Source organism: Taudactylus pleione, unplaced genomic scaffold (genome assembly GCF_031769625.1).
Source record: "Taudactylus pleione unplaced genomic scaffold, aTauple2 ptg000129l, whole genome shotgun sequence".
Taxonomy (NCBI): Eukaryota; Metazoa; Chordata; class Amphibia; order Anura; family Myobatrachidae; genus Taudactylus; species Taudactylus pleione.
This window is the reverse complement of record NW_028284531.1, coordinates 3,510,261-3,582,349: the sequence shown is the minus strand read 5'-3', so window position 1 is coordinate 3,582,349 and position 72,089 is coordinate 3,510,261. Positions and strand designations below refer to the sequence as shown.

The window sequence follows — 72,089 nt, the reverse complement described above, 5'->3', positions numbered from 1 at the left end:
AATTTTTAGGAAATTAAACCAATACTAATTAAGGCTCCTATAAAATAAAGAAATAAAAATCAAGCAAAAATAAGCAAAACAAACAACAGAAAAGATATAAGAAAAAATAGAGAATTAATTAAGCATCACATTAAATCTACATGTAGCTCTACTATAGTGATTTAGGGCAAAAACACAGATAATGGATTTATTTCATTGAGCCCCTTAGGTGCCACAGTGTCCAAAAAGCGGATCCAACGACTCTCCTTCTGATGCAGGAGTCTAGTCTAGTTTGGTTAGCCATCCTCTCCCTAAATGTGCCGCACATTTAGGGAGAGGATGGCTAACCACAGGTCATCAATACGTTCAGCATTGCAGACCCGTGTGACTGATAAACCTGTGGCCCGACATTTTCTAAATATGGAACATCAAATATCTATGCTACGATGCCAGATTATTGATTGGGTTTCCCCACTGCCGAGAGGGGGTGACCGCACTAGACTCCTGCATCAGAAGGAGAGTCGTTGGATCCGCTTTTTGGACACTGTGGCACCTAAGGGTCTCAATGAAATAAACCCATTATCTGTGTTTTTGCCCTAAATCACTATAGTAGAGCTACATGTAGATTTAATGTGATGCTTAATTAATTCTCTATTTTTTCTTATATCTTTTCTGTTGTTTGTTTTGCTTATTTTTGCTTGATTTTTATTTCCTTATTTTATAGGAGCCTTAATTAGTATTGGTTTAATTTCCTAAAAATTTATATGTATCTATGAAGTGTTATTGTGTTTTGCTACTAAGTGTTTTGAAAAGATCGAGCAGCTATTTTGTAGATGAAATATAATAGTCTGCTTGTCCTATATGTGGTACCCAGGGTCCCTTCGTTGAATCGATAGCCCCTATCTATACATGAGTACAGGTGCTGTTGAGTTTTCCCTCAGCGTGTCTGTGTTTGGTTTGTTGCTATGGCGACTCTTCCCCAGGCCGCGCACGCGCCTTACCGTGGAATCCATGGGCGGGGCGTGTGTGGCCTGGGAGTGTTTATCGATCATATGCGCTGACCACGTGACTTGCCAGGAATGGTGCGTCACTGTGGTGCGCGATCCCTGGACGGATGCACGCTGCGCTGTTGACACGCCCAGAGTGGTGTAGCCGCCATGTGCGCGTGTTGGCTCCATTGATGAATATGCACCACCAGGTGCACTGGACGCTGAGGTAAGTGGCAGACGTACGCTGCCAAGCCTGTTAAGTAATCTTGTTGATTAGTGGGTGTATTTAACGGGGGCCCTGGGAGACTGCATTCTGTATTCAGTGGACGGCTGTATGGACGTTTTTTGCTAGCAGTTCCCCTGTGGACCTGGTTACCTTTGTTGTTTATGGATTGCATCGCCTTGACAATGGTCTCTGTGTAAGACCGAAACGTTGGTGACTTGATTTGCAACCTATTTTGCTGCTTAGCTGCATCAATAAAATATGCTGTTGGATTTAACTAAGTGGTGAGTGCCCTTATATACCTACCTGTTTGTATGGTATTGACTCAGTATATTCCTGGATAGAGATGTCCAAAAGGAGCACCCCGGCTATATACTATCTAAATATATATGATTGGATGTGAGTGCAGGAATCTTTTCCTACTTCTATATATATATATATATATATATATATATATATATATATATACAGTCAGGTGCATAAATATTGGGTTTTCATATTTTGGCCTCTATTCACCACCACAATGGCTTTGAAATGAAGCAAACAAGATTTACTTTAACTGCAGACTTTCAGATTTAATTTGAGGGTAATTACATCCAAATCAGGTGAACGGTGTAGGAATTACAACGGTTTCTATATGTGCCTCCCACTTTTTAAGGGGCAAAAAGTAATGGGACTATCAACTCAAAAGCTATTTCATGGACAGGTGTGGGCTATTCCCTCGTTATTTCATTATCAAGTAAGCAGGTAAAAGGTCTGGAGTTGATTCTAGGTGTGACATTTGCATTTGGAATCAGTTGCAGTCGACTCTCAATATGAGATCCAAAGAGCTGTCACTATCAGTGAAGCAAGCCATCATTAGGCTGAAAAATCAAAACAAACCCATCAGAGAGATAGCAAAAACATTAGGTGTGGCCAAATCAACTGTTTTGAACATTCTTAAAAAGAAAGAACGCATCGGAGAGCTCAGCAACACCAAAAGACCCGGAAGACCACGGAAAACAACTGTGGTGGATGACAGAAGAATTATTTCCCTGGTGAAGAAAAACCCCTTCACAACAGTCGGCCAAATCAAGAACACTCTCCAGGAGGTAGGTGTATATGTGTCAAAGTCAACAATCAAGAGAAGACTTCACAAGAGTGAATATAGACATTTCACCACAAGATGTAAACCATTGGTGAGCCTCAAAAACAGGAAGACTAGATTAGAGTTTGCCAAACAACATCTAAAAAAGCCATTACAGTTCTGGAACAACATCCTATGGACAGATGAGACAAAGATCAACTTGTACCAGAATGATGGGAAGAGAAGAGTATGGAGAAGGAAAGGAACTGCTCATGATCCAAAACATACCACCTCATCTGTGAAGCATGGTGGTGGTAGTGTCATGGCATGGGCATGTATGGCTGCCAATGGAACTGGTTCCCTTGTATTTATTGATGATGTGACTGCTGACAAAAGCAGCAGAATGAATTCTGAAGTGTTTCGGGCAATATTATATGCTCATATTCAGTCAAATGCTTCAGAATTCATTGGACGGCGCTTCACAGTGCAGATGGACAATGACCTGAAGCATACTGCAAAAGCAACCAAAGAGTTTTTTAAGGCTAAAAAGTGGAATGTTTTGAAATGGCCAAGTTAATCCCCTGACCTGAATCCGATTGAGCATGCATTTCACTTGATGAAGATAAACCTGAAGGGAAAATGCCCCAAGAACAAGCAGGAACTGAAGACATTTGCAGTAGAGGCCTGGCAGAGCACCACCAGGGATGAAACCCAGCGTCTGGTGATGTCTATGCGTTCCAGACTTCAGGCTGTAATTGCCTGCAAAGGATTTGCAACAAAGTCTTTAAAAGTGAAAGTTAGATTTAGGATTGTTTAGTTTGTCCCATTACTTTTGGCCCCTTAAAAAGTGGGAGGCACATATAGAAACCGTTGTAATTTCTACACCGTTCACCTGATTTGGATGTAATTACCCTCAAATTAAATCTGAAAGTCTGCAGTTAAATCACATCTTGTTTGTTTCATTTCAAAGCCATTGTGGTGGTGAATAGAGGCCAAAATATGAAAACTCTGTCAATGTCCCAATATTTATGCACCTGACTGTATATATGTTTTATATCACTGCTTCTGTTTTCTATTTATTTATGTGTGTATCCATTATCAGTTATTTAAATAGGGCGTAAATATTACAATGCTCTATACAGAGAATATTTAGTCTATCACATCAGTCCTTGCCCAAGTGAAGCTTTCAATCTATATTCCCTAAAACACATAAACACACAGGGGCGCCAAGAGGGGGGGCACAAATTGCCCGGGCTTCCTGAGGGGCCCGGCGGGGGCCCGGGTCCAGCACCGCCCCCCCCTCCCTCACAGCAGCCCAGCCGGATCACCAGCCAGCCTCAACCCATGACCAACCGGCAGAAGCGCTCCGCGTATGCGGAGGCACGGTCCCGCCTGCGGTCCTTCGGCTCACGCCGCAACATCGGGCAGCTGGAGCGCAGGTGGTCCGACCTGCAACGGCGAACGCCCCGCTTGCTGGCATGCTTTCGCATGCAGATCCTGGCAAGTAAGTGTTATGTATTGTGGTTTTAATGTTTGTGTTTGTGGGGCAAACTGCGTGTGCATGTTTTCCTGTCTGTTCGATTTATTATTTGTACTCATATCTGCGTGTGCATGTTTTCCTGTCTGTTCTATTTATTATTTGTACTCATATCTGCGTGTGCATGTTTTCCTGTCTGTTCTATTTATTATTTGTACTCATATCTGCGTGTGCATGTTTTCCTGTCTGTTCTATTTATTATTTGTACTCATATCTGCGTGTGCATGTTTTCCTGTCTGTTCTATTTATTATTTGTACTCATATCTGCGTGTGCATGTTTTCCTGTCTGTTCTATTTATTATTTGTACTCATATCTGCGTGTGCATGTTTCCCCTCTATTTCTGATTTATTAATTCTACTGCTATTTGGCTTTTTTTTTTTTTTTTTTTTAGTTTGGTTGCCCGGATTTGTCCATAAACTAAACGCAATTTCTTTGACATATTTTAGGGGGACAGCCAAGACTCCGCCGTCACCGTCCGTCCAGACGGCGTTCCCGGCCACTATCCCCAACCCCCAGCCAACACTCCACCCCAAATCTTTCCCCTATTCCCCACTCCTCCCCATCCTTCCCAGACCCTCTCCCGGAAATGTCGGGCCTCCTTCCCCTCCGTCCCACTTCCCCCTCTCCTCCACCCACCCCTCTTCCAATTACCCCCTCCCCGGAGTCCATCATAACTCCGCCCCATTCTTTGGGTAATGACGGATCCTCCGAGGAGGATCATGGAGGTTTGCCCGGAGCTCCCGTTTTGTCTCCCGGTATGTATTTTTTTAGTTTTTTTTAAAGCACAAACTGTTTGTATGTAATCATGTGTCGTGCCTTTCTTCGTGTTTTTGTGGCTTGACTTTTGGTGATTGTGAAGGTTTGCCTTTACCTCTTCCTGGTGATTTAAACATACACATATCATACCTGTGGGAATTTGTACCTAGGCCTTGTATTTTTGCCAGCCCCCCCTTTTTTTTTTTGTTTTTGGGTTTAGGAGTGATTTGGTTGTGTTTTTTTTTTTTTATGTGGATTCCCTATTGTTGTATTAACCCACACACTTTTCTCACCCACAGAGGAACAGAGGCGTCGGCAAGAGGTGGCGGATGTTGTGGGGCAGATGTGCCAACATGTCATCGGCATTCTGGTGGCCCTCGACCGGCTGTCTGGCCTCCTTCGGCATTAGTTTTTTTATTTTTGTTCTATTTTCCAATTAAATTTATTAAGACAAATATACGTTGTGGCTCATTTTTAAAAACCAAAACCAAGATAGTTTAGCCTGACATAAGTAGACTGTTCCTGCAAGGATTTCCCTTTTTTAAAAGTTAGATTGTGTTTTGTCTTTGTATGTCAAACAGACACAAGAAACACATAACAGTAACAATGTCATTTCCCTTTTTGGGTGTAGTGTCAATTACATATTTCTACATTTTCCAGGTTCCTACTTGGTGCGCAAGCTGCTTAGGCCAATCTTACAAATCCCAAGGTTGGGCCAGGCTTCCTTTTGGTGTGGATTGGGAAGCTGAAAACATATTTCAGTTTAGCTCAACAGGCGTCAGTACTGGTTTACCCCTTAGTCAAATGTAACTTGTGTTAACCTGGTTACACTTGCTGTTAACGTCCCAAAAAAGGAAGACCATTTCACTCTTCCAACATTTATTCACAACATAACAGAGAAAACAAAGTGGTCACTCCCAAAAAAAAAACACAGTGATAAATTCAAATACAACACATACCCAGAAATAATTAAATAAAAACACAAAATCAAGAACTGGTTGACGAAGGAGCATGCCAACATGATTCCACAAACATGGCGTTGTGATATGGGTTCCAGAATATATGCCCAAAAGGACCAGATCCAGGTTTGGTAAGGGTAGCAGGAAGTAGTGAGCGTTGGAGTGGCAAAGATTATGTGAACAAACAGAAGATGGTGAGAAAAATAAAAATAAATTAGATGTTCGCAAACAAACACAAACACATTAGGTATAAACACTGGAGTTTTGTTCAAACTTACCTAAAAAATCTGGCCACCACATCATCGCGTATGGCCCCCCCACATACTGACCTTCGACCAACCTCGGGGGGGCCATCCTCAGGTAAGGCATCCTCTGGCTGCATTGGGACACCACTCCTTATGGCAATGTTGTGAAATATCCCACACAGGACCACAATTTTAGACACCATATCCGGCACATACATGAGCTCGCCACCAGAGCGGTGGAGGCATCTGAATCGGCCTTTTAAAAGGCCGATACAGCGCTCCACCACTTGCCTGGTGGCTGTAAGTGCGGAATTATACGCACTTTGTGGCCCTGGTGTGGGAGCCAAATAAGGAGTGAGCAGCCAGGACATGCAAGGGTATCCACTGTCTCCTGTGAACAAAAATAGACCACATCAGGAACACTGTGTATCAAGCTTAACATTGTTATGTACTAAAGGTCTCCACTTACCCAGAAGCCACGCATCACCAGCTTGTAGGTTGGTTAATTTCTGCCATATCCCTGATTGCCGGATGACGAAGGAGTCATGAGCACTTCCGGGTAATTTAGCATTCAGGGACAGGATCTGGAGGGAGGCATCACATACCACCATTACATTCAGGGAGTGATAGTGTTTCCTGTTTCTAAATATTGCCTCCAGCCGTGCTGGAGGCTGAAGTGGTATGTGAGTACCATCCACAACCCCTATGATGTGTGGGAAGCCAGCTATTTGGTAAAAATTGGCCTTGGCCACACTAAGGGCACCCATATCCAAAGGCATTTTAATAAAATGATGGAGGTGCTTGAAAAGTGCCTCCATCACTGCCCTCAGGATCCTGGAAAAGGAGGATTGGGAGATGCCCGCCACTATTCCCACCATTGTTTGAAACGATCCTGAGGCACAGAAATGTAACACCGCCATAAATTGCGTCAGTGGTGGTATTGCTGTTGGACTGTCAATTTGCCGCTCAAGATCACTTTCTATTAATGAGAGAGTGTCTATGATGATTTTGGGAGGTAGACGGTAGCGTCTTAAAACCTCATCAGCGGGCATTCCAAAAAGGGTGACACGTGTTCGAAATATCTGGGGCCTTGCATGCCTACGATGCCTACGCCTGGGACGAGTTTGAGGTTGGTCGTCTTCCGGGAGCAGGGCCAGAACAATTCGCCCCAGATCTACCTGAAATTCAAAGTTTACAATGTAAGGCTTTTGAGCCACCCCAAAAGTAAGAAAAAACAACTTAGCTTTCTGATACCATCCATAGCTGCTTACATGCCGGGGTATTGTCATGATACGTATAAACTGTAAAAAAGGCAAAAATGAGACTTCAAAAATTTAGAGGGTGAATTTATAGCCGAAACACACATTTGGCCATCGATGAAAACGACATTGCACACCGTACGTCAAATAGGGTTCAAATGGACCCCAAAAATGGAAAAGGGAAAAGCAGAACTGGATTACATGATGAATAAGCCGCCAAAAATGCGTTAATTAGTTCGCAAATGCAAGTCACTACACCAACAGTCAAAAATGCGGTAATTAATTCGCAAATGCAAGTCACTACACCAACAGTCAAAAATGCGGTAATTAATTCGCAAATGCAAGTCACTACACCAACAGTCAAAAATGCGGTAATTAATTCGCAAATGCAAGTCACTACACCAACAGTCAAAAATGCGGTAATTAATTCGCAAATGCAAGTCACTACACCAACTGTCAAAAATGCGGTAATTAGTTCGCAAATGCAAGACAAAAAATGGACTTACCCAACTCGAATATATAAGATTTCCAAAAAAAACGTCTTTGGGTCCGAAAGCCAAAAAAAACTAAAAAAGATGAAATGAGTGTTAAACAAATTAACTAACCACAAAACAGAAGACACCAATTGGCCACAAATTTGACTGCACAAAACTTACCAAATCAGGAAAGGATGTGGAAAAAAGGAAAAAAATGCGAACGGAAAAACAAAAGAACTGTAGCAAAAACAAACAAAAAACCAACTCTGCCAAATCCTCCAACCGCAAACAACCAAATCCAAACAACTTAACCGCCAACAATCCAACAACCCCACCTCGACTCCACACACACCAAGCCATAAATAGTGTTTATTTTCCCGCACAAATTAAGGATGAATCATAGGGACGCACAATCAATGATGCGGCCGCAAACAAAGGACGCATGTATAAATACGTCACGAAATCACATTGAATTTCTGGTTGATTTCATTCTGGAAGCAGAAACATGGCTTCAGACCAGGGAAACAATGGCCAAAAATCCGGCGGTAAGGCCTTCATGCATTTTGTCTCCATGATTATTTTAAAACAAATATATTGGTCAAGTTGTGAAGTGGCTAAATCTGCATATTTACCCAAATAGGTGAGGAGGATGACATGGAAGAGACTGCTGGCCCAAGTCAACCCGCCAAAGCTGCCAAAAAAAAAAGGCAGCCACATTTCACAAGCAAGGAGATGGAGGTTTTGATCCAGAAGTGCGTTGACATCCTGCCCCAGGCAGCCAGGAATATGAGCCAAAGCCAGAAGTGGAGAATGTGGGAGGAGGTCGCCGTTGCTGTCAATAGGGTGGGTGATTATGTCCGTCTAGCCCGGGATGTCAAACGGCGGTAAGTAAACACTTTCCCATCCTATAAACAAAACCCATTGTAAAAAAAAGGATAATGGTTCCAATTTCATTCCACAGATGGGCAGACTTCAAATATCGTCTCAAACAAAAACTTGCCGACAGGGCTAGGCATGCAAGGGGGACAGGTGGGGGTCCCACCCCTGTGTCATTGGAGTTGACAGACTTAGAAGAGATGGCACAGGGGTGTGTGCAGGCTGTGGAGGTGTTTGGCGTGTCCAACATGGATACGGACATGCCAGACTTTGCGGCTCCTCATGTTGGCCAAGGTAAGTCTTGTGATGTCACCAACTCTGAAATGCTATTGTGCCAATATGTAGATTCTAATGTGAGTCTTTTCTCCAATTTCCTAACAGAGACAGAGGCGGATGAGTCTGCTCCAGAGGGGAGCCTTGGCCGCAGAATTTCTGCTGGCTCTGCAGGGGAGGAACCAGTACATCCGGCTGAGGACCCTGCAGAAGCCAGTCCAGGGCGTGCCCCCTCGCAGGCAGTGGGCCTCCTCACAGAACTCAATTTTAAATCGGATTGCCATACGGAGATTCTGCAGAGGATGGACGCCAGTCTGATACGGGTGGCTGAGGCCCTGGAGCAAAATGCTGCGGCCAACGTGACCATAGGTCAGGCCCTGGCGGAAAATACCAGGGCCAACATCCGCATCGCCGATGCCCTGGAGCAGCTCGTTCGCCAGCACATGGTGGAGCCGACCTCCCTTCCTGCCGGAACATCCGGATCCTCCACCTCTGGCACAACATCAGCCAATCCTCCAAATGTGCCTAGCCCTGTGCCTAGTCCAGAGGCCACAACATCTGCCTCTGGACAGGCCAGCCCGATGGCATCCCGGACCCGGTCTGGCGCCCACCCTCACCCAGCCAAACGGGCGAGAAAACGGTGACAGCAATGGCGACTTTTCCCACACTCCTTCTGTGCTTGGCTCATATTCCTTTCTGGTCAAAACTTCCCTCTCCTTTCTTGTGAAATGTTTTTAAATTTTGTATTTACGCTTATGTTAGCAGTTATGGTTATTTTTTTTTTTTATCAAATATCTTTGCCACAAAAAAAGGCAACAAAATATTAGGCCAATTTGTTTGTGTTTAAACAATAAATTAAAAACAAAAAACTGACATTGTATTGTGACATTATTGTACAAATGGGTTACATTTAATCCTGGCCCTAAAGGCAAAAACTGACCCTCTTAAAACAAAAAAAAGGCCTCTTTAAGGAACGTTTCAAAAATCACATAGCGATGCAAATTCCACAGTAAACCAAAAAAAAGGGGAGCTAATTAAAAGATGATGACATTATTGTTACAATAGGCCATAACCAACAAATTGTGGCCAAAATAAAACCCCAAAAATGTACGCTAATTGATTGTGTAATCATGACATTAGCAGCTCTGATTTCCACCTGCGTACGCTTTTGTGCTATCCCAATAAACTGCTTTCCAAACACATACCAAGCCGGATTTCAATCCAACACTAATTACTTTACTGACCAGCCGCGATTAATCGCAGCACCATCGTGGAGTCCCGGGACGGAGGAGAAGGCCATCGCCAATGTGGTCGAGTAATCCTGACCCTAAGCTGTGCGAGCATTTTGAAGGGAAAGCGGATGTTTCAGTGACGTATGAGACGGTCCGAACACATTTGACGTTCGCATCTGCTAATGTATGTACGCCCCAAAAACGCCTCGCCACGCCTGCGTTTTTTCATCTCCACCCCCGTCAACACCCAAAAACGCCCTGTTCTGTCAATCACATTTGACATGTCACTTCCTGTACGCTATTTTAGGAACGAGAGAAAAAAAAAACGCAATCTGCCGTACGCACATGCGCAGTGTAACACCGACGCATGCGCGGTTAGTCAACATCGGAACGCAACGAGCGTACTGTTGTTAACGTGCGGCTCTGAATGAGGGCCAAAGTCCTCTCCACAATGGTTTCAGGCAGGCACACTTAATATTACCCTATATTCACCAGTATAGAATTAATATATAGTAATTCTGCAATCTTGTTTTCTTAACAAAAAATAAACAAGCTTTCTCCCAGGAAGAAAACTACTGTATCTACAGTAGGTAGGTCAATTCTGCAAGGACTTTTCATCCCAATATTCATGATTTAACAACCAAAATGTATTAGCTCACCTTCACAATCTGATCAAACCTCATCCCAAACTCTCCACCATGCCCCTAACCTAGCTAAATCTCACTACCAATCCACTATATCGCATTGTTTTACCCAACAATGTCTGTGTGACATGAGATTGTAACAATATTGAAATTAATTTATGCCATTTCTCTGGTTGCTTAAATAAAACTGCAATACATGTTTAATTTCCTAATTAATTTAAACTTAGCACAAAGATAACAACATTTAATTAAATTGATACATTCATTTTTGGGGGAGATATACATTAATTATAAGTTTCAGTGAAATAACACAAACTGCTCATTTTGGCTCTTCTGCAAATTATACCATAGACATTAAAATAATTGATGAGACTATAAAATACTTGTTTTAAATTAGTACATAAAGGAACATAAGTATACCTGGAGGGGTGAATGACACAACAAACATTCACAGCTTCAGAACTTTACAGAGACCTTGTAGAGTCTCTTCCCTGACTAACAAAATTCCCATTATTTAGCACTTTGTTTTCAGATGGTGACTGCAGCTTTGTGGGTGATGGCATTGTACCGCAGCAAGAGCCATACTCAATTTATGTTCTTCGTATGTGTAGATGTCTCCATTCTGATTGACTACAGAAAATGTATTGACTTCACATGGAAACATGGAGGTTTGTGATAGGAATGTCATTAGGTAAATATCTAGCTGTAATTTAGAGTAACACAAAAAAAGGATGTTGCTTATGTGTGGTACTTACTAATCAATTAGGGTATGAGAAATAATACAATTACAGAAACAAGGTACATTCTACAAATATATAGGAGGAAGATCAGACAGATTTACAATGTTACAGACAGAATGTTACAATGTTGTTTAATGCAAAGCATGGCTATTTCATAGGCAGGGGTGGAGATGAGATGTGTGGTGCTCAGTAACTTCCTCAAGTGGCAACAGCAATAAAAACATATAGGAACCATGTCAATCTCCATATCAAAGATGACAACCAGCATCTTTACTGAACCCTTATCAAGGACTTATCATAGTGCAATTAACCTATACTGATTTTCATTAGGAAGTACAGAGTATCAAATAAGCAGCTTACCTTATATCCCCCCACCAGCAAGTGCAGAGACATCCCACCGGAGCTGACAGTCACGCGGGGGCGCCAGTGATGACGTCATTGCGTAGCAACGCGACACACGTCACTGAGTGTATACAGTCACCATGGGAACAAGAAGCATGAACAGAAACACTGGAAATAGATACATAATGTGGTCAATGCAAATATCCATACATAATAGTCAAATGCTTAATACATATACCCGTATGCAAAAACAAGTCCTCAGCGGTTATAATTCATGAACACAGTTCTTTAGTACATTAATGCTAAACCTTGGTCAATATACAGATATACTACTATGACAAATGTCAATATGATTAAAACAATAGCGATACATAAGAGATGTCAGAAAAAGTATGTCAGTGGTAACATCTCATTTAATCCCTTAGGAGAAATCACCCCCAAATAATGTATCCAAAATGTCTTTTTAACCTCGGTCCCCACATCGTTTAAGGGGGGGGGCACACAACCAATCATGCGGTATCTAAGGCTAGATAAATTGTGGCCTGCCTCACTAAAATGACATGCTACAGGTTGATCACTAACCCTGCTGTTACGTGCAGCCCGTATAGAGGATCTATGTGTCCCCATCCTTTCCTTAAATTTTCTGGTGGTCTTACCAATATAGATAAGACCACAGGGGCAATGATCTGGTAGATCACAAAAGGGGATTCACAAGTAAAATGATGTTTAATGTGTAATTTTTTGCCTGAGTGAGGATGGAAAAATGTGTCTCCTGTGAGTAAATATCTGCAGGTGACACGCACATTTATAGCAACCAGGCTTCTTTACCAAAAAATGTTTTTGTTGTTTTTCCTAACCCAATATCAGCCTTCACTAACAAATCTCTAAAGTTACTAGATCTAGAATAACAAGGCATCAAATCACATTTACATAGACCCAGTTCCCTGTCCGTTAGTATTAATTTCCAATGTTTTTTGGAAACATAATTAATCTGCGGGGATAACTCGTTATATTTCATCACCCATGGGAATTTCTGTGTGTGAATCACTTGTTGTTTATGTTTTTTATGTAAAAGATTTTTCTCATCTAACAGTAATACTTTATCTTTTAAGGAGGTCAAGTATTTTCGGTCATATCCTCTTAACTCAAACCGATCTATGAGAGAATCAATTTGCTCCTCGGAGACATTGTTGTTAATACGTCTAATTCTTATCATTTGGGAGTATAGAAAATGTGGATGTTCCTGGATCATAGGTTGTAATATAGAGTCTGGGTCTATGTAAATGTGATTTGATGCCTTATTATTCTAGATCTAGTAACATTAAGAGATTTGTTAGTGAAGGCTGATATTTCTGTGTTAGGAAAAACAACAAAACATTATTTGGTCTAGAAGCCTGGTTGCTATAAATGTGCGTGTGTCACCTGCAAATATTTACTCACAGGAGACACATTTTTCCATCCTCACTCGGGCAAAAAATTACACATTAAACATCATATTACTTGTGAATCCTCTTTTGTGATCTACCAGATCATTTGCCCCAGTGGTCTTACCTATATTGGTAAGACCACCAGAAAATTTAAGGAAAGGATGGGGGCACATAGATCCTCTATACGGGCTGCACGTAACAGCAGGGTTAGTGATCAACCTGGAAATTACCAAGTAGGTTTGCAGGTGCTTGTAAGGATCTGTTTAGCCCCGCTGCTACTAAAACAGGGTTAGTCAAGCCCTTGAGCAATAAAAATATATGGAAATAAAGTAGTAGAGCTAATTTGATGTAAATATAACACAATATAATGAACTTGATACAATCAATTGATAGATATGATAAAACATAATACACTTTAATAATAAATATTGTGATAAAACATTATTTTTGAAACATGAGCAGATAGCCTCACCACTAACACATGTATTGTAAAAAGCTTGTTCCTATATATACTTCCGATAGAAATCAAGATGGATACCACATTAGTTCAATCTCAATAATTCCAAAGTCCCAAAAAATATGGTGGCGATAGTGTCTTGAAAAAAAGTTGGTATATATATCCGGTAAATTGGTTCAAGCTTCTTTTAGGGATAGTCCAGAAAGAAATCTCAGTAGTGGTGTAGGCAAATCAACTAATGCATTTTGCTGCTCAATAGTGACAGCTTTTTCAAAGGTGCCTTTGAAAGAGCTGTCACTATTGAGCAGCAAAACGCGTTAGTGAGGACTGCAGACGCAGTGGTCGGCCAAGGAAACTTAGTGCATCAGATGAAAGACACATCATGCTTACTTCCCTTCGAAACCGGAAGATGTCCAGCAGTGCAATCAGCTCAGAACTAGCAGAAACCAGTAGGACCCAGGTACACCCATCTACTGTTCGAAAAAAAGTCTGGCCAAAAGTGGTCTTCATTGAAGAATTGTGGCCAAAAAGCCATACCTACTTTGCAGCATTTTCCACACCTGACTAAAACTTTTGCACAGGATTATATATAATATATATATGCATCCGAAATAAATCACCCGGCACACATTTTTGGCTAGGGGCTACAACCCCAAGACATTAAAAAAAAACAAAAAAGTTTTAGCTTTACCAAGGGCAAGCACATTAATATCTGCACCTACCAAAACCGCAAGTGATAAGATCATTTGGGTGAATGAGTATTCTACAGCGTGCAAACAAATTGTACAAGTGGCTAAAACTGCATGGCCCCTCATTAATCAAGATCCTGAACTACTGGCATTAAAAGACAAGCAATTATTATCGTGCTTTAAGCAAGGTCGTAACCTTAAAAATTATTTAATTCGCAACGATGTAACAAGGATGACGGTGCAGGCTACCTCACATTTCTTGCCAAGAAAACCAGGCAACTTCAGATGCATTGGCTGCACAAATGCCGATACCTGGATCCTAGATCAAGAAAATCATATAACATCAGATTTCCACTGACGTGTACCTCTCGCTTCGTGGTGTACTACATTAAATGCCCCTGTGGGCAACTCTATGTGGGCAAAACATCTTGAATGTTTAAAGAGCGCATGACGCTCCATCGCTCCACCATCAGACAAGCTATAGAGGGTAAACCCTCGGAATTACCGGTTGCCAGACATTTCAGAGACTGCAGACACAATCTCGCGAGCCTGAGATATAAACTGATAGACTGGATAGCCCCAAGTCTGAGAGGGGGGAACCGAGACAAAGCTTTGTTACGCAAAGAAGCCTTTTGGGTCTGAACGAGCAATTACCATTGGGATGCTGTCTTTAAGGACCTGCATGTTTGCTCCACTATATTCTTTTTTACAGGTTCCATCAGACTGTAATCTTAAGCTTTATACAATACGTGTTAGTGGTGAGGCTATCTGCTCATGTTTGAAAAGAATGTTTTATGACAATATTTTTAATTAAAGTGTATTACTTTTTATCATATCTATCAATTGATTGTATCAAGTTCATTATATTGTGTTATATTTACATCAAATTAGCGCTACTACTTTGTTTCCATATATATAAGTATTACACTATTGTGTCAGTGGAGTGTTGGCAATAACCGGACTGTATATATGTATATATATATATATATATATATATATATATATATATATGTGTATATATATATATATATATATATATATATATATATATACTGTATATCTGAAGAACATCTGCCGCTGGATACCACAACTCTCTTTTGAAAATGTCTGTCCATAAATTTACCGATTGCTACTGATTATATTGGGATCTCAGCTAAGCTTTTTATACACTTATTCCATGTACGGCAATATATTTATTTTGTGTGATTGATTGATAAAATATGTGTTACAATATCACACTATTGAACCTTCATTTTCTTGAGGTACTGTTAAATGCCAATTGAAACTGGAATTGTCTTCCTTGAATGAGGTTGCTTGTGGAACACCAAAAATATTCATAAAGACTGTTTGTAGGTAGTTACCCAGCTCGCGTCTTTATTTTTCATATATACATGTTTGGAGGAACAGCCAAACATGTATATCCATGTGAAAGAAACCCAAAGCACCAGCACAACAAAGAATGTAATCTTTAATGTTCATGACCGTCACAATATTGTTAATGTGTGGTGCTCCCCTGTCTTTGTGCGCATGCCGCATTGGCTTCCACTGCTAGGTAGATGGGACAGACCTTGGCTCCTCTACTGTCAGGAGAGAAGGAGGAACACATGTCTGAACAAATGGTAAGGATAGGGGCAGGAGGAGCAGCGACTTACAGTGTGGAAGGGCAGCAGTACGGATTGAGGGGCAGGACTGAGTAGGGGGCGGTGGGTCATAGCGGGGAGGCGAAGTGGCACAAAGTGGCAAGGGGAAGGATTGGAGCAGCGGGCAGACACCGATTTTAAAATATACAATATATACATACACACACATAGGGGCAGATTCAATTAGCTGTGATAAAACGAAAACTTAATGTCAGAGAAGTTTTTGCACTATTCCTGTGTTTTGGTGCAATATTTTTGTGTCTTTTGGCAATGTGCGCTCCTAATTTTCACACTATCCTATTACAAAAACTGCGAAAATGCATTTATGCGAAAACTGCGCATAGGAAATCAATATAGAAGTGTAATAAATGCCCTAATAAAAGTATTTTGGGTTCTTAAATTGTTTCAAATGGCTGTTTTATGCATAAGTGTGGAAAAATGATGAAAAGCAAGATTTTTTGGATAAAATAATTGCTGCAGTTATATTTGGGGTACATTAAAATGGGTGCTAGTATATTTTTGTGTCTATAAAGTGCACTTTAAAAAATGTTAAAAATACACCTGCTGCAGCCACCTGCAATCTGTAAAACACCAGCCCCATCCATACAGCCCCCCAAAATACCTGACCCAGTACTTTAAACCCATTTTCCAACACTTTTTAAATTTTGACCCCAAAACTGACATGTAGAATTAAGTTAAATAAAGAATTATTTTTGCCTAATTAGTTGGTAGGATGGTGTCCAAAGGGTTCTAAACCAAGGCCCTGATTCAGAGCCGGATGCTGTTTCAGAGCTCTCGCTCTGAATCGGGGCGGCATTTTGTTTTTTGAACCGGCCTCCTGGCCGCTCATTAAGCTGTGGGTGACCGCCCACAGCTTTTGCGAGCGGCCAGGTGATGGTCACGATCATCGCGACCATCGGGCTTGCGACAAGACCCTTGTGGTAGGGTCTCCTCCATCGCAAGCCCCAGTGAGCAGCTCACTACTGAGGCCACCCCCAAACGGCAGGCGTTCCTTCGGGAGTGCCTCTGTTTGTCCAGCCACCCCCCCCTGCCCGCCTCCAAAACGGGGCGAGCTGACAATCACAATCGACAGCCGCCCCGTTTTGGTGCGAGACCCGTAGCAACGGAGAGTCTGTCGCTGGCCGGGTCTCGCGCATGCGCACGCCAGAGCCGCTCTAGCGTACGCATGTGCAGTGTGGGACTATCGACCCGCTTGAATCAGGCCCCAAGTCCCCAAATTTAGCCAAAAATAAGGATTTTGCTAATTTTTTCACCTGCTCTGAGATGGTGAAAACAGTTCATTGAGTTTGGCAATAGGATTGCACGATACACAGTTTTCTGTGAAAAATTTGCACCTGCAAACGCTTTTTGCCAAAACACGGCATTTCGCTGCTAAATGAATCTGGCCCATAGTGTCCAAATTACAGAACATTTATCCCTAACCATTATATCATTCCTGAATTGATTCTATTTCTCTCAGTGACATTGGCATCAGTTGGGTAATGCTTTCTAATTGCAGATGTTATTCCTGAGAAAAGAATAACATCTTCCCCTTTAAAAATCCTTTGTTGCAATTGATATGCTAGCATGCGTTCATTTTTCAGAATGCTCTTTCTAAGATGCCTCTTTGTGACTGGAAAGGGTAACCTGCACCATTTTATCTTTATTTATCACTGTTTAAGTTTGTCTATACTGGAGTTTGGACAGTAATACATAGGAAAAACCTACTGTGCAGGGGAGTTTTAAGAGAGGAGGGGGCCCGTGTACAGCCTCTGTTTGGGCCCCCTCCTCTCTGACGGTGGCTCAGCGGCACTGAGCGCTGCAGATCCTGGCTTCATGCCAGAATCTACAGCACATGCGCAGGTCTCTGGGAAAATGGCGCCCACTTTCCCGGGGACATCTTTTCTGCGCATGCGCAGATCACTGGGAAAGATGGCCTCCACCATTTTCCCAGTGAGTGATTGCTGCTCTACAGCACTGGTCCGGCGCTGCGGAGCAGCACTCCGGGAATCGGCGGAGAGTTAAGTATAATTGCCTATGGGTGCAGGGTGTGCGGTGTGGGCCCCCCTGGACCCAGGGGCCCATGTGCCCCGCACACCCTGCACCCATTAAAGATACGCCCCTGCTACTGTAAACAATATTACTAAACTAAAAAAGTAGCTGAGCCTAAAACTGGCATAACTGTTGCATTAACTAAATATGCCAAGTGTGCTGCTGTCTGTTATGTCCTTTATATAAGGCAGATATTGCATAAGGGACTCATGCATCTCTGTCTTCAACCCCTTTGAGTCAGTATAAAGCCTCAGCTTGTGTGATGGTAACAGAATGTCCTGTAAAGAGTCCCAGATTAATACACTGGGAAATGACTTGAGATTCACAACAAGCATAACTAACAGCTTTGTGTCCTTTATCAGCATAATTTTATAAAGGATATTATATGGTTAGCAATAGTAGTAGATTGTATATGAACATGGAAACTTATTTTTATCCACTTTCTTCACATATGAAAAGTGAATTGTAAATTACTTAAAATTATGGAATTCTCATTGTAATGGAAAATAATTTTAGGCCAATTTATCAATTAAAAATTTGCGTAATTGAGTGATGTTTAGCTCTCTGGTGATACAGGCCAGACACAGTCACAGGCCCAACAGTGTCCCTAGCAATGCACTGGAAGCCCAGTCTTGTACTTCTAATAAAATAAATAACATTTTATAAAAATTAAAAAAGACAATACAAAAAACAATACATTTGTAAAAAAAAATAGTAATCATAGCCTATAATAATTTTAATATAATTTTAAAATTAAAAAAAGCCTTATTTTTTTATTATATATATTTTTTAATTCTGACCACTGGGCTATCGCCATCCTGAAAGCTGTCACAACGGATCCCCAGTGATAACTACTACCCATATATTGTGACGTAAATTAAATGTTGACATTACTTTACCTTCTGTTACTCTATTATATACACAACTATATGTAAATATAATATATATATATATATATATATATATATATATGTATTCTTACATTTACACATACAGAAAAATCATGGATCCCCTTCAGTATATGTAACTGGACGTGACGTGGTTTGAGGGTGGAAGTGTGGTTCCATGCCCTTAAAGGCCACCAAAATAAGAAATATGTACCCTCACGGGATTGCTTTGCTTGCCACGCTTTTGGCCACAGGTTACTATTCCCACTTTATGACCACGTGGAGAGTAACTTATGACATTGGATAGTAACTGATGACAGCAGGGTACATCTATTAAAGGGGATCTATCCGCAACTATCACCATATGTGCAAACCTGCCTGGTGCCCACCTCCCGGCTTCCAGTAACGGGAATGATGATGTCACGCGCAGTCCGGCTGTCAGGTGGTCTATTTATCTTATATATATATATATGTATATATATGTATATATATATATATATATATATATCATGAGAAAAAATGGATGTCACAGGTCTTGATAAAAGGGTTAGCGCCCTGAAACGTTGGCACATGATTTAGTTACAGTGGTCATTTTAGATACCCTGAGTGACATCCATTTTTTCGCATGCTATTGATATTATTGGGAGGATGAGCACCAGGAACGCTGTATTTTCGTATTGATGAGTGCCGGGCATCTTCAGGATACTATATATATATATAGTATAGAGACCGTTGTAATTCCTACACCGTTCACCTGATTTGGATGTAATTACCCTCAAATTAAATCTGAAAGTCTGCAGTTAAAGCACATCTTGTTTGTTTCATTTCAAAGCCATTGTGGTGGTGAATAGAGGCCAAAATATGAAAACCCAATATTTATGCACCTGACTGTATATATATATATATATATATATATATATAAAGCACTGATCCACGGCACTCGCCATTCCTAGATTTGGGGTGCAACATGGTATGTGACCACATTGTTTAAATAGAAATCATAGGAGCTCTGCACTCACCATAATAACAGTAATGTATATTTCCTTTCAGGCCCACTGGTTCTACACAACACTTAATACACATACTATTATTTTAGTCCCATTATATAAGTAGTGACTACCTGTTTTGCATCAAAGTACATGTAGGGAATGCATGTAAGAGCTCAGGATGAATGAACATAACAACACAGTAACAAATGGATATGGTGCAAAGAAAGAAATGCCTTGTTTTGATTGCCATGTTTCCTAGTAACTTGATTGCTGTCTGATTATGCTGTAGAAAAACTATATATTTGTAATGGGAACTCAGATTCGACAAGAAAGATAAATGTGCTGTGTTATTATTTTTCTAGAAAAAACATAAATAATACGATATCATCATCTCAATGTATTTTTTTCTGATTTCCAATTCATAAAATGTAATTTTGCAGTGCTAACTCCCCAAGTCCCTGTGTGTCTCTTACTGAGCCTGCACCATGCTGCAAATTCACAAGCAAGTGGTAGAGCTGAGATGCTTCCTACAAAGAGAGCAGCTGCCACTGTCTCTCAGTCACTTCTTCTGCACATAATCTGAAAGCAGTTAATCTTCATTAAGAGCGTTGCTCTTGTCAGTTCTTCTTTTGTGGTCTAGCATAAAAAAGGTTTTTTACTCTGGAAGCAATCCATACTGTCTTATTAATATGTTATGCATGTGTTCCTTGTATATTTCCTTTTAGATTAATCAGAACGGAGTAAAATCACCATACTTGAATTAACTTATAATTTTTTTATCTATAATGCATGAAAATATATATACAGTATATATCTATATATATACAGTATATATATATATATATATATATATTTAGATTTTAAATATGTATTTCTTGATAGAGGCTAGAACTATGGGCATTATTCAGAGTTGTACACTATGCCGATATTTACGCAGTTGACCAATGTTTTAATTACAGCGCATGGGTCTTAGTCGCACGGCGCATGCGTCCTGATGTCTTTCTGATGTCGCTTGCAGAGAGGATTTAGAGGCAGAGTGATTGACAGTTAGGGACCATTTGTGGGTGATAACGGAGGGGTGGTTAGTAAAACGTGGCCATGTCACAAACGTTTTATAGGCGTGTCGAATCCAACGACTGTGTCTTTCTACACATTTTGACTGGTGCCGGCATCCTAGTTCCGTAGGTCATTCTGAGTGGCCATAAGAAAACCCAGAAGGCCGATGATCATCTGATCTGCGATTGATGCTGCATCTTTGTACGCAGTTGCTACGACTTTTATTCAAACGCTTGGATCTGTAAAACCGCCGGGGGCTGCGATATTTGCATATTAACTCGCAGTATCTGCATAATAAGAAGCAGTGGTGACCGGATAAGCGTAGAATGCAGAATCAGGCGCTATGTTCACGTCTGCTCATTTTGTATACATAAGAACAATACAGACTTTTTATGCATTATTGGAGCAAGTTACGTTTCTGTCCCCATTGGTTTAATGAACAGAAAATAGAACATTCTGTGATCTGAAATTAATCCAGTGCTAGATTTACTGTTAACTATATCATTAAAAGTCATTTGTTACATTTTGAATGCAATTTTCATGTATTAAATAACTCATTAAAACATATGGATGAACCATTGGCCCATTAGTTCTATTTCCTCAAATCTTCCTTGTGGTTAAATCTATTGAAACAGTGACTGTTGACTCAGGTCCTTTAATGGCTTACATAATTGCCCCTCTCCTGCTATGTGAAGTGTTTGGCACCAGTGAATCACAATTCTATGTCTGACAAAATGAAGCCACACGTCTGAGTGTTAGCGAGGGGTCACAGCATTTTCTTCCTACTCACTACCTTTTGTAAGGCCCCGATTATGGGCTGTGGTAGTGTTTCTGTGTTTCGATCTACTGCACACATTTCTGTTCGTATCTACCACATAGATATCAGTTCAGTTGGAAGAAATAGTTGAGCTCACAACTCCCTCCATTCACTTCTTAGGACAAGCCCAAAAAACAGCCACTATTACTACTGAAAGTTTGGGGTCGAAGCAGTTATCCGTGCGGCTCTGTCAGAATCTTGTGGCTTGTGTGCTTATGCATCCTAAGTGCCAACAACAATACAATTAACATAGTCGTGGTCAATTACCGTGACTTAAAACAGAGATTCTTCAATGAATATTGCTAACAGCCTTATGAGGTGCAAGCACAAATAAGTGAAGGTGGCTCTACTGTAACTTCCAGTCCATTACAGCCCATCCACCGAAACATCGCTCTTAATTGAATCTGTTCCCATATGGCCATGCACTGCTAAACAGCCATTAGTGCTATATATAAACTGATACATCTAAATCTTTTATGTTTCCTGCAGGAAAAATAATAATAATAATAATAATAATAATAATATTTTCAAATAAAGATAAATTAATTATTATTAACACTTGGTTAATGTTAATTAATATAGAATTGTACATCTCCTTAAATATATATTAAAAAAGACAATCTAGATGCCCTTATTAAAAATGTGGCTAGAATAAATAGTATCTGGGTGAGAGAATGCGTAAACGTTGATTGGAAGTATCCATAGGATTCTGTATATACATAGGTGTAGATAGAAAGCAAAGAATGTCAACATCCCGATTGCTCTACTGTTAGGCCCAGTACACACTGGAGCGACAGGCATTCCGACATCTGAACAAATGCCCGTGAACAGTCATTGTGTGTCTACACTGGACAACTTTAAAGAACAACGGAACGATCATGTCATTCATTAACAATGCACTGTCCATTAGCGATATGGCTAGGTATGATGTGCAGCACCTTTTTTTAATGAAAACATTACATATAGTATTTTATTTTGTTTGCCCAAGGGTTCCATCAATGTACTTAAAGTAAGCAGAGCAGTGCACACCGCAGTATCAAATACTCCAGGTTATTATTAGTTGTGCATAGTAATTGCAGTTAAGTGGTTAATGGACTGCATTCATCTATCTGACACTTTGACTCAGAGGCTCTATTCACTTCTTCATTACCTTCCACAGCCCATTATCTCCTTGCCTCTATTTTTATCAAAACAGTCACTGAATACAACTGACTCAGCTACTAGTCACTTAACTACTTGTTACTTGGCCTTTTTAACTGTCATTTTTATTCCGCCATATGTTGTGTTTCCATTTGTATCTTTAAACTTGCAATATGACAGAGGTATTGGTGTAACAGGGGAACATTAGTTAATGCTTTCAGGACACACATTCATCTTAGGAACCAAACAGCCAAGAGAAATACAAAACGCATGCAGCACAGAGACCTAACTCACTGCAAACGGAGTGTCAGAGCTTAGCCTGCAGGGGAAATTCTGGAGTTTCAGTGGAAAGTGCTGTGTACATGTCACTGGTAGAAAGGAACAGATGGTGTCCTGGAAGGGATACCAGAGCGTAGCTGGTACTAGCTAAATTAAAGTGAGCAGCTTGTATAGGAATTTTTATTCTATTAGGGAAGTGTCTTTGTTCTATAATAGGCCATCGTTGTAGGGGTTATATTCATGAAAGAGATTAAATTTTAAATTATAATAAGATGCCATATTGTAATGTCCAACATATAGTCTGCATAGTGTTATCATTGTTCACCAAGCACTTCTATTGAGCAGCAACATATTTACATAGAAGTGTTAGAGGAGCAGGGCTGGCACATTTATTTAGTGCCTAGAGCACCTATGGTAGGAGGTTTCCAATGCACTGAACAAGGGATATAATGTCACTTATCCATTGTTCTTAATGCCCCCACACAGTATGTCAGTTCTGCTGGCATGAAGGACAAGCAAAAAGCAACTTCTCTTAAATGTGAAGCTGCTGCCTGCTGCTATGTTCTCAGATGCATATACCACACTTCTAGTCACAAGACCCCCACTTCCTGCCTGATAATGTAAGGAGTGGGTGAGGGAAAAGCCACCTCTAATAGGAGGAGAGGATGCAGCCTGCATCTCCTGCCTGATAATATATGGAGTGGGTGAAGGGAAAGCCACCTCTAATAGGAGGAGAGGATGTAGCCTGCATCTCCTGCCTGATAATGTATGGAGTGGGTGAGGGAAAAGCCACCTCTAATAGGAGGAGATGATGCAGCCTGCATCTCCTGCCTGATAATATATGGAGTGGGTGAGGGGAAAGCCACCTCTAATAGGAGGAGAGGATGTACCCTGCATCTCCTGCCTGACAAAGTAAGGAGTGGGTGAGTGAAAAGCCACATCTAATAGGAGGAGAGGATGTAGCCTGCATCTCCTGCTTGATAATGTATGGAGTGGGTGAAGGGAAAGCCATCTCTAATAGGAGAGGATGTAGCCTGCATCTTCTGCTTGATAATGTATGGAGTGGGTGAAGGGAAAGCCACCTCTAATAGGAGGAGAGGATGTAGCCTGAATCTCCTGCCTGATAATGTATGGAGTGGGTTGAGGGAAATCTACCTCTAATAGGAGGAGAGGATGTAGCCTGCATCTCCTGCTTGATAATGTAAGGAGTGGATGAGGGAAAAACCACCTCTAATAGGAGGAGAGGATGTAGCCTGCATCTCCTGCCTGACAAAGTAAGGAGTGGGTCAGGGAAAAGCCACCTCTAATAGGAGGAGAGGATGTAGCCTGCATCTCCTGCCTGATAATGTATGGAGTGGGTGAAGGGAAAGCCACCTCTAATAGGAGGAGAGGATGTAGCCTGCATTTCATGCTTGATAATGTAAGGAGTGGATGAGGGAATAACCACCTCTAATAGGAGGAGAGGATGTAGCCTGCATCTCCTGCCTGATAATGTAAGGAGTGGGTGAAGGGAAAGCCACCTGTAATAGGAGGAGAGGATGTAGCCTTCACCTCCTGCCTGACAAAGTAAGGAGTGGGTGAGGGAAAAGCCACATTTTATAGGAGGAGAGGATATAGCCCCCACCTCCTGCCTGAAAATGTAAGGAGTGTATGTGGGGAAAGCCACCTCTAATAGTAGGAGAGGATGTTGCCTGCATCTCCTGTCTCATAAAGTAAGGAGGGGGTGAGGGAAACAACCTCTTATAGGAGAGGATGCTGCCCCACCTTCTGCCCAATAAAGTAAGGAAGGTGTGAGGAGGAAGCCACCTGTGATAGGAGAGTACTGCCTAGGGTGCCTGTAAATCTAGCATCAGTCCTGTAGCTAGCACTGTAGCCTGGGCCAGTGATGAATTAGAACATGTTTTGGGGTCCCCACAGTCAGATATACAACACATTGTATGTCAAATTGCCTCTTTTGGGATCCCAGGACAATGACGCTAACACCTGTGGCCCAAGCAGGGAAGGTTCAGCACTATTAGCTTACAGGAAAATATTACTATTGCTTCAATGGATTTTACTTTGTCCATACAGTTCCTCAAAAATTAGCACATTTTATGATTAGATGGGTGACTTCCTATTAATTTGTTGAAAAATGGATGTTGTGGCTCATAAATACATATCTTTGCAGAGTGAATGGCAGGCAGGGAGCGATTATGGTGGTACCGGGGAGTGTCGGAATAATACGCAGGCGTGTCTTGGGCTTGTCACATCCTGCATCTACGATCCCATACGCAGAAAACATGGCTCAGGCATCTCAGTTACGACGGCCATTCTGAGTGACCATATAATCACTCAAGGAGTCAATGTTTGCATGATCTGTGTCCGATGCTGCTTATGGGGTACACAGTGGCGGACAGCTGCAATGGTGGGAGTCTCAGTACGAGTCCCGGCCTCTTTTGCTTTAGCATATCTTCGCACATTCACAGCTGCTGGAGCACTAGGCTACAACTCTGCATCAGGCGCCATGTGTTACCAAATAGCCACATCCAATTCTGCTAATACCATTTTCAGTTTTCATATACAACATTGCTGTATTCACTGTTACTATTTATATAGTAACAATTTTAATAATGAATTAAAGAGCAGGAAGAGCCATTTAAGGAACATTTGGGATGATGCAGTTAACAAATTAATAGCTTAAAGATACAATTTCTAGGCCACAAATGAGTACAGAAAATGCAATAACATAACAAGTAATTAGAATTAGTAGTAATTTACTGTCCTGGGTCAATCTTAAAATATTTTTGTCTAGTTGTAATTAAAAATGAAATTTTATTACTAAATTAGAATATATTAATTAGCATAATTTTCCCAGTCTGGCATTGAGCACATGCCAATACTGCCTCTCACGCTTCTGTGGATATGCTACTTATTTATAAAGACTATACAACAACCTGAAATACAATACATTTCACACTTTCAGGAAGCTGGCAGAAAAAGCTTCTCTGTTTTTTTTTTTTTTTTGTTGAGGGCTAACTTAAGGGCACATTAAAAATGTATAAGATGTCTGACTTCTTTCCATTATTTTCATTAGTGATAACTCTTACATTTACATATTTTGAAAACAACATTTAGAATAAGAAAATATAATATGAAGCGATACATTTCAAGGTTAAATCAAATCAAGATAAACATTCTTTTTAATAAATGTAATCATACATTCAGAAAGAGGATATGAAGAAGCATCATTTTGAGTTGGACCTAAATTTGTATTTCCATACTGTGCATATGCATGAAAAAGACTTAGGGCTCTATTTATTAACATTATTTTATCTAAAATAAAGTGAAAAAGGTGTTTTCATACCCTTTTCAAATTATTTTAGTTTCACCTAAATTTACTTAAGGGCAAATGAAGTAGAATTTTTAAAATTCTACTTCAAGCCATAATTATCACATATCTTCAGTAAGCAGATCGCATTTCCCATAATTTTAATGGGAAATGTGATCTGCCTGAGATTTACTAAAAATAAAATGTGAAAAAATACCAGGGAAAGCTTTGTCTAAACAGACCACAAGCTGATCACTGCTAAAAAAAAAATAGTAAAATAAAAAACTTACATGAGTCCAGGACTGGTGATCGGTGCTATGGTGATGTCCTCTGGGGCTCCGGTCAGCTGGTCTCCCATCCTCCACTGTGACCCTGGTCAGCTGCTGCATAGAACAGCTGACCGGATCACAGTGCGAGATGAGAAACCAACTGACCGGTCGCGAGGGGGTTGTGATCACGCAGGGGGGATGTAGTGGTGGCGAGGCAGCGCATGAGTGGCACCTTGTCACTGTATTTTTTCCAAAAAATAAAGTGAAAATGCTGCGGAGGGGATTCGCTGGATATCGCAAGCTCTGTCCCTGCAAGGGAATTTTTAATAAATACCTATAATGTTGCCTGAATTCACAATGCGAATTCAGTCGCAAATATCACACTACAATCTGCATTCTAAATGTGGATTGTAGTAATTAGAGCCCTTTAGCTCATAGTTTTGTGTATCATTGACTAGTGTTCCCATACAGCTTACACCTGTAAAGGTGGAACTGAGAGGATGAAGGATGGCAAGTGTAGACTGAGTACAGTAAGGTTGTATTCAGGTAATTGTGACATAATAAGATCTGGACACATCAGCAGATACACTGTTTTGTGGAGGACTGTGCCTTCTGATTGACTGACATCGTTAGTGTTGCAGTTATATTAGTTAAAGTAATTTGTCTAATTGACATTTTGATTTTGATTACTGCAGGAAAGATAAGTCCCATTTGATTCTTAAAGGGCAAAACGAGATGTGGGGTTTTGGGTATTTAATTACATTATTATGTAATCATTACATTACTCACATTTCCTTTAAGCTGTCAAGATAATATACTCTGTATGTGATATTCATTTCATTATTATACTGTGCACAAATTGGTTATTGCATCTTTAGCATTTATTACTAACAATGGGCCTGATTCAGCAAGGGTCACAACTGCTAATAAGCACACAATTGGCCGATTGTTGCGTACCATGCATGCGTCTGCATCGCAGTGCGAGTGCGCAAACTGTCCACTGCGATCGGGACTGCAATCTCAGTGACTACGCAGACCCATCACAGAGAGATTGACAGACAGTGCCGCTTTTGGGAGTTGACGGAGGGTGGTTGCGAAACGCAGTGCGTTTGAACGCCATTGCAAGGGCATTGCAGGGGTGTGCATAAACGCTGTTGCAGGGGCGTGCTTAAATTATCCACTGCGATGCCTTGCGCAGCTTGAGTACTCATAGCGTGCGACAAGGTTAGCAATTTCTGAGTAAGGTCAGAGCTTGTGCAAGTGTGCGTGAGGCTGCGATGGTACTCGATGGTACTGATGGCTTTGCAGTCTTGCTAAGGATTACGGATGTGTGTAAGGTAAAGTGGGCATCCTTACATTGTGCTGCAACGGCATAGCGATTACAATGGATTTGCTTAATATCGCAGTCAAACCGTGTGCGTAATCGATATCGCAATCGCAGTTGTGATCCGTAATGAATCAGGTCAAAAGTCAAGCGGCATCTCTACTTTTTTTGTGCAGGTCAGCAACAAAAATTTTGGGGCCCGGTACACTCAGATTTTAGAGACCTCCAATCCCAGTACAGAAATTAAATAAGCAAGTGATCCTAGAGAGAGGGTGGAACTCCCTCCCCCCATCCTGTGCTGCTGCTTGTCCTCCTTGAAATTTAAATGGGCTGTTTTAGCGGAGCTACTCTGAGAGAGGCAGGGCTGTATTAACCCATGGCACACAGGCTTTCAGGTATTTCAGGCTCCCTCAGGCACTTCAATCTTTCACTCCACTACAGCTGACAGCCTGACCCTGGTACGGTGGGTACTATAAACAAATAGTATGGTGGTCGCTCATATCAGCTTAATGACATTTTGGGGTACCTTGCTTCTCGGGCGTGAACCCCTTAATGTTAGGGACGCCATTATAGAGGAGCCTTGACGATGGCCTGGTGCTTATTCATATATTTGCAAATGTATGTAACTAATACCTCTGAATCTCTATTATCATATAGGATTTAATTATTTTTTGTTGATATTGCTGCAGTGAGCTGGAGGGAATCTTTTTTTCTGTGTTACGGTGGGTACTACACCGCAGTACATAGCCCTATATCCATTTTGAGGGTTTCCTGAAGCATTCTATTCACAATTGTTTTTTATATTTTATTGCACATGCAGAACTTTTCAGGAAAGTACATTTTGGGGGTATAATTGTACAATACTGTGAGCACTGTGTGGATCTTCTGTCCAGTTGGCTTCACTCCTATGCTGGGGTATCCTTGCTCTGCACTTGGTGGTGGTTCTCTAGTGGCGGCCGGAAGCCTCTCAAGTACTGCAGAATCTACTGTTCCTGTGCGTGCTGAGGTCTGTAGGAACTTCCTGAAGGTAACGGCAGTGACAGCAGCTGTGATGGCCGCTGTGTCCTCTCATGGAAGTGTAACAACCCTGATGCTAGTGCGCTATTGGTCCGCTGTCTAGCTAACAACAAATGGGCCTTGCAACTTCTCCCTGCGGGGCCCCTAAACTTCAGCCTAGTCAGCCTTATGAATAATACGGCCCTGTATAGAGGCCTTACTAGGGTTGATGATGCCCAGGGTAAATAATAAGAAGGCACCCCTTGAACGTTTTTCTTTAAGTCTGGCTAAATACTTATATTAGTACTCAAACATACACTGGAAACACAAATGAGGGAAGCATGAACACACACACACACACACACTGTCCTATAAGCTATTGGGATTTTGATATTGTAAAATACATTTTAGATGCTTTTTAAACATTCCTACCACCATCTATAACTGAAATGTTCGGCCATTATATGCTGCACAGTGCCCCAATTCATATTATATGCCTCATAGTGCCCCAATTTACATTACTGTATATGCCAAATTGTGCCCCAATTCACAATGTATGCCACTTCACATTAAGGGGTCTAGTTACTAAGCAGTGTTATGAGACAGAGTGAAAAGTGCTAAGTCTGTGACAAGGTGCCAGCCAATCAGCTCCCAACTGTCATTTTTCAAACACAGCCTGTGAGATGGCAGTTGGGAGCTGATTGGCTGGCACCTTATCACTTACTTATCACTTTTCACTCTGTCTCATAACACTGCTTAGTAACTAGACCCCTATATACCATACTGTGCTGTGCACCTAAGTCACATATGCCACACTATGCCACCAATTCACAGTATCAAACTTTTGAGAGCGATAAAGTGGAGAAGTTGCCACTTTGAGCCATATTCAATTTGAAGCGAAAAGTCAGTTGCCGGACTTTTCGCCGCCATTGGAGGATTTCAGGTTGAAAACTTTTCGCGCGCATCCCGCGTATCCCTGTATTCACTTCCAAATTGGCGAAAACGGGACCTGGTGAAAACAAAATCGGCAAAAAGTCGATTTTTGGGGAAATCAGCCAGACACCCCCCTAAAGATGCTCTGACATGTGGGTTCACTATGGGTACCCCCGAATAGCCCTGCAAAAGGTATTTGGGGTCTTTAAATGGTGTCAATAGGAGCAATTTAGCGTCTTTGGGAGACTGGTGAAGAATAGCATTTAGCAACTTTTTTTGGCCAAAATAAGTAGTCCCATCAAATTTGGGGTACATGAAAATGGGTGCAAGCGTATTTAAAAATCGCTAAAGTCAGGCACTAAAAAGCGCCAAAAACGCACCTTCAGCAAGCACCTGCAATCAAAAAAACACCTCCCCCATACTTGCAGACCCCCCCAAAGGCTATTTCACTAGTTTTTGAATTTGTACTCCCACTTTGAATTTTTTACCCACATTTTCAAACTGCTATTTTGGCGTGTCCTTTATGTTTTTTTTAAGCATTTTTTGATGCAGTTTGCATCAAGGGGGATGTACAAAGGGTGCAGAGTGGTTTCCGCACCTCTGCACCCTAAAACCGCAATTCTGCACTTTTTTCAGCTGGGTATTCCTAGGCAAAACTTATACGCCTATTACATTGCATTGCGTTTTCGCACCAGCAAAAAGACGCTAAAATTGAATACGGGGATAAGTGAAATCGGCAAAAATGACGTCATCGGCAAAACAGTTTCACCGAGAACGGCTTTTCGCTCCAAATTGAATACGGCCCTTTGTCTGTTAGCTGGGTATACACTATACAATGCTTACAAAAGATTAGATGTTAATTTTCACTTTTTCCTTGACAGGAAACATCTGATATTGTCCATAGACACTATACAATTGTTCCTTCCAATTCTCACTATGGGCGGGATGTATTAACAGTACAAGTGCGGTAAAAATGCAGTTTTAGGGAGTTTTACCGCACTCCCCATATGTACTAAGCTTCCCGGTTGGTAACACCACCTGAGGGTGGCGTTACCCAATAGAAGCCTATGGGCTTTTTTTTGGGAAGCTTCACCTTGGGAGGGATCCCAATTACCCCCCCCATCATCCCCCCCGTGTCCTGCTGCCTTCAGCGCATGCGCAGAAGGACCCCAGAGGGACTTATGGGTGTTAAACACGGAAGTCCATCTGTCCGGAGTCTTTACAAAGGACAGTTCTTATTGGGAGAGCTGTCCTTTGCAATATTCTTGGTATATACCGCGGTAATGAACTGCGGTATGTACCCAAAGACAGGGGAGGTGTGCTGCATAGTGGAAGAAGCAGTGAAACCCCCCAAAACATAGTCAGACCATATACAATGTAATGCTGGACATACACTATCAGATAAAATGTCTGTCAGAGTCACAGACATTTTATGTGACAGCCTGAAACCAGCAGATATCATGGCTGTACACTGTGAGACCACCTGATATCTTTGCTCCTCTCCTGGGGAGGAAATATTTCCCCGTTCACTTTCTTAGTCTACTGGCTGCCCCAGACATGGACAGTGACCTGTTTATTCTACCTGCCACCTGCCTCGATCACTTACTTGTCCCTGGATGAAGTCTCAGCCCTTGCCTGATATAGCTGAAATTAAAACTTCAGCACACCAGTATGTGTCCTGCCAGTCTGTGTCCTATTTGGTATGCCCGGGAGACAGGGACCTGCATGGTTTCAGAGATGTTAAGTCCAAACTGCCTGGTGAATACCTGACCCTCATTAGACTCTGCGCCCTTTGGCTGTATTCTATTTTACCCACCTAGCTCTTCTTTATACAGTCATCACAAATGTCCTCTTTCTCCACTTACTTATCAGGTGACCCTAGACCAACATTGCTGTGTGATGGTATCATGAAGCCCACTAAAATACTTTGCATCCTGGCCTATTTGCAATATGTAGCACTTATTCTCATATATCAAATTCCTAATTTCCTATACTGTAGATTGTAAGCTTACGAGCAGGGCCCTCTTACCTGGAATATGCAGGTGTTATATAAATAACAGTTCATTCCTAAATAAATAACTAAATAAATAAATAAATTGCAGTCATCCGAACTGGTTGCACCAGTAGCTCATCATATCCCAATATTTGTCTATAAATACAACACACATGGGACAGCCACTCTTAAACCAGATTGGGGACATATGATAATATGGTGATACATGATAATGTGTTCTCACAAAAACAAAAACACACATACTGTACACACCCACATAAGAAGATCAGATATCAAAACATCAAAATTAATATGTACATTGATTCCTAATAGAACCATATATATATTTTTTAGGGGCCCATTTCTATTAATATGATAACTGTGGAAAAGTCTGGAACCAAGAAAGCCCAGTTTGACTGACCCCTGTGTAAAAACAAAAAAATCATCGCTGTATTAGACTGAAGTGATTGTACTAATGTTAGCCAGTCTATACAAAACACTTTGGGCGGGATGCATCAAGCATCTCATTTTGGATGCAATGCATCCCGCCATTCATCGCATGCATACCGACGTTTAGTAACGTTATATGCATGATGATTTTAGCAAAGGACAGCTCTCCCAATGGGCGGGATGCAGTAAACGAAAAATGTGGTAAAATCCCCATTTACCGCATTTTCGGTATGCATCAATCACCTGGCCGCCGGGCTCCGATGCGGAGGGTAACGCCAGCTTTTGCTGGCGTTACCCTCTTGAAGCCTATGGGCTTCTACCACATTGCGCTGCTCTGAGGGATCTGATCGGGTCCCTCCCAGCATGGCCAGCGGCCGCCGCGTCACTCTGCGCATGCGCAGATGAACTCCCGGTCATAAACACGGAAGTCCACAGTGCAGCAGAGATCGCAAAGGACAACTCTTATCGGAAGAGCTGTCCTGTGCTGTGCTGTACTGATCGCATATGTTAGTGCATATGCGATCAGTACAAATTCGATGCCCGGCGGTAAGGGTTACTGCATCCCGCTAAATAAGAGAATTAGAGCTATCCTTTGCGGTGTGGGGACTATTGGGTTTATGACCCAGGAGTCCCTCTGCGCATGCGCTGCTGTTGGCAAGCGCATACGTGAGCCATGGGGGACCCTGGGAGGGATCCTATTTTGGGGAAGTTTCCCAATAAGAAGCCCATAGGCTTCTTTTAGGCAACGCCATCTATATAGGTGACGTTGCCTATCGAGTCCAAGCTCCAGAAAGCTTTGCTTTTCGGAGCCTGGTGCATACAGAAATGCGGTCAAACCACCGAAAATTGCATTTTCGGAGATTGGACCGCATGTCTATCATTGATGCATCTCATTCTTTAAGAGTTAAAGAAAGCTTAGCTTACAGTACATTCAAAATCCATGTAACTTTTCAGAATTTATCTTATTAAACAAACCATTGGAAAGTGTGACTAATGTAACATTTAAACACATCTAAAGAGACAATGGGAGCTATTGCAATTACATTTTTTATTACTATAAAAGCTTTTCTTATCACACAAGTAAATGAAGAAAATATGGAATGAAAGATATAGGTTTCTGCGGGCAGGTCACATCCTGAGAAATTACGTCCTAATTAGACTATGCAAATCACTTTGCGCGATTTGTGTTCTATGAATAAAGTACCCTGGATATTACCTTGTTATAGAGCACTTTTCATTTTGCATTTTACAATCTTATCTCGTCTGCATGTGACTACAGTCATAAATTAGGATTACGTGTTCAGTCATAATTGCCTTTTCTACAACCACCATTCGTGCTACTTCTGTTTGTTACAGAAGAAACAAATATAGACTTTTTCTTCTCTAAATATGGAACTTTATATGTACTTCAATCAATTTGCTGGAAAACAAATAAGAGGCATTACTATAATTAACGTTATTTAAATATCACCACCATATTAAGGGGTACATATACTAAGAGATGATAACCCCTTTTCTTGTCAGTTTCTCCAAAAAACAGGTTATTGGCACTTCTTCAAAATGTCCTAAAATGCAGACTATAGAGAAATCAGATATTTTTAGAGTGGCACCTTTGAGATCAGCGCTTACGAAGTCTAGTGTGGAGTATCACATACAGTAGCACCATCCTCAGATGTGTTCACTTCCAGGCCCATTCCTGGCACCCGTCGTCTTCACACATGCACCTTGAGGCCATTATGAGATTTTGCGGTTATGTGAGATCTCGCACATGTGCATTAGAGGCTGCACAGGAGGAATGACACAGCGCTTTAGCAGTAGGATGAAGTACTACAGCACTTGCTGTGATTGCTATAGGCTGGAGTTTTCTCTATCTCACTCCGGCAGTCAAGATGTTAATACATCTCAGCATTGTTGCTTCTGGCCTCGCCTCGGTAAACAGTGAAGCAGGAGGACCCCCCCTAAGTGCCTTATAGAGATCATTCCCTGCTCCATTACAGTTTACAGTCTAAACTTTCTTCAATTTAAATACACACACAGACAATCACACTAGGGTCCATTTTTGTCAGCAGCCATTTAGCCTCCAAGCATGTTTTCGGACAGTGGGCTAAACTCCACACTTGGACTCTACCTGCAATTGAATCATTGGTCTGCTGCTGTGAGGCAGCAATGCTAACTACTGAACAAACGTACAGCGCTAGTGATTTGATGATATTTTAATAAGAAATGACTATGCGGGTGCAATACACAATACAGAGATATTTTACTAAAATTCAACTAGATTATATTGTTTACCCACAGTACTGTATATGCAAAATATATATGCTATATCTACAGTACTCACCCAAAGTATATGTAATATATATGTGCTATAACTACAGTACTCACCCACAGTATATATAATATATATGTGCTATACTGTAGCTACAGTACTCTCCCACAGTATATGTAATATATATGTGCTATATCTATAGTACTCACCCACAGTATATGCAATATATATGTGTTATACTGTAGCTACAGTACTCACCCACAGTATATGTAATAATGTAATATATATGTGCTATATCTACAGTACTCACCCACAGTATATGCAATATGTATGTGCTATAGCTACTCACTAAAAGTAGAGTATGTGCAAATGCAATATATATATATATATATATATATATATATATATATATATGCTATATCTACAGTACTCACCCACAGTATATGTAATATATATGTGCTATAACTACAAAACTCACCCACAGTATATGAAATATATATGTGCTATACTGTAGCTACAGTACTCTCCCACAGTATATGTAATATATATGTGCTATATCTACAGTACTCACCCACAGTATATGCAATATATATGTGCTGTACTGTAGCTACAGTACTCACCCACAGTATATGTAATATATATGTGCTATAGCTACTCACTAAAAGTAGAGTATGTGCAAATACAATATATATATATATATATATATATATATATATGTGCTATATCTACAGTACTCACCCAAAGTATATGCAATATATATGCTATATTTACTGTACTCACCCAAAATACAGTATGTGCAATATAAATATGCTATTACTACAGTACTAACCCAAAGTAAAGTATATGCATTATATACAGTACTCATCCAAAGACACGACTTATTCAAGTTATGTTTTTCAGTAACATCGTTTGGATGTGAAAGCTGAACAGTGAGGAAGCAAGATAGAAAGATTATTGACACATTTGAATTATGGTGCTGGAGACGAATATTACGTATATCATGTATTGCATTATGTGTGGCTTGCATTGGGGATTGTGAATGCTTCACCTTTACCTGTACTCCCATGTTTTCGGATCTCCAGATCTAGTACTCCTTATAGATGTAAGGTTCAACATTCATCTACCACATGCCAGATACCTGTCTTTGGTCCACACCCCAATCTGTAGTATTCTGATCAGGTTGTGTCACACAAGAGTAATATTGATGTGGGGGGTTTGTCTTGCATAATATAAGGAAATTGTATGAAAAATAGGAAAACAATGGCACTGTGCTTTCACAGCTTATCTGGAATGAAGTTCTATATGTTTGCAGAAAATAGATACATTTGTATAATGTTTTTCTTTGATACATCCATCTGTTAGTATTTATAGTACATTAACTAGATACAAAGGGAAAATAGGATCAGAGAGTATTTAGCCTACTATTTCAATGCAACTTTTCACACAGTGTATGGTCTAAGTCACTTTTACACCTTTGTTACCAGGTGAGTCATCCTTGTCTCCCCATGTGGCCCTTTAAAAGTAAATGTTAATAATGGAAGTTGATAGAGGATAGAATTCTTTATAACAAAAAAGAAAGCCTTGTGAGAAACATTTCCCACCTCACACTGTTCTTTTTATGTTGCTCTGTCACACTGTTGCATGCTTCGGTGCCCCTGTGATATGACTTTATACACAATAAACTTCACAAAGTACAGAACTGTAAAGCAAAGTGCGCTTCTACTCAAACAGAACATGTTTTACTTGCCCTCACACTGGACATTACCACAGTGAGAAGCCAATGCGGGCTGATACACCGAATAGTTTCCATAGAAATAGAAAAAAAATAAAAAATTACACAAAGACCTGTGTTCATTTTAAATCGAGTGTGAAATGTTTAAATTGTTAGGCTATGACAATGTTTAGCCGTTTGTTAAATCTACAAAGTCAAATGTGAGAGGTGTTTCTAAAGAAGAAGAAATAATCAGCAATGAAAGACTTTCATAGGTTTGTACTAACCGTCTATACATTTCTTGTGTGAATTGGCACTAGTCGGAAATGCAGTTGTAAAATGACAGGGTGTGTAGTCACTGTAGAACCTCATTAAATACGTATTGTAGTCTACATTTGGCCCAAGCATCCAAACATCTGACATGACTGACTGCAAAGCTACCAAATTAGCATCAGAACCATGGGCAAAGTTTGGTTTGGAGGCGGTTTTGCTATCCGCAGAATATTTACTAATGCCAAAACCACTGCTAAACTGCTGTCAAAGCACACTTTAGAACAAAATAGAACAGAATTGAATACCAAAGCACCATCGATATTTTAGAACATAGAAAGAATAGAATAGAATAGAATATTATAGAAACCCCTGATTTATCAAGCTGGGGTTTTCCAAATCACCATAAAACTGGCAGCAAACCCGCCGAAAAAAATCACTATCCTCAGACAGGCATGTTTGCTGAAACAGCAGGTAATTAATTGATTTTAATAGGCAATTTTGACAGGAATATCATCCAATTGGACTATAGAAGATTATGATGTCTCTCACTAGACATGACTGGACTTTAACAAATATACAAAAACAAATAAAAATATAAAACAAATTCAGACCAAGAAACAAACCAACTTATATTAAAAAAAATCACCACGATTAGCAATCACTTTATTTCTTTCTCCTTATACTTTCCTACAACTTTCTCCTTCTCCATTTACACTCCTCACAGACTCACAAAGTAAAAGTAGCCGGCTGTCTGTTGTTTTATGATGTCAGGTGAATACTGTTTCTGCAAAAGCAAAATTAAATGAATATGAATAGAATAGCGTCTAATCCACTGTGGTCTGTTTCTATGTTAAAAATAGTTTGTTGCTTTCGATAACAAATAGAGTAACACAAATGAATGACTATCAATAGAATAGCTTCTATTTCACAGTGTTCTGTTTCTATGACGTCAGGTGAATGTTCTTTCTATAACAGCACTATTAAATTGATAAGAATAGAATAGATTCTAATCTGCAGTATTTTCAATAGAAGTCACAGTGAAATAGAACAGAAACCACTTCCAAATAGAACTCGCCATGGCTGGTTGTCGTTTAGAAACCGTCTGGGATTGATGGGGGATTCAGTTTAGACATCAAAACCGACCTTTAGTAAATGCTGTCAATTAGAAATAGAAGCCGCCGTCAATTGACAGCGGTCTCTGGCGGTTTCTGTATGACACCAAAACCGCCGCTTATTAAATGTAGCCGATAGTGTGTATGGCCTTCATTAGGCGGCAGTACCACTTCCTCAGACTTTTTTAACTGACCTAAGCATAGAACTGGATATAAAGAAAGCAAATTGGGATCCCATCTTTATATTGCTGTATGCATGCAAATAATAACATCTTATAGCATCTTTAACTAGCGAATGAAAAGCCCAAACCCTATCTCTGACTGCAGAGCTGTAAGTCACATATCAGAAAGCAAGATGTCATTTTATTCTAGTCAAGTGTATGGGAACATGTGACTATGGAGTACCAAGGGCTCTACTATTAATAAGTGGGTCAGTGGGTGCTGTAACTCATTAACCCAAAGCTCTGAATTTCTCCCTATTGTGTATTGAGAGGCCCATTTTGTTTTACAAATCTCAAGAGCTACTGTAACAAATGGAATATTTAGCTGGAAAGCAAGTGATCTATAATTATACACAGTTATTATGGGACTTCTAATTGCTCTCATTCTAGAACTATTAGCGCTCATATCTGAAAACCATCTACCATTACCTAATTTAATTAAAATGATATACTCTGATACCATTGCGTTAGAGAGGGAGGGAGGGAGTACGATATAAGTGCTCTTCAAAAGCATTACAGCGTTTTATGATTTCCACACAAGCTGCTACTTCCCTCATGACTCTTTCCCCCCTCTTTAATGTCAAGAGCTTGGTTTTATCAAGCTATATTATCATTTCTCAGTAATGTATATTATGAGACTGTCTCAACATGCATGGCATTATGATAAATGCAATGTGCCTGTTATTGGTAATATGTTACTGCAACTGCATTCTGGCTCCAAAGCCATTGTTCCAGGGGTTCTGCTTGTAATTGAATTTATTTGGCAGTAATGAAGTAATAAAGGGGATATGTACTTGAAAGCTTTAATGTAACATGTGTTTCAAACTGTGGAATATCACTCTAAGCCTTTGGATATTTCAAGAGTTCTTCAATGTTCCGATTTATTTGATTTCCCTGCTATTTATATTTACTGGCAGTTGTAAAACTGTAGAAAAGTTAAATTTGCTTACGCTTCGAAAGATTGATTCCTTCCCCAAGCCATAAAAATGTTGTTTGGAGCTATGGAATGACACAGGCAATGTAAGATTCAGCACATTTTTAGGAACACAATGGAAACATTAAAAACCAACATTGAGACATGCTACCCGAGAGCATAAATAATATAAATGGAACCAGTATATAGAATGGAAACAAAAAAACTGAAAATGCTCTGTAATTATTTCTATAACATATTTGTTAGGGACTGAGTGACTGCTGGCTTCCATGGCCTATATAGTCTGTGCTGATAGCGTTAAAGAATGCTTGAAACAAAACTTTATATTGTTGCAGGTTTTTTTGTCTCTTCAACATAGTTTAAACCATATAAAAAATAAATAATAAAGATTGTGTGCAGCTTTACAATAAATATCACTGTTTATATTTACTGTATTGCAATATGTAATTCTGCATATATATGCTGCTTACTGATGTATCCACATACATCTTACTTCCTTGCGCAATAAACAGCACTGTGGCGTGACTCGGTAGCGCTGAGCGTTTTTACATGCGGCATTTTACCTTCAAATGCATGTTGGCATAGTAATGTGAATAGGGTGCACAAGCAGTTACTGCTGATTAAAATGATATGTGGCATGCCTATATTCTGTGTGCAACTGCTGGTGTATCTGCATGTACAGCATCTCAGCCGGTGCTCACACGTTATGTTTAATGCGACTTGTAGCGCGCAGAGGTAAGATGTATGTGAACACATCTGTATACTGCAAATGACTTTATCTTTCATATGGAAACTAACGATAGAGTTATTGTTGGCAATTTCTCCTACACATACAACCAAAAATAATTATCTCATTGCTCCGCAGGGAAATAAATTGGAGTGTACTGATCTATCCCCAATCTCCCCAGACGGTGCTTGTTCTCGGATCCCCGCTCCTTCCTATGGGAAGTAGTTCCGGGGATGCAAAGAGGGATCCAAGCGGATTCCTCCGCCGCCACCTCACTACCTCCCCGGCGGCTTTGCGCATGCATGACCTGAGGTCACGCAAGCGTAACCGGGACGACGGGGAGCAGGTAAGTAATGCAGCTACTTCTGTAGCTGTGATACTAACCATGGGGACAACTGCTTTTCGGTTGCAGCTGTCCCCTCGCCAGAGCAATGATGAATTGCTCTGGTGTTACGTTTACCGTCGGCTGCGAATTGAAAACGTAAGTATCCCTCGCAGCGAGTTCAATACTTCATCATTGGAGGCTTGGAGGCCATATGGCCTCCAATGATGAATAGGCCCCTGTATTTGTTACATCTTCATAGAGTGTCCTATATTTTAATATTTTGACAATGTATTAGAGTTTGCGTTTTGGTGTCTCCATTTACAATAGCCAAAGGTTTTAGCAGATCCCACTAATCAGCTGGTAAAGCATTCTGGGACTTGTAGTTTCACAACAGCTGGAGAGCCACAGGTTGGCCAGGCCTGAATTGGAACATGCGGTAATGCAAGTGATAATAGTCAAAGAGGAGGATAATGCAACCTTTGACTCTCCAAATGTAGTTTAGTACCATTCAGCATGTTTTGCCATGCAACATAATAAATGTTGCTGACTTGCTGTACCCCCTTCTGAAGTCATCACATCGGTCAGTTCTCATAGCTGCCACAATTATTCATTAGCTTCTAAGTGTTGGGTCTTTGTTGCCATTTATTGCTAAATTACACACTGTCTACTTCAGCTATGTTACTATGTCATTTTTGTCATTTTGATTGCCTTGGCAAGATAGTGCTGAGTTCTTAAATAAATTCAGCATTGACCTTCCAAAGTCCCAGTAACCTACTTCCATCTGTTCCATAGACAAGATGGGTCAAATATAATTATGAACAAAGGGCAAGAGTTATTAAGATGTAAAATAGCTTTTTAGGACTTCAATAGAAAAGTCAGTTTAACAGGTTTTCTTTTAAAAAACATGATGTTAGTCCCTTATATTGGCTCTTCCAAGGGACAGTATGTACAAGACTGTTTCAATATTTGCTTTACAGCTCTCTTACATACAGAATTTTATAATCAATGTGGAGGGAGAAGGTTTTGAAGCCATCACAACCAACAACACAGAATGCTAAGATGAAGAAAAGAATGGGATTTCAGGGCTGAATTTGTTTCAAATACTTATTTTATTCTTGCCATTAATTTTTTTAACTAAAACAAAATCATTAAAAGAAACCCCAAGAAAATACCACAGGAGCATAGGTTCCGATTGATCAAAATGCAGCTATTGCTGCAATTTAGCAAGAATCATATATAACATATTGGCACAAGATGTAAGAATAAAGAGATTTGGCCTTTCAGGTCTACTAATGTAGGATTTTTTTTTTAAAAAAAAGAAAAAAATATTTTTCAAAGTAGAATATTTAAACTAATTGACTATTGAAAAAATGTTTAAAATAATAAAGCATTTTTTCATTAATTTTGTATTGTTATATAAAGGAACAAGTGAAACAAAGGGGGGAACAGGGATGCCCTCTCCAACAAAAAAGTCCTTAATTTCTTCAGTTCAAGAAGATGTGAAAGCTGTTCATTCTGATCCAACATGCACTTACTGTATGCCTATGTTAATGCATGGCTGATCCAACCAAAGCTGGAATACTGGCGGGGCAACAGGAGCGGTCTCCCCGGGGTCCCCACACATAGAGGGCCCCACACACTGTCCCCACGATTACTTACTGGACTCCGAGACCAAAGTATAGCATTTCGCTCTCTCCACTCTGGTTCTCTCCAGCTGCTCTGTTACAGCGGCTGTGATGGATCTTCACTACAGTACAGTCTCAAAGGTGTTCATGACATCATCTAGACTGACACTGTAGCTTCAAACCAGCAGAGCAGGAACCAGACGGCCCAAGCTCCATTTTACTCTACTCCTGGGCCCGTCACTCATCTTCAGCGTGGGTGTTACTGGAAATTGAGTTGATAAATATATATATATATATATATAAATATAAATATATACAGTGTATATATTTATTATATATAAGATTACAGCTTTTTGGCCCCCTTTACTCTCTCTCTCATTACATATTTACGTGATAAACTGACAGAGGTAGTAAAAGGGGACATGAACCTGTAATATAATACATATATATTGTGGTAAAATTAAGCTAGGTGGTGTTGATAATCCACCAAATCTGTGCTGTGATAGTGGGATTCACCCAAATACGTTTAAAAGTGGATGTGACCAGGTGGGGCTGTGTCGGCCAAGATGGGCCAGGAGGCAAGTGGGCCACAAGGGCAGTGGTCCATACCTGCTAATGATAGTTAGGGCTGAAGAAGTGATGCAGTACCTTGAATGGGGGCTACAGTAGGTTGTTTTTAATTTTCTGTTGCTGTATCCTGACAATTTTAAAACATTTTGTTTGTTTTAACTCGGACAAGCTGTATGGTGACCCTTATTTGAGCTGACCACTCTACTGAGAAAAATACCCTAGAGAATGTCATTACCCAATATATAATCAAAGGATTTTTTGGAAGGCAGCTACATTATTACTGTAACCTCAATTTAGGGTTAATCCAGCAAACAGGTGATATGACTATATGAACTGTGTTAAGAATTGAAATATAAGTATTATTATATAACTATTATCTCTGTTTAATGATTAATATAAATATAATTGTACCACAAATATGTAATAATATGTGTAATACATAATTGGTGGTGTGGGACAGAATCATCCAGAAGGTTCTGGATGCCTAAAACCAGTTAGAGCTAGTTCTGTTCACTGTGCCCACTAACACTGAGGAGAAGTGACAGTTGGAGAGAGGGGTCAGTTAGAGCTGAGCTGACCTGAGGTGACGACTGAAAGAGGCGGGAGCCTGAGTCAGGTACCTGATGTAGAGAGACGGAGCCCGTGCTCTCTAAAGTGGATAGCAGATGAGGAGAAGTGATGAGTGGCAGCCATTGAGTAGGGGGATCAGAGCAGATTTCTGCCCCTTTAAGCAGAGAGAGAGCTTACCTAATGTCTGAGGGGAGCAGTCAGAGCTGTCAGTAACCACTGGTGGTGACTGGAAAACATCGGGAGAGGTCTGTAATCTCTCCACAGTGACAGCCCTATATTCTCTTCTTACTATACCCACTAACTTATACACGGAAAAGATCCTCTAACATATCATGCTATGGGCATTATTGTGAAGGCAGAAACGTCCCCTGCAGCCCACCTCAGTGATTAGTGAAATAATACTGCAGCATCTGTGTATATCTAATACTAGACTGCTTACTACTATTATATCAGGGGCTCTGTGACAGAATGCAACCACACAACCAGGAAGTCAGTCAACTTCAGCCAGAGCCTGGACAGGTTTAAGTCTTCTATAACCTCATTGAGGCATTCACTAAGTACAACAGCCTAAGAAACAGCCTGTGACCTTACATTATGTGACTGAGTTCACCTGCTTCACTCAGGATATATACAGACAATATTCACATAACATATAATTGTATATACCCCTCAAAACTACAGCTGCAGCTTAACTTTGTGTATCACATCACCTATATCTAGGTTGTAATACTATTCAGTGGAGGATATCCCCATGTGCAATCATCACCTGCAGGAAGATAACAAAACTATTATTTCATCCAGCCTTGATAAACCCATATATATATGCATATATATATATATATATATATATATATATATATATATACATCAACTTTCTTCACACAGTGATTGTTATGCTAACCAACTTCTCAGTATGGAACATGTAATTTTAAAGTAAAGGAGGATCAATAAGTTCTGATAGCCATTTATTTAAGGGTCAATACTTTAGCTGCCATATATTATCTCTTTCTGGTCCTTAGTTTGAAGAAGCAAAGCAATGGTAAGGATTGACCATTATTTATTTTAAAGAACAATATAGTTATTTATATGTATTTACTAATATTGTGGTAACACTAAGTGTATTATAAAAGGTAAACCAATAGGTATGGAAACTATTAGAGTGGAAACTAAGCTGTGAGTGGGTAATGTGTATCTAACCCAAGATTTTATATACAGTTTTATATATGTATATACAGTATATACATTTAAGTTAGTGAAGGAAACATATAACTAAAGATTATAGAATAGGAGTCCTCACCCATATTAAAGTATGTAGTAGGAGTGTTATTTCCTTAATCCATTTGTAAGTGTAGATATGTGCTTGTGGTTTAATGTTACATTGTGTAACTAATGTGACCATCATTTTTGTGTGATTTATGCATTATATAAAAAAGCATAGCAGATGCACAGATAGTCTGAATACCCTAATTTAATAGTAAAGTAGGGTTACATTTGGAGGTGCACTGCTGAGATCGAGAAATATACTCAGTCTGTTACCAGCAGGTAATAGCGCCCATTATTACAGTAAAGTTTGTGGATCCAGACTCTGCACAACCTATAATACTTCCACTATCAAGGGAAAGAAGCAAAAGAATAAGGAAGAGGTTGGCTTTAATGCCCTTGCTATAGCAGTTGGGGGAGCAGGAGCCCAGAAGGAAAAACAAGGGAGCAAGATAAGACTAAAGGGCAAAGAAGTGAGATTAAAACCAAACAGAATGATAATGAGGATAGTGTTGGTGAAAAATGTATTAAATCCCTGACCCCTGGTATCACATTACACAACAAGACAGCTCTCGATCAGGCCGAAAAGATATCAAGGGAAGTAGAGGCTGTAGTAGCAACAGTCAAAAGAAATGAATAAGATAGTAGCAATAAACAAATTCAGCAAGAAAAAGGGAGTATAAGAAAAGGTAAACCAGTGGAGGCCAACATAGATCCAAGTATATTAAAGCTAGAAAAGTTGATGGGACAGATAAGCTGAGGATTCTAACAAACATGTAAAATTAGTCTTGGCTCTTCCAGAAGATAAACAGAAGGACTTGGTTTCCTGCTTCCTACCTCCTTTGAGGAAGCAATAAAAGCAGATATTACGATTGATGTACGGACTCCAAAAGAAGTGCTCAAACACATAGCAATGGAACGACACAAACATATTATTCAGCTGTTGGAGGCCTTAGATGAACTGAGATGGAAGCTTAAAGAAGAACAGATGTTCAACATACAAATTGACGAAAGAAACCATGAGCTTGAGATTGAACTTCTCCAGTGTCAAAAAGAAATGGAAACCAAGACACAAGATATAAAGCAAAATAGGGTAGAGCAGGAGCAGCAACATTTACTAAGGTCCTGGCAGCAGAAAGACAGGGTTTGTTTTCTGGAATCCAAAGTAACCGAGCTGTCCGAACTCTTAAGAGTAGGCGACAAAACTAGAAAGGAGAATCAGATTAACTTGAAAGAGATGAAAGAAAGACTGACACAACTAGAATTTTAAAATGAAACATTGAAGGTTGCCACCTCCATAAATCCTCCTCTTTCTACCCATATCAGTAGGCCTTCTATGGAAAAAGATATTGCAGAACACAGTTTACATACTGTAACTGTGGTTGCTACCCTGCCAAGACAATCCACTTTGATAAAAGTTGACAGGGAGAAGACACAGTATGTTCCCTCTAAAATAGCAGGGACAGTCATTTGGTTCCATGTAAAGAAAGATTATGGCTTCATTAAAAGGCATGACACTGGAAGCGATGTATTTGTCCATTGGACAGCCATAAAAAAGAATAACCCCCTGAAGCTTTTGTATATTGTTGGAGATGGAGAAAGAGTAGAATTTGAAGTAGTAGAAGGAGTAAAGGGTGTAAATGCAGTAAACGTTACTGGCCCTGGTGGAGTACCTGTAAGAGGAAGCCGATTTGCTCCTCATCGACAACTGTATTGTACATGTTGCTATCAGAGGAATAGAGGTGATGTTGGGGGAGGAGAGCTATATGCCGAACCATTGAATGAAAGAGATAATGCAGATGAAAAATCAAATTCTCAGAGAACCACTCAGAATACACGACATGATCAATCATTCTACCAACATAGTTCTAAATGGAGCGACAGACAAACCAAACCACCTAGTCAACAAATTGCAAATTTGAAATCATCAAAGGGCTCACTAGAAGAGGAACATTATCCAAATAATTATAAAAGTGAATTACATCCTAAATATGCATTAACACAGCATCTCCAAGCACCATCCATGGTCAAGGTGTAGAGAAACAGCAAAGTAAAACAGTAGAGACAAAAGGAGATTCTAAAGTAAAAGAAGAAAAGAACACCACCAAGGAAAAGCAAGAAGGCTCTGTAACCCGAATTGGGCCCTAGTTGGCCAACTGTCCAAATGATTGAGTTGAATTGGCTTGCTAGTAGTTTTGAATGAGCAGTGAGAGGAAATATGAAGTAAGAAATTTGATAACGTTCAAATAATGTGTTAATGGTTTCAGTGTATTTGGTGATCAGGCTACTTGATAAATCATCGCTACGCAAGATCACCAGGGGGAGAATGTAACCTCTATTTAGGGTTAATCCAGCAAACAGGTGATATGACTATATGAACTGTGTTAAGAATTGAAATATAAGTATTATTATATAACTATTATCTCTGTTTAATGGTTAATATAAATATAATTGTACCACAAATATGTAATAATATGTGTAATACATAATTGGTGGTGTGGGACAATCATCCAGAATGTTCTGGATGCCTAAAACCAGTTAGAGCTAGTTCTGTTCACTGTGCACACTGACACTGAGAAGAAGTGACAGTTGGAGAGAGGGGTCAGTTAGAGCAGAGCTGACCTGAAGTGACGACTGAAAGAGGCGGGAGCCTGAGTCAGGTACCTGATGTAGAGAGACGGAGCCCATGCTCTCTAAAGTGGATAGCAGATGAGGAGAAGTGATGAGTGGCAGCCATTGAGTAGGGGGATCAGAGCAGATTTCTTCCCCTTTAAGCAGAGAGAGAGCTTACCTAAGGTCTGAGGGGAGCAGTCAGAGCTGTCAGTAACCGCTGGTGCTTACTGGAATACGTCGGGAGAGGTCTGTAATCTCTCCACATTGACAGCCCTATATTCTCTTCTTACTATACCCACTAACTTATAAACAGAAAAGATCCTGGAGGATCAATAAGTTCTGATAGCCATTTATTTAAGGGTTAATACTTTAGCTACCATATATTATCTCTTTCTGGTCCTTAGTTTGAAGAAGCAAAGCAATGGTAAGGATTGACCATTATTTATTTTAAAGAACAATATAGTTATTTATATGTATTTACTAATATTGTGGTAACACTAAGTGTATTATAAAAAGTAAACCAATAGGTACGGAAACTATTAGAGTGGAAACTAAGCTGTGAGTGGGTACTGTGTTTCTAACCCAAGAGTTTATATACAGTTATATATATATATATATATATATATATATACATACATATATATATACAGTATATACATTTAAGTTAGTGAAGGAAGCATATAACTAAAGATTATAGAATAGGAGTCCTCACCCATATTAAAGTATGTAGTAAGAGTGTTATTTCTTTAATCCATTTGTAAGTGTAGATATGTGCTTGTCGTTTAATGTTACATTGTGTAACTAATGTGACCATCATTTTTGTGTGATTTATGCATTATATTATTGTGCATCCTCAGTATAACCCTCTTTCATAAGATCTGCGTCCTGAAACGTTGCAGCCTAATAAAGTCTGTATTTGTGTCAGATATACGTCATCAGTAATTTGTCTATGACCAGGTTTGGTAAAAGGGGATGACCTTTCTCAAACACTCTCTCCAACAGATAGGGGTTCTCCCAAGCCAGTCCCTGGTAGCTAGCGATCGTATGTACAAGGCTTGGGTGGAGGCATTATAGAATTAGCCTAAAAGCATAGCAGACACACAGATAGTCTGAATACCCTAATTTAATAGTAAAGTAGGGTTACATTACCATTCATTTTGATAACATTGTCACGCAGTGGATGTTACATCACACTGTGTAAATCCATGGGGATGTCTGTTACTCACACCCTCATCTGATAATAAAGTATAAACTCCTCAATACAATATAAAATATATGAAAGAGACTCTTATAGTGGAATTCCTGCACACAAGAATTTTTAATCACAATTTCTATCTTTATTCACACTTCTTAGTATTATTTTGCAGTCATTTTAATTAACAGTATTTTAATATATGTAATAAAAGTTAGATTTCATTAATTTCTCTCTGTGCACCACAGTATACAAATTCTTGTCTTTGAATTTTTTTTTTGCTCACTGAGAAGCTCCATGAATGCTCTGGGGAAAAATAGGAATTTTAATGCTCCAGCATCACTCTTAGGGCCGGATTCAATTAGAGGCGAAAAGCCGCGATCGGTGATAAGCGCGATGTTTTCGCCTCATTTGCCTGCTTTTCACCTACTTACACAATGTGCGCTCCAGCTTTTACACTGTTCAATTGTAAAACAGGCGAAAATGCATATGTGCGAATGCAGCGAATAGCGACACCAGCGAAAAATACAGGTTCTTTTGGGGAAATCAGTCTGTACCCCTTAAAAAGCCTAACTGACCTGAGGAATCAATATAGAAGTGTATTAATAGCCCTAATAAAAGTATTTGGCTTTTTAAATTGAGTCAAAGGGCTGTTATTTGCATATTTGCTAAAGTGTGGAAAAATGATAGAAAGCATTTTTTTTTTAAATTAATTGCGATAGTTAATTTGGGGGTACATTAAAATGGGTCCTAGCATATACATGCGTCTCTAAATTGTATTAGAAAAATCGTTTAAAAATACACCAGCTGCAGCCACCTGCAACCCTAAAAACACCTGACCCATCCATACAGCAACCCAAAATACCCGACCCAATACTTAAATCCCATTTTCAAAAATTTTTACATTTTCACCCAAAAAAATTACATGCCTTTTTTAGGGGGTATTAAGATTTTTTTTTCTTTATTAGTCAGGGGGTGTCCAAAGGGTTCTGAACCAAGTCTTTAAATTTTACTCAAAAATAGGGATTTTGCACATCTTTTCTCCTGCCTTTGGGTGGAGAAACTTTTTCGCTCTGTCTTTGTCTATGGAGTTTTCGCAAATGCGAAAACGTCCTGGAATTGAATAGGGCGATACTTTGGAAAGTGGCGAAAACATCGCATCGGCGAAAGTTTTTTGCTGATCGCGGCTTTTCACCTCTAATTGAATACGGGCCTTAGAGCCGTATTCAATTAGAAGCCAAAAGCCGAGATCCGTGGAAAAGTATCACTTTTCGCGTGGTGGAAACTTATCTCCGTATTCAATTCCAGCTGCTTTTCGTGTACGTGGAAAGTCAATGCAATGTAATAGGTGAAAAAGATTCGCCTCTGAATAGCAGGAGAAAAGAAGTGCACATTTTTTATTTTGGGGTGCAAAGGTGGGGAAATCACTCAGAACCCTTGGGACAGCCCCCAAAGGATAACTGTGTCAAAAAATTCCGGGAAAAAAGTTAAAAACGCCCCAAAAATGTACTTTAATTTTGAGGGTGAAAAAGTAAAAAGTCGGGGGACAAGCATAAAAACTAGCGAAATAAACTTTTTGGGGGTCTTCAAGGATGGGTCAGGTTATTTTTTGATTGCAGGTGCTTGCAACAGGTGTGTTTTTTACGATTTTTTTAACTTCACTTTAGAAACTTATTTTCACCCAAAAATACTGCACAATGCCATTCTTCACCACTTGTGCAAAGACACTAATAAGAAGCTACTGAAACAACTTAAGTACCCCAATAGCTTTATTAGGGATATTCGGGTACATCTACAGTGATCCCCAATTTAAGTGCATCTTTTTGGGGGGTTTACGCTCATTTCTGACAGCACTTTTCGCCTTTTCCAACTTCGCGGCTTGCTGTTTTCACGTGGTTTGGAATTTAATAGGGTGAATAGCGGGGGTGCGCACGCTACGTTTCCTGCATTCAAAACACGTGATGTAGGTGGAAAGTCAATCAGACGAAACTTTATCGTGAATACCAAACTAATTCAAGCAGCTTCGCATCCGCCATAAAGTCTCACCTGCCCGACTTTCCGCTTACATCGCGTGTTTTGGACGAATGTAGGCGGAGAGTCGGGCAGGCGAAACTTTATCGCGAACCGCAAACTAATTGAATACCACCCTAAGGGCGGTATTCAATTAGTTTTGCATCCGTGATAAAGTTTCACCTGCCCAACTTTCTGCCTACATCACGTGTTTTGGACGCAGAATCTTATCGTGCACGCCCCTGCTATTCGCCCTATTCAATTCCAAACCACGCGAAAACGGCAAGCTGCAAAGTCGGAACAGGCGGAAAGTGCTGTCAAAAATAGGTAAATCATTGTGAACCCCTCAAAAAGATGCACTAACATTGGGGATCAACTTCAGAGTGACTTGATAAAAAAATATATTTATAGAGGAAATTCTGCATGAAACAGCAGAACTAAGTGAAGTTTTGGAGAAAGAACTTTATCATGTATGTGTTGTGATTGAGGAAAAGCAAGAAGACAATATGAGCCTTGAGTGTCTATCAAGTGTGCAGAAACAGTTGCACAATCTCCAGTTGGAAATGAGAGCAAGAGAACAAGAACTTGAGTGTAAAATAAAAGTTTGGAAATTTAATATAGCTGAACAAATGTAGGACTTTTTAAACTTGAAACTATGTACAGCAATCATCTGCAGACTCAAAACTGGTTGGAAAGTGCAATGGAAAAAATGAGCCAGCTTGAAGAACAGCTTTCTGCAGCTGAGGAAAAGTGACATTAGGAAGTGGGAAAATCAGAAAAAGAAAAGAAGTTGAGCTACACTATTTGATTTTGGCCATGTTGATATGATTGGTCCATTTACTATTAGTGAGTCAAAGCTGAAAAACTCCTCCAACGAACATTACAGAAATTGAAATGCCTTGCAGTGACCTTCAGCTCCCCATTATTTTTAAAGATGTGCAGTTCTCCCAGAGGGTTAGAGTTTCTGATGATAAAGCTCTACCTAAGGTTGGTGATATGGAGTTGACAAATACAAATAATGATCTTCTGTCCCATGAGGCAAAGCTACAAGACATACAAACATTTCTATGGCTTCCCAGGATAAGACTCTAAGAGGGGAATCCAATATGAAACATAAACTTCGCTGTCGAAGTTTACGTTTCATATCGGAGCTTTTACCTGGGATAAAGTATCGGGCGCGCGCCCGCTTATCCCCGTATTCAATATGAAACTAACGAAAACGGGAGCCTGTGAAGTGGTATTTGCGTAAAGTTACGAAATTTTCCTTAAAAAATTGGTAGGACCCACCTAAAGTTGTAAAAAAATGGGGGATCACTACGGGTACCCCCGTTTTAGCCTGTAAATGAAAGTCAGGGATTTAAATAGCCGCAGCAGGTGTTTTTTTCCCGACATTGAAGAAGTGATGCAGAAGAGCACTTAGGTTGTTTTTTTCGTTTTTTTAAGTGGGCCCATCAAATTTGGGGTACATGAAAATTGGTACTAGCATATTTTTATGTCCCTAAAGTAAGTTTTTAAAAATTCTGCAACTATGCACCTGCCGCTAATAGCCTGTTCTAGAATACACCTGCCGCATACTTGCAGAATAGCCCTGAACCTATTTCCCTATTTTTAAACACTTTTTTCCCATTTTTTTTTTTTCACCCCAATTTTTAAATACATTTTTTGGGGTGTCCCTATTTTTTTTTTTTTGACACAGTTATTTTTAAAATGTCATTCCCAGGGGTGCAGGCTATTTTTTTTAAGCCTGCACCCCTAAACCCCAATTCTGCACTTTTTTTCGCCACCTATTCAGTGGTAAAAAGTTATCCCCGTTTTTTTTCAAAGACTTTTCGAACCTGCGAAAAGTCTTTGAAATTGAATACAGTGTAAAACTAAAACCTGCGATAATGACGTCATAGGTGCGATATTAATGCAAAAACTGAGTTTTAGCACATATATTGAATTCCCCTATAAGTCTGACATGTGACCAAAATTATATGAATATGACCAGTTCAGACACGTTTGCAGTTTAAAGCAAACTCTTGCAGGAACTTTTTATTAAGCGTGAAGAGTTGCAGAGAGTTATAGGACTCTATTTATTAACATTATTTTTACTAAAATAAAGTAAAAAAGGGTGTTTTCACACCCTTTTCACATTATTTTAGTATCACCTATATTTACAATTGGAGTAGAATTTGTAAAATTCTTCTCCAAGCCCTAATTATCACATATTTTTAGTAAACAGGTCACATTTCCCATAATTGTAATGGGAAATGTGATCTGGCCAAAGTTACTAAAAATAAAATGTGAAAAAATACCGGGGGAAGCCCTTTGATACTAATGAGACCTGGAGGTGGCGTTATTCAGGGTCTCCCCCGGTTACCGGACTCCTGCTCTGCTCTAACAGACAGAGCAGAGCCGGGAGCTGACCCCAGTGATCAGCTATGTGGTCTAAACAAACCAGAGCACCGATGACCTGACCAGAGATAAGTAGAAGTAAGGTGGGGTCGAGGTGGGGAGGCAGGGGGGGGGGGTGTAGTGGCGGCTGGTTGGCGCATGCGCGGCAGCTTGTCACTATATTTTTTCTAAAAAATACAGTGATAAGGCTGCAGAGAGGATTCGCAGGGACAGAGCTTTATCGCATGCTCTGTCCCTGCAAGGGACTTTTAATAAATCCCTGTGATATTGCCTGAATTTGCAATGCAAATTCTGTCGGTAATATCACACTACAACCGCATTTTAAAAGTGGATTGTAGTAAATAGAGCCCTTAGAGAGTTGTGCTTTTGTACCTGAGCCAGTGACTTTATACAACTAAGTCGGAACTTGTAATACAGCTCAGTTAGTTTGTGAGAAGATGGAAGGTAGTAAATAAGTACTGTTTGAATACCATGAGAGCTGGTCCAACAAGTCAATGCAGCAGAGAAAAGCCAGCAGTTGTGAGTAATTTGGATGTTGCAGAAGAACGCAAGGTTGAGGATGTTACTTTAACTATGGCCACAGAGGAACGAACAGGTTTCTTTAAAAGTAAATGACCAACTTTCAGAAAGTTACTTTGAATTCTCAATGCCTAAAAAATCATTTACCACCCAGCCTCTCAATAATATATGAGGGAGAAGCGGTATCAGCGCACATAACGTGCGTTGACACCACTTCGGCGGTTCGCACATTGTACATTGTATCAGCTAAAGAGATAGATGATGTATTGATTCAAGAAATTGAAAATTGGTTAGAAACTCATCATGTAAAATCCATTCAATGCTTTTTGCAGTTTACTAATTATTACAAGTGCATTATGAAAGGCTTCTCCAAAATTGTTCAACCACTGACTGCTTTAACCCAAAAGGGCATCACCTTCCTTTGGTCTGACGGAGTGAGTGAGGTCTTTAGCCAACTTAACAAAGCTTTTCAGTCTGCTTCTGTTCTGAACCATCTGGATCCACAATATCCTTGTACTTTAGAAGTAGATGCCTCTGAAACAGCAATCGGGTCACTACTGTAACAGCGTAAGAGCCCAAAATTTGACAACAGAATTTTTTTCTTGCTTTGTTTCAAATCATGCATTTGGCACCCTCCCCCAAAAATCCTGCATTTGCCCCTGCTTACAGCCTTAAACAGTGGTTTGAAATGCCAAAACATTTGCAGATCCTGTTGAAAAGCCATTGTTAATGCCACTTAATTTAATCATGTCCTGTTTTAATTATTTTTATTAAAGGCTGTTTAACTGTTACTGTATGCAGTTTGGCAGCCAGCTAGGTCAGACCTCAATGCCACAATAATTGCCACAAATATAGTGACGGCACCAGCTTCAGCACAGCTCGCATTGGTGACTTGTGAAATTCATCACCAGGTAACTGAGCTCAGTGACACAGCTGGTGCTGGTGCTACAGTTGGGTCATGTGATGGGGATGGGCCCTAAATTGTAAGCTCCTACGAGCAGGATCCTCCTCAACACTGTATCACAGCCTTCTTCTCTAGCACTTCTATGACAGCCTTCACCTTCAGAGCTGTACTGTGTATGGAGAATTGTGTTGCTAATTGTTACTTGTGTTCTGTTTATAATTTGGTTACTGTATTGTAATTTAATGTTCTGTGTACCCTTTACTGTATGTACGGCGCTGCAGAACACTTGTGGTGCCCTATAAATAAAATATAATACTAATAATAATAATAATAATAATAATAATAATAATAATGGGGAGTTTCTCATACCATGGTTTTCCTCCTGACTTCCAGCATCTTGTCACCGGTTTGTAATCTTGGCAGAAAGCAAAGCTCTACCACGCAGTTGTACTAGACCAAATTATATGACATTATATGACACAGGCAGGGCGGGAGCCTCTCCTAAAGCTCAGTACACACCTATACAATCATCGGGCCTTTTTTTAGATTTCAACTCATTCTTTCAATGGGATGTAGTGAGGAATCCTGGTGCTGTATACCCGACATGGGACTAGAGATAGGCGTCAAAATCCTGATGCCTATCATTAGCTCCACGCCGAAATCCAGATGCCAGGTATTCCGAATGAAGGTAAGCCGGGTGTCTTAGGTTCTAGCCGAGTGCGGGGGAGGGGTGAGGGTTAGGTTTAGGAACCCCTGTGGGGATTTAGGATTAGGCACCCCCCCAGGAGGGTTAGGGTTAGGCTAGGGAAAGGGGGGGTTAGGGTTAGGCACTCCCCCTCGGTAGGGTTAGGTTTAGGGTGCAGGAAGGGGGGGGTTAGGGTTAGGCACTAATGGGGGAGGTTAGGGTTAGGCACCACTAAGGGAGGGTTAGGGTAGGGAGAGGGGAGGGTTATGGTGCTTTCCAGCCCCAGTCGGGATTTTGATCCGTCAGTCTTCCACTGTCAGTATTTGATCCGACGGCTATTCAGCCACCGGGATTACATACTGATTCCCTTTCAATATCGCAAGAGTGTGTACGCACCTTTGCTCATGTTTTGGTTGAACTGAAGGATCGCATCTTATGTGCAGATTAATATTCATCCGATTCGGACCAAAAGTGCAGTGTGTATGCACCTTCCACTGTTCTACACCAGCAGCAGCAGCACCGCCTCTGTGGGTGGTACAATAATTTCCTTATGATATTTTGGCAGTCGGGGATCAAATGTTGCAAGTATGATTGTATAGGTGTCCACACACATATCAGCACTGTGGTCAGAACTTCCCTCCCTTACTATTACTTACGGAACCTAATCCTTGACTTCTGCTACCGTACTATTTATTTGAGTGTTATGACCATTGTCGCAGCAATGTTTATATACATTGTTCTTGCCCTGCATTGACTTGTACTGTAAGTCACTGTTTTCTTACTCTGCTCAATTGTTTATGTACTTTTACAACAAGTAGGGGAAGGCCACCAAACGCTGATATATAGAGTATTTATCTTGTATAGAAAAAAGAGAACAAACAAACACACACAAATGATGTATATTTGTAGTGACGTCTTGTAAAAAGGTGAAGCTCCTATATCCAGAATAATGCTCACCTTATAAAGGTGAAGAAAGTGCACATAAAGTTATCTTTAGGTCCTTATTTGCTTCTAGATTGGACTTTAGGTTGTGCTGAAAACAGTCCTTTGATCCACATCAAGCAAGGGGGAAACCTCCAAAATAACCATAATACAAACGACCTCTCATCGTGTAAATTTATTAACAGTATAAGCAAATATATATAAAAAAAAACCGTTAGGGAATTCCTCCGTACCAAAAAAGGCCTATAAGGTAGGCACTGTTAAAAGCATGAGGGAATGGATGTTATACCCGGGTGCATTGCCTTCAGCAGTCATCCAGTGGTCTGATATTCCCGAATCCGGATTCCCAGACAAGTATATGGGTATTCTTTATAAGAAGGAAATACAGTTCTGAATGTGGGAGATGCCAAAGGTGTTATCCCAGACCGTATGCTATAAGATTGTGATCAGTGGGTTATTTACGGCTTTTGGAGCCCAACCGGAAGTCATCCTTGGTGTATAGAAATCAGCAGCATTGACGTGATACCATGCGGTTATAGGTTGTAACTTCTGGTCCTGGACTTGCGTAGCGGAAGTGGTCATAGAAATGTCGGTGGAGCAGCATTGTGGGGATTGTAGTTGAAATTCTCATCTTTCAAGAAGGGTGAGAACAAAAAAAATACTTCCCTCATAAATATAAAAACATAAAAAAACACATTAGAATAATGTTATCACATGCAAAAAAATTTTATAAAATATATCACTACTAAGATCAATAAGAAAAAGATCCAGTAAAAGAGAGTGTCAAAATATATATGTTATATTTTATAAATATAAAAATAGACTTAAAACCATACAATCATAATAACCAGTTGGTCTCAAAGTCAATGTTCAGACCCCTAGGGAATAAAGTGCATAATTCGTATATAGTCTTCATTTCTAGCCTTGCTAGGTCTCCTTCTACGTCTTTAATTCTCCACCTGGGTGAGGAGATTTTTATCCCACAGAACGAAACTAAATGTTTGGGATAACAAGAATGTTTCTCTTTAAAGTGAAGAGAAACACTGTGAGTTTCTAATCCCTTCCGTATGTTTCTACAGTGTTCTGATAATCTTTCTTTTAACATCCTGGTAGTTCTCCCCACATACTGACTCCCGCAAGAACACTCTAGCAAATATATACAGTTTTTGCTGTGAGAAATAATAAAGTCTCTAAAATAATACACCTTTCCTGTCTGATTAGATTTGTATTCAGTAATTTTGCTTGTGGGGTATTTACATGTTCTACACATCGCACAGAGACCACAGTGGTTTTTATAGTTTTTTTCATTCCTGGATCAGAAGTTTTACTGCGAACTAGGAGGTTTTTTAGATTATTTGTCCTCTGATAGATAACAACCGTCCGTTCTTCTAAAAATTTATTTAAAACAGAATCTTTATATAAAATTTCCCAATGTTTGGATATAATCTTTTCTACATGACGATATTGATCATTAAACTTTGTAATGGAAGGTACACACCTCTTATTCCAATTTTTACAGGATTTACATTGTATTTGGGAATCAAAAAGACTACACCTATCATATTCTCTCATTTTGATACGTGCTTCACCAATTTTGTTTTTATCATATCCTTTTGAAATGAAATGACCATTCAATATATCTGTTGTATTTTCAACTTCTGTGCAATTTTTACGAATTAGTTGAAATTGTCCAGCTGGGAAACTTTTTAACCAATTTATGTGATGATTGCTTTTAAAGTCTATATGGGAATTGCAGTCAGTTGCTTTCATATAATTACGTGTTAGTAAATGTCCATCTTTAATATATACAGTTAAATCTAAAATGTTTACCAAATTAGAGTTAATATCAAAATACAATAAAATATTATGGAGGCGCAATCAACCTGAAAAATATATGAGAACCTGTGCTTCAATATAGCGGATGCTGCACTTCAATCCACTGAGGTGGTCATACAACATCTCATAAACACAAATAAACAATAATAATGTGGACAATGGTGCAACCTTCTAGAATATGGGTACCAATAAAATGGGAGATAGTTCCAAATGTATTCACAAGTTCACAAATAGAAAAAAAGGGCTTCCTTCTTCGATTTTCAAAAAGGAACAGTTCCAACAGGTTAGGTCCTCATAGATAACATGCAGAAAAAAGAAGAAAAATCGCAATATAGCGTAATATGATTTTTAATCACATAAATAACTACAATAACAAGTATCCAAAACTTATAATCCTCCACCATCATGTAAGCAGCGTACCAGAGATCGCGGTGTATGATGCACACCCATTCGCATATAAGCCAGCAAACTCCAAAGTCTCCCGGGAAAAAACCTGGAATGGCAACTCCTGGATGTGCACTTCTCACCAAGGTGTAAAAGAATCCTCTGGTGCTGTGTTCCTGTCACCAACGCGTTTCAACTCCTTTAGAGTCTTTTTCAAGGTGTCTATCAATCTTTCAGATAAAAAAAGACGTTGTCTATATAACGGGTCCAGAGCACTAGACTGGCCCCCCGAATGAGTGGCCATCCCAAATGGACATGGACTCCCAGTGTGCCATAAATAAATTGGCATATCTTGGAGCCAGTCTAGTGCCCATCACTATCATGGAAGTTTGGAGATAAAAGGAGTCTAAAAACCAGAAAATGTTGTTATTTAGGATAAAAGAAATTTAATCTATAATAAAAGCTATTTTGTCTTCTGAAAAGGCTTCTTTCTCAAGAAAAAACTTTACTCATTCCAATCCTGCCTGATGCTGTGTACAAAGATGTCACGTCAGCAGTGACCAGAAACTGCCCAGTTTCCCATACTATATTGTTGATATGTTCTAAAAAAGATAAGCTGTCTCTTAAATAGGACAGTGTTTTAATGACCAATGGCTGTAATAAATTGTCAAGATAATAGGATAAATTTTAAGTAGTCAAGTGAGTGCCCGCTACCGGGAGGCTGTGTGGTATTTTTGTGAACTTTAGGTAAAATATATAATACTGGAAGAGCCGGTTTCTAAATTATATATATGATCCTTCAAATTCTGAAAAAACTCCTCTATCTGTATATAAGGCCAATAAGATTTCCAAATTCTTTTGAATTTTCACAGAGGGGTCACCTCTTAATTTTCTATATGTGTTATGGTCACTGAGTTGTCTAAGAACCTCAGCATTTTAATCTTCACTATCAAGAATGACAACCCCTCCCCCTTATCGGCAGGTTTTATAACAATCATCTTATTGTTCTTAAGGGATTTAATAGCTTTCACTTCCTCCTTGATCAGATTTGTACCCCTCACTTTTTTTAGGGTTAGGTGTTCCAAGTCCTCCTTTACTAGTTTCTTGATAGTCTCTAAAAAACAACCTTTTCATGTATTGGGTAAAAAGTCGACTTTCTTTTAAAAACCAGTATTTCTCCTTTGGGAGTGGTTTCAATATTGCCTTTATCTTCAATAAAAACCCTCTTTAGAGCCAGCTCCCTCACAAATTTTTGTAGATCAATGTAGATGTCAAAGGCATCTGCATGACTACTAGTAGCAAACTTAAGCCCTTTTTCCAATACCTGTGTCTCATATTCATTCAAGACATGTTTACTCAGGTAATAGATCTTAGTTTTGGAACCTGGGTCTATAGTATCTATATTAGCATCTGAGGGGAGTGGAGAATTATTTAAGATAATTTCACTTTTATTTTTACTTATTCTCCTTCTTTGATTTAAACACTTGTATTTTCCTCCTATCTTCCCTTGTACCTTCAATTTCTTATGTTGGGTGATTTTAGTTGGAATCTGCATTCCCCTAAGAAATGGTGACCATCATATTGTTAATCCAAAGACGGACCTCTTCTCAACGACACTACATCACACCCACCCCTTCTCTGGGGACTGGAACCTGTTTCCTTCCAATTGTCTATATTGATATTTCTGTTAAAAGATGATCTATTAATTCTTGTTGTATCTCTATTTATCTCTTCTGTTATCTCCAATATATATTTTTCTAAAACCCTCTTTGTTGGTGTAAAGAGTTTCTCGTTGTAACTTTCTGGGATCCTTATCAAGTCTTGACCATACAGGCCGAGGACTATATACTTTCTTCATAGGGGTGATCCATGTATTTTTTGGAGATGGAGGAGTGTCCAAATTTCCTTTATTATAATTGTTTTGGTATTTAATTTCTCTTCTCGTGATTTGATGTTGTATGCCTAATTTATAAGTCTCTTTGTCCCTTAAATAATTCTTCTGTTTTTCCATTATATCTTTCTCGCTCTTTTCAGCTTTTGTCATTATTATATCTTCCATTAATTTAAAATCCTCTAAATCTGAGAATGGTTTCCCTAATGATAAATAAGTCTGTACTTCCTCCTCTATTTTAGTTAATTCTTTCCCTTTTTCCTGGATAATCAAGTTAATCAAAGATCTAGAGCATGAATCCAAAATTTTGAACCATGCTTCTTTAAACTCCTCCATCTCTGTATTAAAAGAAGACACTTTATCCAGCCTTAGACCTCTGGGAATACTTCCTTCATTTAACTATTTCTCTAAAGAAACTAACTCCCACCAGACATTACCTTCCTTTAAAACTATTTTTTCCAAAGCCAACATTGCACTTTCTAAATTCTCATCCTTAATTGAAGTAATCTTCTCCTCAGAAAAAACATGTTCAATCATAGATTTATGCTTATTTCTATTGGCAAACATATTGAAGACAGCAGGACATACTAAGCGCTGATATATAGAGTATTTCTCTTGTACAGAAAAAAGAGAACAAATAAAAACACACAAATGATGTATATTCATAGTGATATCTTGTAAAAAGGTGAAGCTCCTATATCCAGAATAATGCTCACCTTATAAAGGTGAAGAAAGTGCACATAAATGTATCTTTAGGTCCTCACTTGCTTCTAGATTGGACTTTAGGTTGTGCTGAAACAGTCCTATGATCCACATTAAGCAAGAGGGATAACCTCCAAAATAACCATAAGACAAATGACCTCTCATTATTTAAAGCAGTATGAGAAATTTATTATAAGTGCACAGTCTTGCCCTCATAGTAAGGCTGAATGGAAAATAAACGGAAATCTCCATAGAGAATTCTGGAGGTGGGGGCATGGTGTTTAAAAGGCTACACCTCAAAAGTTATAGAAGTTACCGAGCTTAAATTTGGCATGGGCGGGTAGAACTGTCGCACGGTGCTGCATGCCAAATTTTAAAAAATAAATAAAAAATTAGGATTTGGGAGTAATCTAAAGTTCCAACTGTCAGTTTTTTCAGACACTCTCAGTTGGGACCACTTTTCTGCTGTTATCTATGGGGGATTTTTGGGAAGGCATAACTCAGGGTAAGGGGTGAATTTAGACTTGGGGTTTGTTTTATTAGGTAGCTATTGTTCCAGAATAGGGCCATTTTGGGATTCAGGTAAATGAGAAACTTACAGTTTTTAAACTATTACCTCATGAATCTACCATTATAGAGATAGGAAGTTTCAATTCATTGCGCAGCCTCAATAGGAGCCTTCAGCAGGTGTACTCACTGTAGCTTCACCTGGGTGCACCAAGATGGCTGCCTTTTGCAGGCTTTAGCGGTGGACCAACCCGGCAATGGCAGCGGCAATAAGCGGGGACACGGCGATGGTCAAGTGGGCGTCAGTGGTGGTGGTGAAGCAGGCAACGGTGGTGGAGCGGGCAGCGTCAGCATCTGTATGAGCTACAGTGGCAGTGGTGATGGTGCGGCCTGCAGGACCCAGCAGAGGTACATGGCAGCAGGACCAGGCAGCTGCGGGACCCAGCATCTGTGCGAGTGTCAGCAGCAGGCCTGGATCCGAGAGGAATGGGTGCCCCTGCCAGCCATTCTGCCGAGTACGGGCAGGGGCCCCCATTTCAGCGCCATTTTTGAAATCCAAAGATGATTGCCATGAACCAATTATGGCTCGTGATGTCATTGGCGGTGGCAGGACTCGGCAGCGGCGGAACCCGGTATCTGTGTGGATGTCGGTGGTGGGCGCCCATTTAAAAAATGGTGCCTCAGCGCCATTTTTGAAATTCAAAGATGGCCACCGTGAGCCAATCATGGCTCACAATGTCATCGCCCAGCCCCCTCAGCTGGCTTATATAAGCCAGTGCGAGGAGGCGGTATGGTCATCCGATGGCTGGGAGAGAGCAAAGCAGAGCTCCTGAAGAAAGAAGATGCCAGAAGTCTTAGTGGGTGGCGGCCTTGCAAAAGAGCTGACTCAGGCTGCCGCCCACTAGGTGAAGAGGACAACAGAAGCCCTGGGGTGGTGGCAGCCATGCAAAAGAGCTAATTGGCTGCCACCCCCCAGGCAAAGAGGCCGAAGCCCTGGTGGGTTGGCACCTGCCAGGCTAACACACCTGAAGTCCTAGTGGGTGGCAGCCAAGAAAAAGAGCTGACAGGCTGCTGCCCACTAGGCATAGACACCAAAGCCCTTGTGGGTTGGCACCCACCAGGTGAAGACACTGAAGCCCTGGCGGGTTGGAGCCTGCCAGACAAAGACGCCGGAAGTCCTAGTGGGCTGCAGCCATGAAAAAGAGCTGACACAGGCTTCTGCCCACTAAGCAAAGATGCCAAAGCCCTGGTGAGTTGGCGCCCACCATGCTAAGACAACGAAGACCTGGCAGGTTGGTGCCCACCAGGCAAAGATGCCAGAAATCCTAGTGGGCAGCAGCCTTGCAAAAGAGCTGACACAGTCTGCCGCCCACTAGGCAAAGACGCCGAAGCCCTGGCGAGTTGGCGCCCATCAGGCGAAGACGCCGGAAGTCCTAGTGGGTGGCAGCCATGAAAAAAAGGTGACAGGCTCCCATCTACTAGGTGAAGATGCCAAAGCCCTGGTGGGTTGGTGCCCACCAGGCGAAGACAACAAAGCCCTGGGGTGGCCAGGGAAAACAGCTTAAAGGCCCCTGTCCCCAGGTGAAGAGGCAATAAAATATTACAATATTAAAGTGTGGTACTTGGGATAGCCCTGAGCTATCAGCCTAGGCCTGGGGTAACCTGGAGAGGGGGACCCCTTTATTTGGGGATCCCCAGCTCCCCAGAGAACCCTGGCCTGGGCTAACTAGTGGTCAGGGTTAATGCTTTGGCTGGGGGGGCCCAGTGAAAGGGCTCCCCTGGCTGGCTGTGGCATTAGCCTCCCACTAGAAAAAGTCCAGTGCTGGTTCTGGATAATATTATGTATTTCCAGAACCAGGACCAGATCAGAGCCCAGTGCTGGTTGCGCAAAGTACGGGGGATCTCTATGTCATTTGCCCCCCATATTTTGACAGCCAGGGCTGGTTCTGACTAGCCTGGTGCTAGTTGTGATTAAATACAGGGGATCCCTATGTCGTTTGTCCCCTGTATTTAAGCATAATAAGGACTGGTCGGGAAAAGCCCGGAGCTGGTTGTGGTTTAGGGGAGGTTACTACACACAATCAACCCGGCATCCACCACCCAGAGGTTGCTGGTGATAGCCCTGGGCTATCAGCCTAGGCTTGGGGTGCCCTGGAGAGGGGAATTGCTTTATTGAGGGGGTCCCCATGGATCCCCGGTCTGGGCTGACTAGCAGTCAGGGTTAATGCTTTGGCTGGGGGCCCAATGAAAGGGCTCCCCTGGCTGTGGCATTAGCCCCCCATTAGAAAAAGTTTGGTGCTGGTTCTGGATAATATACAGGGACCCTACTAATTTTTTCCACCTGTATTTCCAGAACCAGGACCAGATCAGAGCCCAGTGCTGGCTGTGCAAAGTACGGGAGACCCCTATGTCATTTGACCCCCGTATTTTGGCAACCAGGGCTGGTTCTGACTATCCCGGTGCTGGTTGAGCTACATACGGGGGACTCAACACTTTTTGTAGCCTGTATATTTTCAGCTGGGACTGCCCGTGAAAAGCCCAGGCTGGTTGTGCTGGGGGGGGGCGCCTTTTTTTTTCTTTTACACATTCATGACTTATTGATTTAAATTTTCTAAGGTGCATGCCCAGTACCGGTGAGCCCTCTGTCGCCTGCTGATGCCCCTGCGCAGTGCCTCGCTGCTGCCACTGCTCTTCACCCCCACTGCTGCTGCTGCCTCACATGCCTACAGCCCACCCCTGCAGCCGTCTCTCACTCTGCACCTCCCAAACCACCTCCTGTGTGCCTGCCCCTCTTCCACCAGCGCTAGTGTACCATTTTCTTGCCCTTCTCCCCTGCAGGTGGCCCGGTTTGCTCTTCCAAACCCTCATAGTTAATACATTTAAAAAAAGCAATGAATGTGTGTATGCCAATGAGCACACAATTCTGTGAATTAGCAGCTCCACCATTTTGTGAGTGACAGCAATCTCACTCTGGGAGAGTGCTGAATCTGCAGTTAACCACATGGTGACATGGCATACCATATCTGTATTATGCAATGAACATGTCCATTAAGGCGTCAGCATTAATGATTGTAATTTCATTGCTTTTTGGAGTTTGAGTGGCAGAAATTCAATAGGTTTTGCAAAATTTTAGATCATGTCTAAGAAGCCTTAATGGGACATGTGAAACTGTAAGGTTTCTTGTCTATGGAATTAACAGTATAAGCAAATATATAAAGAAAAACCCTTAGGGTATCACTGCGTACCAAAAAAGGCCTATAAGGTGGGCACTGTTAAAAGCCTGAGGGGATGGATATTATACCCGGGTGCATGGGCTTCAGCAGTCATCCAGTGGTCAACACTCCTAGGTCCAATCTGGCAGCAGTCCTCTCCGGAAATAACCCGCTGATCACGATCTTATAGCATACAGTCTGGGATAACACCTTTTGCTTCTCCCACATTCAGAACTGGATTTCCATTTTATAAAGAATACCCATATACTTGTATGGGAATCTGGATTCGGGAATATCGTCACTACGTATATACATCAATTGTGTGTTTTTATTTGCTCTCTTTTTTCTATCCAAGAGAAATACTCTATATATCAACGCTTGATGGCCTTCCCCTACTTGTTGTTCCTTGGGTCGGACCCGAGCTGCTGAATCTGGAAGCACAGGTTACACAATACTTTTGTTTGTACTACATTGTTTATGTACTTTGTTAGGCACTGCAGAACCCTTGTGGCACCATATAAATAAAGGATAATAATAGTAATAATAAAGTAACCGGAGCTATTTAATTACACAGCTGCTATCAAACCGTGAGCAGCTCTAGGCAGTAGTTTATTTTCTACTCATACTTCTGATACTACTCACTGGTTGATCTTGTGTCTGTTCTCCAGGCACTGTAAATGGGGTAACAGGTCACAAATCAACCCGCGACTAAATGAATCTACTCCATATTATCAACATGACTAGTGAAGAAATATATATATTATTGCAAATGTATTAACTTTATTCATTGTACATTTGTCATTTTTATATGACAGAGGACACTGTGGTATTTCATGATAAAGTTGTAGCATCAATCACGACCCTATTTTCGAATGTTACATTTCCTTTCCATCGGTAGTCATTAACATCAACATCAACTTCAGTATACATAAAGCAGGTGTTCTGCATGTAGTATTTATGGGACTTCACATTGCTGAGTGGACTAAAATAATGTTACCACTTAAGTAAGATAATCGCCTCCATATGCAAAATAATGGGAATTAATGATGTGTGATATATATGAGCTGAAATACAATTTCCTTGCAGAAATGTGCAGTTAAAATTTCTATTTAAACATAACTAAGGCATGTATCTGATATACTTTTATCCTCTCACTAGCATCTGCTGTAATATTAAAGGGACCCTCTAATAAAAAGAGTTCATAAGTTTAAAAGTTTGGGGTCACTTAGAAATGTCCTTATTTTTGAAAGAAAAGCACTGTTTTTTTCAATGAAGGTAACATTAAATTAATCAGAAATACACTCTATATATTGTTAATGTGGTAAATATACTAGCTGCAAATGTCTGGTTTTTAAAGGAATATCTACATAGGTGTATAGAGGCCCATTTCCAGCAACCATCACTCCAGTGTTCTAATGGTACATTGTATTGGCTAAGCGCATTAGAAGACTAATGAATGATTAGAAAACCCTTGAAAACCCTTGTGCAATTATGTTAGCACAGCTGAAAATGGGTTTGCTCATTAGTGAAGCTATAAAACTGGCCTTCCTTTAAGCTAGTTTAAGCTAGTTGCCATCTGTCAAGCATGGTGGAGGTAATGTGATGGCCTTGGGCTGCTTTGGTGCTGGTAAAGTGGTAGATTTGTACAAGGTAAAAGGGATTTTGAATAAGAAGACTATCACTCCATTTTGCAACACCATGCCATACCCTGTGGACAGTGCTTGATTGGAGCCAATTTTCTCCTCCAACAGGACAATGACCCAAATCACACCTCCAAATTATGCAAGAACTATTTAGGGAAGAAGCAGGCAGCTGGTATTCTGTCTGTAATGGAGTGGCCAGCGCAGTCACCGGATCTCAACCCCATTGAGCTGTTGTGGGAGCAGCTTGGCCGTATGGTACGCAAGAAGTGCCCATCAAGCCAATCCAACTTGTGGGAGGTGCTTCAGGAAGTGTGGGGTGAAATTTCTTCAGATTACCTCAACAAATTAACAGCTAGAATGTCAAAGGTCTGCAATACTGTAATTGCTGCATAAGGAGCATTCTTTGACGAAAGCAAAGTTTGAAGGACAAAATTATTATTTCAAATAAAAATCATTATTTCTAACCTTGCCAATGTCTTGACTATACGTTTTATTCATTTTGCAACTCATTTGATAAATAAAAGTCAGTTTTCATGTAAAACATGACATTGTCTGGGTGACCCCAAACTTTTGAACGGCAGTGTGTATGTATGTATGTATATATATATATATATATATATATATATATATATATATACACAATATAGTCAAGTGCAAATAAAAATTAGGTAATTACAGTACATGTGGACCTATTGTGCATGGTATACTCCTGCCGCCGACCTTTTGAGCTGTAAACCCAGTGGCCCCCACAAGAGAGATGGGGCCAGACAGAGTGGTGGGCAGGATGTGGCAGAATGGGGCGGAGACTCCTTTCTCCTTCATTATAACATCTGAACCCACTATGATGAAGTTTTCTATAAACTGGTAAGCCATTTATATAAATAAGTGGCACTGCATATTTAATTGGCAGAATCAATTGAAAACTGTCAGACGGGGCGCCAGAGCAAAACCATTTGAGAACCCCAGAGCTATTATGATATAAAGCTGTCCCGGGGATTAAGTTACTTTTAGGTTCCAAACCAGGCAGCTGAGATGCGCACGCATGGTCATCGAGCTGCACATTATCCCTCTACAGAGAATTTTGAGAAAAGAAGCCTATAGGCTACAATAGCCAGCGCCATTAGCTATCAGGCACATGCTCTGGAATGTGTTGCTTTCTGGAGCTTGCTGCATGCTGCCATATGGGAACTTCTGTGCCCCAATACCGCAGCAGATATCTCAAAATGGTAATCCACTGTAAACTGCCGTTTCTGAGGATTTACCGTATTCTAAGCCTTGATACATCTTGTCCTGTGTACTTGACCCAATCAGGGCTGCCATCAGAAATTGTGGGGCCCGGGACCGACAAAACAGGCAGCCCCCCCCCCTCACACACACACAGTGCGGAAACCAAAAGCTAGAGGAGGGCAAGAGGCGCAGCCGATGCTATGTACGGCTAGTCCCACCTCTCCTTACAGCCCTGTATATCGATATGCAAAGCTAGGCGCACTTCAAGATACAACTGCATCTGCCCATGCAACAAATGTGCCTGCCGGGATGAAGTTCTGAGAAAAGGCGGCCGCGATGCCGCCGGTCTCAATATCAGTAGCTGAATCCTGACAAGGGACTTAGGCATCAAAATACTGACGCCTATCTTAATTCCGCCAGGACGTCAGCCTGAACGAGGTAAGTCCGGGGTGCCCTTAGCTTTAGCCGTGTGAGTGAGGGGGGAGGGTTAGGTTTAGGGAGCGTAGCAGGGTTAGGTTTTTTTTGGTGGGAGTTAGGCACCCCTAGGGTGGAGGGTTAGGCACCACTGGTGGGAGGTCAGATTTAGGCACGAAGGGTGGAGGGTTAGATTTAGGCACTAACGGGGAGGGCTAGGGTGTGGGGTGGGGAGGGTTAGGCTACCAAAAGGGAGGGTTAGGGTTGGGGGGAAGGGTGGGTATACTTACCCAACCGCTGTCAGGATACCAACCATCGGATGCCGCTGTCGGAATTCTGACAGGAGGCATCCTGACAGTCGGCATTACATTCTGTGTCAGCCATGCTACTGCTAGGTGCCAATTACATGCCCCCAAACAGATATAAATATATATATATATATATATACAGCCACCTATCCAGCCCTGCACTCTGGTGTTTCCTCTTCCCAGCCCCCTTCTGCCTCACTCTCAGTGGTGTTGCAGCCCTCTTTTGCCTGCCTCAACCACCATATTAATCTTACTTTGTTCCCTGTGTTCCTGGCTGCTGCTCTTCCGGCGCCGTGGCTCTTCTCTACTAGTCCTTCAGTGGCGCGCGGTGACGTCATGGCGCTGGATAAACTTTATTGTGCATCGGCAATCGGCACTGCAGAGGGGACGGATGTCGGACAGCAGGACCAGGACCTCCCTCACGGCGTGCTCCGTTCAGTAGCGGCATGTTGGGGAGCAGACCGCCTGGGGCCCCATATACATCATTAGCGCCAGCAGTAGCTGCGGCAGCGGCTGTAGGACTCTTTAACCTACACTGGCTGTAGCGGCGGCGGGCAGGAGCGGGCCGGGCCCCCCTTCTCTGTCTTAGTGTCCGGGCCCGGGACAGTAGTCCCGACGGTCCCCCCCTGATGGCGGCCCTGGACCCAATGATACAACAGAGGTAGGTGTAATGGAGAAATACACCACTATGCACTGCATACTATACAAACTGATGCTTATATTTATTACTATGTTGCATTTTTTAATGTGTCAGACATGTCTGTCTTTTAAATGTGTACTTCTCATAAAGAATGTGTCACATGCAGACAATACTGAGATGAGGAGGGCCATAAATCATACTTCCCTACTTTTGAAAATCATTTCAGAGAGGTTGTGAAAACACCTATAAGTGCACATTAAAGTGCGTGTGTACTGCTACATCTGAGAGGCGTGTCATAACATGTACATACTTCCAAATGTAAACGAGACCCAAAGCCGTTAGATAAATCTATTTGTTGATGAAAACACACTCATACTTACATGTAGCCATAGAGATCATTGGGCCTGATTCAGAGCGGCTCGTAAGCGCCCGCTCGTTCCTTCCGAGCGATGTTTGCCCAACTGCGCATGCGTACGGATCGTTATACGCATGCGCGAACCAGTCAGTGCGGTCGAAAATCGTGTGCTCGCAAAATAGCGAATGCCTGCTAATTTGAGTGACAGGATGAGGCGTTTGTGGGTGGTAACAAGGGAAGGTGCTTGAAAACGGGGAGTGGAGATGCGAACGCAGGCGTGCCAAACGGTCAAAACGGGCGTTTTAAGGGTGTGCATAATTAACAAAGCAGCGTCATTGACCACGTCACTTGGTTGTCTTTTAGCCTGAACTGCTCGCATGATTGCGGTAGGAAAATGCTACCACAAGCACTGCGAGCAGTTCATAAGCCTTTCGATGTTCTCAATTAATCAAATAAATAGCGGAGATGACGTATGATGCGAGCGGCCAGTGGGCGTTTTTTCCAAAATAGTGAGCGCATGTTTCGTTCGCTCTTTCATACATAGAGGCGTCAACAGACCGCAAAGAGCGAGCGCTTAATTTAAATAGCCATCCCCTTTTTCTGAACGAGCGCCGTAAATAGCGTCCGGGTCTGAATCAGGCCCATTGTGCCTTATAACCAATGCTGGGAAATTATACTAATGATCCCATTTGAATGTATATATCTCTGTTTTTTTTTTTTTATATATAACAGCATCATAATGGGGGTAAGGTGCAATTAGGGAGGTTTCTAGACTCTTCAGGGAGACAGGGGGATTGCTACTATTTCAGGCAAGTATGTTTCAAAGTAGTGTAACATGCTATATTGTGTCTGTTACAGAAAATTGTATGTGCTATGTTTCATCAAAATGGCTCTATAGGTTATTATTATACCTTATGATGAGCAAAGGGAGCATTTTACATGTTGCCTTTTTTCTGCATCAGACAAATACTGTAATGGGGGCTTTAAAAATGATTGACAGTTGTGTGTGTGGTAAATGCTTATATTTTACTGAAATAAGTAGAACATTAGGTGTGGCTGCAGAGTATAGGAATATGCTTTATACTTATAGAATCACAAAATTGCCTGCTCATAAGCATCCCATTTCCATTGCAATAAAGAATGTAGTGTTGGAGGTGTGATAATAGATTAATGGAATATATGTTATGCTTGTAAAGGCTTTCTGTCTTTTTAGCAAGTCTCATAAGAGCCTTTTTCATTGTAAAGCCACAATATATGTTCACACTATAGCAACAGTGATGTCCTTGATAGAAAGCAATAAACTACAAAAGTCACAGTTTACCCAGTTAGCTGTGAGGTTCCACAGTAACTTTGTGTGTAATATTTCTCCATGATGACATCATAACCATATTTGCCAATTTATGTGCAAAAAGTAAATTTTCACCCCCAAAATTACATTTTTATAGAAGCCAACTTCTTACTAAGTTAATTGTTGCAGTCTGTGCAGCATGATATTATTTTAATTTACTTTATACCAAATGTGCTCAATCATTTTCTATGTCATATGTGTTTCATTTTCACCCAAATAAATTATTTAGTAGGTATGGTTGAAATTGTTATAATATAATAAACTAGCTGAAGTACCTGGTGTTGCCTGGATTTAAATCTTCACGTTATTAAGTTTTATTATGTAATGTTGTCTATATCCATCCAGTGGAAGGCCTAGAACAGGCTCCCTGGGTCAATTTACTGCCTGGGTCTCTCTGCCGTGAGGTCTGACTGGGACCCAACTACTCCATTAGGCATCCCAGACCAATTGCCAACCCTCTGTGAAGTTTTCATCCAAATTCATCCAGTGGAAGGCCCAGAACAAGCTCCCTGTGTTAAATTACTGCCCGGCGCACTCCACTGTGAGGTCTGCCTGGGACCCCAACTACTCCATTAGGCATCCCAGACCAATTGCCACCCCTCTGTAAAGTTTTCATCCAAATCTATCCAGTGGAAGGCCCAGAGCAGGCTCACCAGGATCATAGTTCTGACCTGCGTACATCAACCGGAGGTCCGATGAGGGACCCTAACCCCCTAAAACCTTGCCAGTATCCAACTGGACCACCTTGCATTGGTCTCATCCCAATTGGTGCATGGGTATATCTTCACGTTATTAAGGTTTATGTGATGTCGTCCAAATCTATTAAGTAGAAGACCAGAAAAAAACACCCTGTGTCAAAGTTCTGCCTGGCTCACTCTGCCGTGAGGTCCAACTGGGACCCCAACCACTCCATTATGCAACCCAGACCCATTGCCACCCCTCTGTGAAGTTTTCATCCAATTCCATCCAGTGGAAGGCCCAGAACTCAAAGTTCTGCCCAGTGTACACCAAATGGAGGTCCGGTTGGGACCTCAACCCCCTTGTGTATCTTTTGGAATCCAATGTTACCACTCTGTGAAGTTTTCATCCAAACCCATCCAGTGGAAGGCTCAGAACAGGCTCCCCTGGTCAAAGTTCTGCCAAGAGTACACCAGCGGGAGGTTTGACAGGAACCCTAACCCCCCTAAAATCTGTCTAGGATCTAACTGGACCACCTTGTATTGGTTTTATCCCAATCGGTGCAGGGGTTTCTGAATGCATAACCAAACAGACAGACAAACAAACAGACCAATGAATATTATGTATAAGATTTGTCGCTCTGTTGCATTGTCACGTTGTCGCTATGTGATCTAATAGCTTAATTTTTTCATACAAAACAACTAGGTACAATATGGCAGCTTTACTTTGGGAGCTGTGGAAGATATTCGCCAACAAACGAACAAACTTACATACAAACTTTTTTTGTTTTTATATATATATATATATATATATATACATACAAAAAAAATCAAATTCAGAGGGCACTCACCATCTCAGAAGGTAAACAGTTCTTTTTATTTGTTACATACCACCAGTGTCAAAATATTCAGGCTATGTCCGACGTTTCGATCCCATGTGGTACCTTTGTCAAGGTAAATAGAATGCCACGGAATGCTCAAGCCATCAGAAAAGGTGCTACCTTAAATTTTTTTACCACCAAATGATATCACAGCAACCTTATATAAGCAGAGCAAATTTTATTTATTTGCACAGTACTTCACACAAATTAAAAAAGGGGAAGCCAGAGAACTGGTGAAACGCGTTGTCACCCTTAATCCTGAATTAAACCTCTGCCATTTGATCACCCTTTATGTTCCTGCTTGAACTTACTTGCATGCTTTACAACCCATCTCCATTGGAATCTGCCATAATTAAGATAAGCACCTTTTTTACTCTGTTTTAATTTGTGTGAATAAATTCAATTAATTGTTAAACATACCACACTATGGAGGCAATTTGTTCTGCTTATATAAGGTTGCTGTGATATCATTTGGTGGTGAAAAAATTTCCAAGTGGAAGGAGTGTGTCCAAAGTTGTTCCCTAGTGGGAAGTCTTGAAGCTGACTGTTAAAGATCTGTTTTATATGCTTAACCGACAAGTGTATCTGTGGAACGCATATATATTGTAATACCTTGCTGAGACTGTTGCTTAATATACTACACTATCAGGTGCTTGTCCTTCTTCCCCCTTTTTCCATAGAAACTTAACACCTTTACCAAGCGACAAACTGTTAGGACCGAGCAGCCACTCATAATAGAAGAGGAGTATAGTGTGACAGCTCTACACGTGAGAAAAGCAAGAACTTTCTCCTTAATATGGATAAACTTTCAATACGTACAGTAATCAGAGTTAATCCAGGATATATTTGAGATAGCACAACAATTCTATAATTGTGCTTCCATATATATACAGTAGATAGATA

General features: G+C 40.7%; 1 pseudogene; it reads left to right on the top strand.

The window, feature by feature from the left end:
• Nucleotides 1–39,934: 39,934 nt before the first annotated feature.
• On the top strand, nt 39,935–50,349 carry LOC148523587 (uncharacterized; annotated as a pseudogene).
• The last annotated feature ends 21,740 nt before the right edge of the window (nt 50,350–72,089 follow it).